The sequence below is a fragment of the Canis aureus genome, chromosome 24 (genome assembly GCF_053574225.1).
Source record: "Canis aureus isolate CA01 chromosome 24, VMU_Caureus_v.1.0, whole genome shotgun sequence".
In the NCBI taxonomy this organism is placed as follows: Eukaryota; Metazoa; Chordata; class Mammalia; order Carnivora; family Canidae; genus Canis; species Canis aureus.
In genome coordinates, this window is record NC_135634.1 from 39,965,494 (window position 1) to 40,037,582 (window position 72,089).

At 36.9% G+C, this 72,089-nt stretch overlaps 1 pseudogene; it reads left to right on the top strand.

Annotated features, from left to right (window-relative positions):
* The first annotated feature begins 21,022 nt into the window (after positions 1 to 21,022).
* LOC144296405 (small ribosomal subunit protein eS4, X isoform-like) lies at positions 21,023 to 52,542 on the top strand (annotated as a pseudogene).
* Positions 52,543 to 72,089: the final 19,547 nt, after the last annotated feature.

The following is a 72,089-nucleotide window of genomic DNA, read 5'->3' on the forward strand; positions in this document are numbered from 1 at the left end:
AAATTTTTTGTCCATTCCATTCAGTCATTTATTCAACAAATATTTATTATGCACATGTTTTGTACCAGGTGGTATGAGAAAGATGCAGACAACATAGGAATCCCCAAGATCCCCTCTAAGCAGTGTGGGACTCCATCAAATCAGCCTGTCCCAGATGCGGCCCGACTGTTATTTCAGATCTTTAATAGTATCATATCCCAGGGATCTCATGAGAGGCCTGGGTGGGATCTCTCACTCCTCCTAATATCAGGAAATAAAATGTAACAAAAGCTCATGAGACCAAATCATCTCTGAAGCCTAAATACGTGCAGTTAGATGATGTGACTCACTCTAGTTGGTGAACAAGAGAACTTTAGATATCGAATAAGTAGAAAAGCTCAGGCATGTTGCCAGCAAGGTGCTTTGGTCTGTAGGACAACTTTGATTTGTTAACTGTTTGAAGTGAATTTCCTATGGAAATAACGGTCTTTGAATAAGGAAAGATCTCTGTGATGATGCCTCAGGAAATAATGGGTGAACCGGTCACTGTTTTTAAGTGTGTAACATGTGGTACCTCCATCTAGAAATGAGCTGTGTAGAGACCAAACGCTATAGAAGATGCTGCTTATCTAATGCGCCAGAGTCAGAATTTTATCTGATACTCAGGGCTGGACTTTCTTGCACTAATACTGATACACCCATAATTATCACTATGTCTATATATTTACCAGCTCTAATAACTGTACATATACTCACAATAGCATAAATTATCAACCTGGGGCTTCACGTAAAAATATACGTATACAAATAAATATATGTGTGTGTGTGTATGTGTGTGTGTGAGAATTTGTGTAAATATACATACAAACATATTTACACACACACACAGCCACAGACACTGGGATTTAGGTGTTCACTCACACCACTGTATTGGATCAGTGGCTTTTTTTTAAATCTATTTTTTTATTGGAGTTCAATTTTTCAACATATAGCATATCACCCAGTGCTCATTCCGTCAAGTGCCCCCTAAGTGCCTGCCACCCAGTCACCCCCACCCCCCGCCCACCTCCCCTTCCACTACCCCTGGTTCGTTTCCCAGAGTTAGGAGTCTCTCATGTTCTGTCACCCTCACTGATATTTCCCACTCATTTTCTCTCCTTTTCCTTTCACTCCCTTTCACTATTTTTTATATTCCCCAAATGAATGAGACCATATAATGTTTGTCCTTCTCCGACTAACTTATTTCACTCAGCATAATACCCTCCAGTTCCAACCACGTCGAAGCAAATGGTGGGTATTTGTCATTTCTAATGGCTGAGGAATATTCCATTGTATACATAAACCACATCTTCTTTACCCATTCATCTTTCGATGGACACCGAGGCTCCCTCCACAGTTTGGCTATTGTGGACATTGCTGCTAGAAACATCGGGGTGCAGGTGTCCCGGCGTTTTACTGCATCTGTATCTTTGGGGTAAATCCCTAGCAGTGCAATTGCTAGGTCGTAGGGGAGTTCTATTTTTAACTCTTTGAGGAACCACCACACAGTTTTCCAGAGTGGCTGCACCAGTTCACATTCCCACCAACAGCGCAAGAGGGTTTTCCCATTCTCCACATCTTCTCCAACATTTGTTGTTTCCTGTCTTGTTAATTTTCACTATTCTCACTGATGTGAGGTGGGATTTCATTGTGGTTTTGATTTGTATTTCCCTGATGGCAAGTGATGCAGAGCATTTTCTCATGTGCGTGTTGGCCATGTCTATGTCTTCCTCTGTGAGATTTCTCTTCATGTCTTTTGCCCATTTCATGATTGGATTATTTGTTTCTTTGCTGTTGAGTTCAATAAGTTCTTTATAGATCTTTGATACTAGCCTTTATCTGATATGTCATTTGCAAATATCTTCTCTCATTCTGTAAGTTGTCTTTTAGTTTTCTTGACTACTTCTTCTGCTGTGCAGAAGCTTTTTATCTTGATTAAGTCCCAAAAATTCATTTTTGCTTTTGTTTCTTTTGCCTTCATAGATATATCTTGCAAGAAGTTGCTGTGGCCAAGTTCAAAAAAGGTGTTGCCTGTGTTCTCCTCTAGGATTTTGTTGGAATCTTGTCTCACATTAAGATCTTTCATCCATTTTGAGTTTATCTTTGTGTATGGCGTAAGACAATGATCTAGTTTCATTCTTCTGCACGTGGCTGTACAATTTTCCCAGCACCATTTATTGAATGAGAAAGGAGAGATCACCACCAATACCAAGGAAATACAAACGATTTAAAAAACATATTATGGACAACTATACGCCAATAAATTAGGCAATCTAGAAGAAATGGACGCATTCCTGGAAAGCCACAAACTACCAAAACTGGAACAGGAAGAAATAGAAAACCTGAACAGGCCAATAACCAGGGAGGAAATTGAAGCAGTCATCAAAAACCTCCCAAGACACAAAAGTCCAGGGCCATATGGCTTTCCAGGGGAATTCTATCAAACATTTAAAGAAGAAACCATACCTATTCTACTAAAGCTGTCCCAAAAGATAGAAAGAGATGGAGTACTTCCAAACTCGTTCTATGAGGCCAGCATCACCTTAATTCCAAAACCAGACAAAGGCCCCACCAAAAAGGAGAATTATAGACCAATATCCCTGATGAACACAGATGCAAAGATTCTCAACAAGATACTAGCCAATAGGATCCAATAGTACATTAAGAAGGTTATTCACCATGACCAAGTGTGATTTATCCCTGGGATGCAAGGCTGGTTCAACACTCGTAAAGCAATCAACGTGATAGATCATATCAACAAGAGAAAAAACAAGAACCTTATGATCCTCTCAATAGATGCAGAGAAAGCATTTGACAAAATACAGCATCCATTCCTGATCAAAACTCTTCAGAGTGCAGGGATAGAGGGAACATTCCTCAGCATCTTAAAAGCCATCTATGAAAAGCCCACAGCAAATATCATTCTCAATGGGGGAACACTGGGAGCCTTTCCCCTAAGATCAGGAACAAGACAGGGATGTCCACTCGCACCACTGCTATTCAACATAGTACTGGAAGTCCTAGCCTCAGCAATCAGACAACAAAAAGAAATAAAAGGCATTCAAATTGGCAAAGAAGAAGTCAAACTCTCCCTCTTCGCAGATGACATGATACTATACATAGAAAACCCAAAAGACTTCACCTGAAGATTGCTAGAACTCATGCAGCCTTTCAGCAGTGTGGCAGGATACAAAATCAGTGCCCAGAAATCAGTGGCATTTCTATACATTAACAATGAGACTGAAGAGAGAGAAATTAGGGAGGCAATCCCATTTACAATTGCACTCCAAAGCATAAGATACCTAGGAATAAACCTAACCAAAGAGGTAAAGGATCTATACGCTACAAATTACAGAACACTTCTGAAAGAAAATGAGTAAGACACAAAGAGATGGAAAAATATTCTATGCTCATGGATTGGAAGAATTAATATTGTGAAAATGTCAATGTTACCCAGGGCAATTTACACATTTAATGCAATCCCTATCAAAATATCATGGAGTTTCTTCAGAGAGTTGGAACAAATCATCTTAAGATTTGTGTGGAATCAGAAAAGACCCTGAATAGCCAGGGGAATATTAAAAAAGAAAAGCATAGCTGGGACATCACAATGCCAGATTTCAGGTTGTACTACAAAGCTGTGGTCATCAAGACAGTGTGGTACTGGCACAAAAACAGACTCATAGAGCAATGGAACAGAATAGAGAATCCAGAAATGGCCTCTCAACTCTATGGTCAACTAATATTTGACAAAGCAAGGAAGACTATCCACAGTTGCTTTTTCCCCAGGTTTTATGACTTCAGCTTTTAAACTTCTTCACATCCCTACCTTCTCCCACATTATGTAAGATCTAACCCTTATAGTAAGTGAATGATTCTTATAATACTCAAGATGCCTGGGCTTCTACGATTGAATTCTGATTAATAAATATGTGGGGTAGATGAAGGAATGACAATCTTTATTTTTATTATTTTTTTTAGAGATTTTATTTTGTTTATTCATGAGAGACACAGAGAGAGAAAGGCAGAAACATAGGCAGAGGGAGAAGCAGACTCCCTGTGGGGAGTCTGATGCAGAACTGGATTCCAGGACCCCGGGATCACAACCTGAGCCAAAGGCAGACACTCAGGTGCCCCGATAATCTTTATTTTTAAATGGATCATTCTGACTGCTGTTGGGAAGATGTGTAAGAAAGAATTAATAGGCCTTAATAAAATGTTAAAATAAAATATGTGTTTAGATTTCAGAATCTCTTAAAAAATGTAAAGCTCTTGACAATATTAGCCAATAATGAGCTGAGTGGTTGCTTCTCCTTAATTGGAACAGGTGGCTTTTGGTTTTTCACAGTGTCCACTGGTCCTTATTATCTTCTACACTTCTCATTTCATTCCTTGGCAATATATGTCTGGTTCCTGTATGTCAGCCTTTTATGCAGTGTTTAATAAACAATACTCTTTTTTCCGGTGATCTGTTATTATTATTAAGTTTCCTGGAAGAATGGAAAGAATATTGGGCTTTGAGCCAGAATCTCTGAGCACAATTAATGTGTCACTAATTACTCCAGTTACACTGGACCTCTCAGAATCTTCTAATATGTAACAATGAGGATAAAAACATCTGCTCCATCTCCCCACAGAGCTGTTGTGGGGATCTAATGGAGGTAATAACTCTCCTTCTGTGGCTTTAATACTGTGCAGAGCCTGCCTCTCGCTTTTTTCTGCCTTCTACTTTAATTTCTTGTGTAGTTTGTATGTTGTTCTTCACCACGAGGTCATTAAGTCCTTGAAGACTAGTCACATGTCTGATCCATCTTTGCATCTCCCATGGTTGAACATAGAGCTTTGAATACAGTGACCCTAAATAAAAAGTTAAGTTTGTTAAGCAATGTGTATGAGAGATTTTATAAACTGTGAATGAACCGCAACCTATAAAAGTCTAACACATTGCCAAATCAATTCCCTGATTCTCTGACCGACTTGTAATAGGATTACCAGCAGTCTGGGTAGGTCCACTATCAACCTGAACACACCAGCAGATCTTGACAGTAGTGATTAGTTTATCTTGTTGGCAGATTTCCAGAAATCTAACTCAAAGTGACTTAAGCTCTGCAGGATGGAGAAGTTCACAGGTAGGAAATGGTCCAGATGTGACTTGATTAGGGTACTGTTGCTTCTTCTCTGATTCTCATGGCTTGGTTCTGTTCTGTATTACTTCTTTCACTTTAAGCTGGGTTGCCTAATCATGAAACGACATGATGTAGCAGTTTTAGGTTTCATGTCTGCTCACAATACTGCATAGAAGAGAGAACATTTATGTCCCCAAATTCCTAGCAAATATCCGGGCACCCATGTTCATTGGACATAGAGAGTTTGGCTAAGGAGTAAGTTACCTGGAAATATGGCAAGATGGGCTACATAACCCTGGATGATACTTATCAGAAGTGCTATTGACCTTTTGGGTGTAACATTTCTTTGTTGAGTTGAAACACACACACACACACACACATACACACACACACACACACACTTTTTTGTTTTGTTTTGTTTGTTTGCTGTCACTCAGTGTCATGGCACCTTTTAGGCACTGAGATAACTGAGAATGTCCCCATCTGGTGGACTTCAGTGGAGGTGCCTCGCTGGTTAGGACTAATGAGAGCTCTTTTCTAAATTTGGTGTGGAATCAAATGCTGCTACACACTGAAGAAATGGTGGATTAGCTGCTGGGGATTCAGTTACAACACCTCTCATGGACTGAATGTCCCCCTGCCCTGCTTTCACCCAAATTCATGTACTAAAGTCCTCATTTCCACAGTGATAGTGTTTGGAGATGAGAAGTTTGGGAGGTCATTAGGGTTAGACGAAGTAATGAGGGTGGAGTCCCATGATGGGATAAGTACCCATAAGAAGAACTAAACACTAGAGCGCATGCGCTCGCTCTCTCTCTCGCTCTCTCTCTCTTTCCTTGCCCACCTCCATCATGTGAGAATATAACAAAAAAGAAGACATCTGCAAGCTAAAACCTGACCATATACTCAAACTATAGCACTCCTAGCCTCCAGAACTGTGAGAAATAAATGTCTGTTGTTTAAGCCACCCAGTCTATTGTATTTAGCCATGGCAGCCAGAAATGACTACGATAGCATCCAATACACTGTCAGGCAGCCAGAAACTTCAGCGAGACTGGTGGCCACTTCCATTGTGTAGCATCACAACACAGAGACCAAAAAATTCTCCTCTCCCTCCCATTCTATCATGAAAAAAATGGCAACCATTTACTGCCATTATGTTAGGTACTTTATGGTACTTTATCTCATATAATATTCCTAACAACTCTGTAGTCAGATGAGGAAACTCAATGAATTAATACATTTCCTGTTACCTCAGTTGATAGGAGGCTATACCAGGAGTCAGCAATTTTTTTTTTTTTTTGTAAAGGGACAGATAGTTAATATTTAGCTTCTGTAGAGGTAGTCTGTCAAAACTACTCTGTCATGGAAGCAGCCATGAACTATGGAAATAAATGGGCATATAGTTTGTTTTAATAAAACCATTTATAGCCACTACAATTTGAATTCATGTAATTTTCACATGTCATTCAATATCCTTCTCCTATAGATTCTTTTTAACCACAGAAAAATGCAAAAGCCATTCTTAGATCATGAGTATATCAAGACAGGCTGGATTTGGCCTGCAAGTCATATTTTTCTGATTCCTGAGGTACAGCATGTTGCCATCCAGCAAAGTCTCACTGGATTCTAGGATGGAGTTGGGAGCATTTCTGTGTCCGTCTGGTTGTGAAAGCACCACTCTTAGCTTCATACCCTTATGGAAAGTGCTCTCCATGCCCACATTGTCAGGGACCCACAGTCTAGAAGTCTAGACTCTTCTTCATGACTATAAAACCACTGGGTCAACCCATCTACATAGATTCAAGGCTTCAGTGGTCACAAAGGCGTGTTCTCTAAGAACATTATAGAATGCCTCAAATCTCACCAAGGATGTCTGTCACCTCCTTGCTATTGTCTATAACTTTGTATTCATTAAGAAAAGGTATTCTTTATAGATTTTGGAATATTACTCAGCCATCAAAAAAGAATGGAATCTTGCCATTTTAAATAACATGGATGGAACCAGAGGGTATTATGCTAAGTGAAACAAATCAGAGAAAGACAAATACCATATGATTTCATTCGTACGTGGAATTTAAGAAGCAAAACAGATGGCCATGGGGGAAGAGAAGGAAAAATAAAATAAGATAAAAAACAGAGAGGGAGGCAAACCACAAGAGATGTTGAATTCTTGAAAACAAATTGAGGGGTACTTGAAGGGAGTTGGGTAGGGGGAGGGGTAACTGGGGGATGGGCATTAAGAAAGGTACTTAATGTAACCAGCACTGGGTGTTATATGCAACTGATGAATCACTAAATTCTATTTCTGAAAGTAATAATACAGTATATGCTCATAAATTGAGTTTAAATAAAGAATTTTTTTAAAAGATATTCTTTAGCCTGATATTGGCCTATTAATTTTTCTATTGTATACTTTTGTTTTGAGCATAAGCATTAAAAACTTGGATATTAGGGCAAGTGTTCCATAGCTCCTTTCTTCCCTTCTTTAAGAATTATCCCACGCCACCAAAGGCAATCAGGAACCGACACCTGTCATTTAGCACCAGCTGGACTTGCTCATCAGCGATTCATCCTGGACCAAGTTCAGGACCAGCCTGAGGCAGAGGCAAATGAGGCAGCTGCCTGGAGGAGAATCAGTACAAACTTGAACAGGTGCCTGGAGGCCCAAATAGTTCAAATATTTTAGATGGGAGGCTTACCCATAAATAATTTTAAACATACACATTTATCTTTTGGTTTTGATTTCAAGTGCATTTTTGTAAAAGCACTTCAGTTTCCTTCTGGAGATTCACTATTTCAGAAAGGACTCCTAACTCTGGGAAATGAACTCCCCTTCTGGTGGAAGGGGAGGAAGGCGGGGGGTGGGGGTGAATGGGTGACGGGCACTGAGGGGGGCGCTTGACGGGATGAGCACTGGGTGTTATTCTGTATGTTGGCAAATTGAACACCAATAAAAAATAAATTTATTATTAAAAGAAGAAAGGATTCGTGTATTTTTCTTTTTTTAACATGACAAGTCATTATATTAAACACTCAGCTTAGTGAGCTGTTTTACATATCCAGCTATATACATACATATTATAAAATATGTATATATATAATATAAATAGAAATGCAAGTCTCCAAACTAAGAAAAAAAAACTGCTTCCTATAAAACCTCCCATTAAAGTATAAGATGCGTAACAATTTTTCCTTTAATATTTCATTGTAATTCAGTTCTGAATTTGAGTTGTGTGAACCCACTGGCTTCTAGACACACTCATATGAAGCCATTCATGACTATTTGTAAGCTGTGGCTGTGCTGAGTAAGCCTTTGTCTGCTGAATGCAATTTAAGGTGAGGTTTAAGTACAGATGCCTGGTAATCACATAGGAAGATTTTTGTTGTGTTGTTGTTGTTGTTGTTGTTTCACTTTCAGCTCCCTATACTGAAGTGAGCATCCAAACCATGTGGCTCTGGGAGTTAATTCTCATGTCCATCTAGACAGGATCAATACTGTTGGAAGAATGTTATTTAAATACCTTGCTTTATGATTTGGGTTGCTGTTTGCTATCATTGTTATTTTAAAGATATATTTATTTATTTGAGAAAGAGTGAGCATGAAGGGGGGGAGAGGTAAAGGGGGAGAATCTCCAGCAGATTCACTGCTGAGCTGTGGGGCTCAGTCTCACAACCCATGAGATCATGACCTGAGCCGAAACCAAGAGTCGAAGGCTTAACCAACTGCACCTCCCAGGTGCTCCGTATCATTGTTTGTTTGTTTGTTTGCTTTAGTTTAGCTTTGTTTTATTGATTGGTCATTCTCATTTCATAACATCAGCCTTAGACCAATAAATGTAACTCACATTTTTGTCTCAAAGGAAAAAAGACACCGATTTGGTGCATCAAAGGAAAAAAGACACCGATTTGGTGCATCGACAACTTAAGAACTTGTCAAATGCCATTGAGCCTTTGTTTTCTTTTTCTTTTGCAAAATTATGATTTCATTTGTCTTTCTTCTGGATCACTTGTATTGCTACTATTCCTAGGAAATGGTATCATTAATGGCATGCATATTAATGAAGATGCATTTGCTAACGCATATCGTTGGAAATGTTACATAGGAAAACCATTCCCTCATCCTTTTATGACATTATACTTACTGTATTTCTTCTGCATATTAAGCCCTCTGTGGATATAGTTTAAAATAAGTGAGACACATCTGCCACCCTGATGCAGCCACCAATCTAATAAGAGAGATACTAAATAAGTAAGAAATATTAGGATATGTCTTAGAATATAATGTGGTATGTGGAAATATAATTAAATGCCAACTCTATTAATGTTAAATGGGGTACTCTCCCCAAATACATATGTGACTGAGTGTGGCAGTACGTGGAGAAGGAAAAGTTGCTGGGTATATCTGTGCTGAGAAGATATTCATAAGGAATAGGACCATCAGAAAATGTTATATGATAACTCATAGCAGTCGTTGACTGTGGATATGATGCCAGTTTTTCAACTGAAGAAACTGAAGTTCAGAGAGATTAAGTACCCTAGAAGGTCCAGCACTAAGTGGTTTGGCCAAGATTTGGAGAGACAGCCTCATGTACCTGGAGGTGAAGATTGCACATTTCATAACCCTTAGGTCCAGCCTCTGTCACTTGCTGGCTTTGTGATTTGGGTATGTTGCTTAACCTCTGTGTGACTCAGTCTCTTTATCTACAAAATGGGTGTATGAGGAGTCCCTCCCTCTTACCTCACTTGAATTGCTGTAAATATTAGATTAGGCAATATTAGCCAAGAGCTTAGAATGTGGCTGGAATAAAACTAGATCCACATTAGTATTTGCTAAACAAAATTAATTTAAAATATGAATGTCAGGTCTGTGTGACTCCAAAACCTGTTGTTTTTATACTGCCCTGAGCTATCTCTCAGGGTACAGCTATGAGTACTAGGTTTATCCCTCTTTCCTTCTCTTTCCCACCCACTGCAGCCCTTTGAGGTCAAAAGAAGAGAGACAGAAGTACGGTGGAAATAAGAAAACATGAATTCGGGATCCCTGGGTGGCGCAGCGGTTTGGCGCCTGCCTTTGGCCCAGGGAGCGATCCTGGAGACCCCGGATCGAATCCCACGTCGGGCTCCCGGTGCATGGAGCCTGCTTCTCCCTCTGCCTATGTCTCTGCCTCTCTCTCTCTCTCTATCATAAATAAATAAAAATTTAAAAAAAATTAAAAAAAAAAAAAAGAAAACATGAATTCTCCATTCTGGTGTTATGGCTACCAAGCTTACTTTCTCAGAAAAAAAGGACTAATTTGAGTTTGTTTGCAGGGCAATTCAGACCAACTTATTGTTGCTCCAGGGCCTTCATGGAAAGAAAGAAAAAAGGAACAAAAACCTATTTATGCATGACATTTCATTTGGAGAAAAGATTTCTTCCATCCTCCAAATTATGTTTTTAGACAAAACAGTTGAGTTCATATAAACAATCCTAAGTCTCCTTTCCAGAGGGTGTATTAATCAAGGGTAGTAGTTGAATCATTTAGCAACTTTTAGAAAACAATTGAATAAACGAATGGCTATTTATTTTATTTTAAGATGTCTATTTAATTTAAAGTAAAAATATTTATTTTATTTTAATCAATACAAAATTTGTAACCACTAGGGGCAAAGGAAATGTTGTGATAGCTTTGGATATGCCTAGAATTATGTTATACCATAGGGTGCAATTATATATTTGGTTACAAGAATTTTAATGGAAAATAGTCTCATTTTATCAACTAGACAAGGGAACTTCAAATAAATATCAGTTTGATCTCCTTAGTTATTTATAACCGCTAATAAAATAGATAAATCAACTGAGCCACTATCTCCTTGAAGTCCAGAAATGCTGTTTTCTAGATTAAAAAAAAAAAAAAGTTTGCTTATCAACACTCCAGAGAACAAATAAATCTTATGATTAATTCTTCATAAATAGCCTGATTTATAACATTCCCTAGGTGCAAAGTAAATCAAGCTGTAAAAATGCCTGCTCTGCAATAACAGGTTGATGTTTTATCAAATGATGTTAAATATTTAAGAATTGGAAAAGTAGTTTAGACTGCATATATTTTATTTTAGTCCTTTTAGAGGTGTAACACCTTATTAAGATAGAGTTACCACTCTAAATCTAATCACTTGAATTTTATAGTAAATTGTTTTCTAAATCTATTTATGTGTAGTCCTTAATAAAACCATAACAAGTTTAATAAAAAAAAAAAATTTAAGGTACCTGAGCATGTGCTTTTCAGGGAACAACTCAAGTGAGAGTCTTCACCTTTATAAATGAATCAAATTGATTTTCAATTTCATTGTTTCTCTGTATTTGTCATCTTCTGGAAAAGCTTAATTTCTCTAGCCCTTACACTATCTGACTTCTTGGTTGAGAATACCCAATCCTACAATTACACATCTTTGAATGGTACTTTAAATCTCTCTTGCATTGGAGAATAATTGTACATATTTTATGGTTTTGTGATAATTAAATACAATTCTACATGGTAAGCTCTTGAAAAAGTACTTGGCAAACACTCAAAAAATTAGGCATGGGCAGCCCGGGTGGCTCAGCGGTTTAGCGCTGCTTTCAGCCCAGGGCGTGATCCTGGAGTCCCGGGATTGAGTCCCACGTCGGGCTCCCTGCATGGAGCCTGCTTCTCCCTCTGCCTGTGTCTCTGCCTCTTTCTGTGTGTCTCTCATGAATAAATAAATAAAATCTTTAAAAAAATAGGCATTATTGTTAATATTAAAATTTTAAAAATGTATATTAAAGCACCTGCTTTGGCACAAAATGGGCCTTTGAGAAATGTTTGTTTCTTCTTTTTCTTTTTAAAATTACTTATTTATTTATTGGTAAGGAAAAGTCATTTTTTTATTTATAAACTCTTCTTCCATGACGGCATTATGCTTTAAAAAAAAATCAATACATAAATGTGACTCTTAAAGGAAATGAAGTTGGTTAACTGTTGCATACATTCAGCAAATACACCAGTGAACCTTTCTGTGACAAAAACTACTCATGTTTGGAATATGTAAAAAGGGATACTGCATGCACTATATCTCTTAGTCCAAGAACCTCACATCTTAAAGGGAGACAGTGTGCAAAATGGTATTAAACCTTTGCCAGCCATGGATAAAGTGTTATAATGGGAGTATTAGATAAATTTGGTGGAACCCAAAGCTCAGTGAGCTTTAATGTCAATGATAAATGTTTCTTAAGTACATTATCAATATCATTTAATTAATATTTGTGTTGGGACACCTGGGTGGCTCAGCGGTTGAGCATCTGACTTTGGCTCAGGGTGTGATCCCGTGGTCCTGGGATCGAGTCCCACATCAGGCTCCCTGCATGGAGCCTGTTTCTCATTCTGCCTGCGTATCTACCTCTCTGTGTGTGTGTGTGTGTGTGTGTCTCTCATGAGTAAATAAAATCTTTTAAACAATGATTAATATTTGTGTATTGATTGCTTACTTACTTCTACTTATATAAGGATTGGGGTTTTTGTTCCTTGTAATCCTAACAATCCAATTGTTGAAACAAGGGCTTACAAACGATAAAGGTATATAGCATTGAGAGTGCAGTAATAATACAGATCATTAATATAAGTAATGTCAAATTGCAGTGGCATACAATTTCAAAGGAAGGAGAAGTCAATTAGGGTGGACACTTTCTAGAAAGGCCTTCTGGTGGAAAAAAAGGGCTTTACCTGGTTTTTGACACATAGGTAGAACTTAAGTACTTAGAGGCTACATCAGCTTTTCTAGGCTTGTGTCAAGTTTTTAGGTTTATGAAGGTATAGATATGAGAAAATGCAAACAGAGAGCACTTGGCTGACAGCTGACTGCTTTTTGGCTGTACAAAGGAAAGTTTTACAGGAGATTCAAGAGACAGCATATGAATTTTGAGGTTCCTTGATTACGGTGTATGGTAATTATCTCTGGTAAGCATAGGGGAAGCTTATAGTACCCTGCATATACTGGGTAGTCAATGAATAATTCAAAATAAAAGAACCTGTGCATGCTTGTATTTGTGCTTTCACAAATTGTATTTTGAAAATAGGAGGCACTAAACTAGACACCAGTTAGGAATTTAGCTAATAATGCAACAAGAAACAACCAAAAGTACTTAATGTATGTGGAGTTGAAAGAGACAGACTCAATAGCTTTATTCTAATAAACTGCAGTAATTCAAAAAGGCAAAATTACAGAGGACAGGTTTCAAAGTATCAGTACAATGAATACAGGTAACCACTGGTTCTTTGTCTCAGATCTCAGGCAAGTACGGTGGAAGCAGGATTAACACATTGGACCTAGGAGCACAAGTCTTTAGGTTCTGACTTTTAATTCTCTACATAGTTTACTAATAGCATTTTGACAATATGTCAATAAGGCACTGTTTTTGTCCCAAGTCTCACTCTTATAATATACAACTGCTTCTACTTTCTTCCATCTCCCTTGGTCTTTATCCTGTGGGAATCCCTTTTTAAGATATCCATTATTAAATACCTGTAATTTCATAATCTTTATTTTCACAGACTCAATTATATATATATATATTTGTGTTGTTCATAATTACAATTATAATGGCTATCTGATATTTTTTGACTTAATGACCTATAATTTACTGTCTTTCTATTGTTGGGTACTTGGGTTGTTTCCTTTTTTCTTTTTACTGGTAAAGTTAATGCTGTAATTAATAATTGCATGCATATAGTTGTGTTCCTTTTTTGAATTATTTCCTTAGGATAAATTCTCAGGAGAGATATTACTAGGTCAAAGGTATAAAGGTTTTTATAGCTTTTCAGACAGGTTGCCAAATTGCTTTCCGAAAGGATTTTACTACATCAATTTATAATACCCCAGGTGCCTCTTCTGATAATAATGCATGTATTTCTACTCACTTACTATCCCATGCTATCCATTACAGGATTGTCTATGAGTATCCAAGCTGTGGATCATGTGGATTATTCTTTTTCCAACTCTATTCTCCCAAAGATAATCATGTCTTCTTTTGTTGCTTTAATACCATGAAGAAACTCCTGTTCCCACATATGGCACCCTGCAGAATGACCAATATCTAGGATTTTCCTTACAGCAGGCAGAGGATAATTGGGGCTTTTGCCTCATTGAGAGAAATTTCTGAAAAGGCTTTGCAGAGGGGAAAAAAAGGGATTAAGGCAAAATCAGTGACACTGAGTATTTGTTGAACTAACTAGGCTTTCTTGGCCTCCCAAGGATTTTATAACCCAATCTCGTATTTTATCTTTTCAATAAATTATTTATAAATCTGTGATTACTTCTGATTTTGTCCAGACTCTCCAATTCAGGAAAGCATTATCATTGCAGCATTTCCCCCTCAAACATATTAAGCACAAGGATCATTAAGATGCTCATTTGGTACAGACCTGGCCTCAAATTCTGATGCCACAGTCTACAAACCTTAAGGCTATGGAAAGTAATATGAATTCTCTGACCCTCGAATTCCGCAATCATTAAATGAGGATGGTATTAACTCCTACATTATCCTACTGCAATGAATGGATGAGATAACCCATGTAGAGTGTGCCCTTAGAGTACTCAGAATACAGTACACCCCCAATAAATATTAACTCTTAGAAGACAGTTAAATATGTTTTCTCCATTAAACTAGTTCAAATATACCAAACTCAGTGGTACAATCATCTAACATACTGATTCAAATATCCTGAGAGTATTTCTGAAACATTTTTGAGCCATGGGTGTATGAGAACATTTGTTGGAAGCTATCAATTCTCCCTCCTTAGAAAAATGCAGACTTTGCATTCAAACTCTCAACTGACTCCATTCACTTCAGGTTAAAGTCCTTGTTTTTATATATCTAATTACAAGTATGAGGAAACTAAGCCTCCAAAAACTTATGTAGTCTATTCAATATTGCATAATTATCTAAAATCATAAAGCAAATCAAAATAACTATGCCTGTTATTTTTCCCAAAAATTTATATTCAGAAGTGTCTCGTGGGAGCTGAGCTTCTTACCTGTTACCCCCCTAAGATGACAACTTTTTTCTGTATAAACAAAAACCGTCAAACAAAAAGTTATTTTTATGAAAACAGAATTTTTGGTCACTTTGCTCCTTTCTTTTCAAAGTCAACGATTGCATTTGCTAGACAATATAGAAATTTAACTACATTATGTTTTCTAATTCATATTTTCTAGCGTATCATTCCCCCCTGGCCTGTGATACAGACCAGGAAGCATCGACACATTTGATTATGTGGTATCAACCTCCAGGATCACTGACTCAGAGACAAATCACAAAACAGAATGACATTTCCCCATTCTTCATACTATCTAATTATATATAAAGCTCTATACATCTTAATCTTTCAAAATTCAAAGATAAAAAATACACCTCATATTCCCTTAAAATCAAGGGGAAAGGTCTAAGGAAAATGTCTTAACTACAACTATTTAGGAGGTGGTAGGTCAGTAGATTTACAGTATTAGTAAGCCATGTACTTAAGACACTACTTCCTTTATCTAAAAATCCACTTTTCTGTCTATATGGTAAATAGATAATTGGTAAAGAATAGAGAATCTGGAAATAGGCCCCAGAACTCCTGTTACACATGTCAATATAGTTTATTGTATGATAAAGGTGATATGACTTGGTGACATTATTCTATAGGGGTCCAGATATGACTGGCTGCCTATTTACTTTCATATACATGTCAGTATAATTTAACATACTATAAATGTGATATTTTATTTGGTGGCCTTATTTCATAATAGTGCAGATAAGACTGACTGCCTATCTGGTAAGAATAGATCAGATCCTGTAGTGGATGCTATGATGTGCTTCCAGATTCCCCTTTTACCCCAGTTACTTATAGACAGTCCTGCCAATCTCCTTTGGAATTGCCCAATTGCTTAACTCAAATTATACCACCTACCCAAGGAAGCCTAGACCAATAACTGGAACAGCTCCTCACTGGAACTTTAAGGAACCATCCCAGTTTCGGAGCTTCCATGGATTTGAATGGAATCCTCATTGAGACATCATGGTGATCCATCCAGCTACTCTCTCAGCCCAATCCTACTTTCACAGGTGACAATCCCAGGAACACGTCATGATAAAATTTTTGCTCAATAAATCTCCATTTTGAGAGTTTCACAGGGAACCAGCCTGTGACAGACTCCAATCTTAAATTGTATTTATCAATTCCATATGTAAAACTAAATAAACAATACAAATAAAAATATGGTAAGGGAATCTAGGAGACTATATTTACCTATATAGTGATCGGAGATCACTTTCTTAATGAAGACTAGAAATCCAAGGGATTAAAAATAAAAGATAGACATATATTAATAGATTACAATTCTTCTGTATAAAAATTTGTTTAGTCCTTTTTTTCTTTCATTCTTTTAAAGATCTGTTCCAAATGGTATTTTATGACATCACATACTAAGTACTCAATAAATATGTGTCTAATTAATGAGTAAGTAAATAGCAAAAAGTAGCAAAATAAATTCTAGAGATAAACATTTGTTTTTGAAGTATTTTTGATTCAGAGAACTCAATTTATAATATCCAAAAGCTCCTAAATTTTTACTAAAAAGAAACAACCAATAGAAACATGTGTAAATGCAAAAGAGCAAAGAGGCAAACAAACATGTCGCGGTTGTATGGAAAAAAATGCTAAAGCTCAATAAAATTCAAGGAAATATAAATCCTAATGGAATGAATTTTCAAACTTTTAAGCTGAAACTTTGGAACTTCATACCACGTGAAGATATAAGGATCTGAAATCCTATGGGAAAATCTGTGCTGATAGACCAGGCTAGGAAGAGAGTTGATGAACCCATATGAGCCCCTAAAATCCAAGGTTCACTTCCTCAGGGGGCTCCCAACATTTGTTTACCTTGCAAACTGGGAAAACCAAGCCAGTTAGCACAGTATGAATGCATGTCTAGGATATTCACCCACCATTCCAGTGCAAATTAGTATTCAGAATGAAGACAAACTTTCAAACATCATTTTCTTTAGAATGAACATAATCAAATGGTTAACACAGAGTTCCAATCATTCTGACTTCCTCATTTTTTGGCTGTTTGCTTATTTGTTTGGTTTTCCAGAAAACTGTGACAAAAATGACTTAAATTTTTACTGTAAGCTTTATAAATACAAATGATAAGCCTCTACGAGTTCTAAGAAAGCAGAGCTGGGGCGAGGTTGGGGGTGATAGTTTGTACCTGACACAAAGCAAACATTTTAATTATATCTAATCAGAAACAGATTTTGTTTTGAATTCCATTGTCAAATCCAGCAGTCTGCATTGAGGAATCTGCACAGAGGCACAAAAGATTTCTCCATTAGTCATTCAGGCTGCTTTGTTCATGTCACTGTGACCTTGCAGAGAACACAGTATCCTCAGAGACTTTAAAATCGTGTTCTAGGTGAACCTCATAAATACATTAAGGCTATAATTCTACCCCATGTAAAAGACCCTGACTTTACTAAAATAAAGTAAAAGAATCTTATTTTGTTTTGTTATCTAGATGAGGGGGCGTGTGAGGATTTGGGGATTTTATTGCTTGCATCAAAGTCACTGGATTCAGACTATCAGCAACTCATTGCAAATACATAGGAAGAGTACTGTATTTTTTAAATAATTCTTTTAATTTTAGACAGAAAGACAATATGGAGAATCAAACAGGATGTTGGCAAGTATAACCTTTCATTTCCACATCTACCTTAGTGAATAGGTACTGTTCAGTTATTTCTAAAAAAGAAAAACAAATACATGTTTTATAAAGAGCTTCATTTTCAATCTCTGCAATAGGCTTACGACCACACATTGCTTCAATTAAATGCTTAAATCCATGTCATGAGACCACTTCCAAGGTTTTTGAGATTATTGAGCTGCCAAACTCATATGAGAGCAGCAAGATTGGATCATGTTTTTTTTTTTTTTTTTTTTTTTTAATTTATTTACTTGGGAGAGAGAATGAGCGGGGGAGAAGCAGACAGAGAGGAACAAGCAGACTCCACACTGAACAAGGAGCCCAACATGGGGCTCGATCCCAGGACCCTGAGATCATGATCTGAGCAAAAATTAAGAGTTGGACACATAACTGAGTGATCCACCCAGGTGCCCCCCATGGTTTTATTCCAATCTCTATACCTTAAATAGAATTACATCAAGGTCTGTCTTATTTTTAGAAATATTAAACCTACATTTCACAAACATGGATGTTTGATTAAGAATTTGGATCTCTCTACGTTGGCATAATACATGTCACTATGGTGTTGAATTTCTTATACATGTAGGGAAATGGATCATTCAGTCTGAGCCAACATTCTGATCAGGCACTTTTCTCTCCAACACTCTGAAATTAGATGGCAAAAGATAAAAGAAATTAAATATTTCCTCAGATTGTAAGCAAATAGCCTGAAACTTGCAATGACTACCTAACAAAGAATTTTGGCTTGTAATTTTTCTTACTAAGCTGCTCAAGAAAATATTAAAGTTTCTGACTTGAGATCCATTTAGTTTATTTTTGTTTCATCTTGTTTTTTTTTTTTTTAATTCAATACTCATGGCCTGTATTTAAGGAACAAAAGGCCAACATGACTTATTTTTTTTCAACATGACTTATTTTTAATTCTCACACCCATTTCCCCTAATAGTTACATTATTAAACTCTATCTGAGTTTTTTAAAGATTTATTTATTTTAGAGAGAGCGTGCAAACACACAAGCGAGCTCGGAGAGGGGCAGAGGGGGAGGAGAGAGAGAATCCCAAGCAGACTCCCCACGGAGTGTGGAGCCTCAAGTGGGACTCAATCTCACCACCCTGAGATCATGACCAGAGCCAAAACCAAGAGTCGGACCCCCAACTGACTGAGCCACATAGGTGCCTCTGAGTTTTATACATTAGACAGAGATATAGAAAAAATAAGTCTAAAAGAGCTTTTGGAAACAATAATTTTTAGAGATAAAATATAATGCTGGGATATATTTGGGAAAAAAAGAGTACTTCTGTTCAGTTTGATACTCCAATTTTTCAACATAAAAGATACTGAAAAATTTCAGCACTTACCTTAAAGACAAAATTAAAAAAAATAGATACAAATTTATCTAGACAAATTCTAATAATCTTTTGAAAAATAATTGAACATAGCTTTTTCCTTCTTATTCAGCTAACCATAGTTTACCTACTCATAACCATGTACTTTTACAGCAGATCTTAGTTTAGGTGGGAACTCTATTAACCTCTTTATGTGTATTATTTCATTTAAGCCCCTCAACCACCCTATGTAGTGTGCATTTGTAGTAATTATAAGAAAGCTGACTACTTTAACAATCAAATCCCATAATCTCAGTCTCTTTATTAAAAGATCTTCCTTTTTCTCACTTGTAAAGTCCAATTAATCATAGTTTAGAGCATGAGAAGGTATCTTTTCCATATAGTCATTCAAGGACTCAGGCTGAAGGAGGTAATACCACATACAAAATAAGTGACTTCCAATCATCACCATGAGGAACACAATCTGCCAATCAAGTGGAGGCAAGGACGTTTGGAAGATCACATGGGATGATTTTTGTTGGGCAGGCTTGAGAGTGGCACACATGATAGAACTCAATAATCTGGTTGTGTGTTCCTGAAGAAGGCTGGGAAATGTTGCCTAGCTCTGTGCCCAAGAGGAATGGGATGCTAGTAGTCTCAACTCCAGTATAGGTATATATTCTATCATACTGCTAAAGAAAGTTGAGGCCTTATTAAGTTTCAGCTCTTGCATATGATGACTTATAAGGCATATCTATTTAAGTTTCTTAATTTGTGAATAGCTTAGTTTATTACCTGAATAAATCATTTACATTCTGTAAATGTGCAGAATTTATGTGTTTATGTATGAAATTAAAAAGTCTATGCTTCTTGATATAGCACTTGGTTTGCATATAATAGATGCTCAAGAAATAGCTTGATTAAAAACTTTCCAAGTAAACTTTAATTTTATTTGTCAGTTGGTTAAATCCTTGTAGGTTTTCACAAACCAGATACATCAAGAATTACGTGTGTAATAAGACTAATCAGAACAATCTTGGTTGAATGATGGCTCTATTTGGCAAGTTTAAACTGACTGACAATCAGAAATCAAGGAAAAGGTGACTCAGTGTAGCTAAAAGAAGTTCAAAATGTATCCAAGAGCCCCACATACTGTCTTTCCACCATTGCATGGGGAAAGGGACCAAGAAAGGTGCCAAGAGTCCAACAGTCATATATATATATATGATTCTTCTAAAAATTGAACCCCTTAAGAGATTATTAATTGTACTACCTGAATCTTGGGTGAGATCCAAGGTCTTGTCCTCTCTGAGGCTAAATTGAGTTTTAGCTATTCCTTTGACTTTGTGAACCATATTTTCAATGATTTTCTCTTTTGAATAATTTTGCTAGCATTTATGTTGTATTAAATTTAAAACAGTAGTAATAAATATCATATGCATCATCAGGGTATTTTTTTAATTCTATCTTTAGCTTCAGTGGCAGTTGAAAATTAAACTGTTAAGAATTTTAAGTTGGAGATCCTTGGGTGGCTCAGTGGTTTAGCGCCTGCCTTTGGCCCAGGGCGTGATCCTGGAGTCCTGGGATCGGGTTCCACATTGGGCCCCCTGCATGGAGCCTGCTTGTCCTGCCTGTGTCTCTGCATCTCTCTCTCTGTCTCTCATGAATAAATAAATAAAATCTTAGAAAAAAAAAAGAATTTTAAGTCTATTTGGTCACCCAGGGAATAAAGTGTAAGAGAGCTAAAATTGTCCTTTTTATCAAAAAAACAATCAAATGTGGCTTTTTTCCATGCCTACCATAGCCATGGCTTGTGGGCCGCAGAAACATCTGAAGTGTGTAGCAACAACAAAGCACTAGATGTTAGATGAAATGACCATGTTTGCTCTTCATCCATCTGCCAGTCCCCCTAAGTTGAGAGAATGTCTCCTCCTCATCATTCTCCTAAGAAACAGACTTGAGTATGCCCTGACAGATGAAGAAAAAAGATCTGCATGCAACAGTTCATGACGACTGATGGCAAGGTCTGACCTGATGTAACCTACCCTGCCAGTTTTATGGATGCCATCAGGATTGACAAGACTGTAGAAGATTTCCATCTGATTTATGACACCAAGTGCTACTTTGTTGTTCATCATATTACACCTGAGAAGGTTAAGTGCAAGTCATGAAAGGTGAGAAAGTTCTTTGTGGGCACAAAAGGGATCCCTCATCTGTCGACTGATTCACTATTCGGATTGATTTTGAGACTGGCAAAATGACCAGTTTCATCCAACTTGACATTGAGAACCTGTGTATGGTGACTGGAGGGTGCTAACCTGGGAAGAGCTGGTATGACCACCAACAGAGAGACATTCTGATTCTCTGGATGTGTTTCATGTGAAAGATGCTAATGCTCTCCAACGTTTTTATTAGTGGTGAATGAATGTAACAAATCATGGATTTCTCTTCCTCAAGGAAAAGAATATCCACTTCACCATTATTGAAGAGAGAGTCAAGAGTGAGTGAAATGATTGGAAAGGTCTTTGTATTTAATTAAAGATAATATAGCATGATTTTTAAATGTATGTCCAATTAGTATAACATCTGGCTGTTGTTCTAAGTGATTCTTTAATCAGCTCCAGTGACCCAATTACCAATGAAAAGAAGTGCGTATAGCCGATGACTTGTTGGCCATCACTTGCTCTCTGTCTGCCATCTATCTAATGAATTTAACTTTTTCTAGTGACAAAATTCATTCTGAATTTCATTGGGCTTTCAGATCCTTACACTTCACAAGGCAATTATGCTCAATCTTGTTCAGAATAGAAACAGTCTGAGCCAGGGAAGGCAGGAAAGGTACATTTTTACAAGGTCTTGGGGGACAGAATCTAAGATTTTTGTTAGTTTAAAATCTTTGGGCCTTGTATTCTAATTTTTAAATTAATATAGATTCTCAGGTCCATGTTTGTTTTTTATTATTGTTGTTGCTCTTACTATTTCTAAATGACCTTGGACAATGTTTCTACGCTGGAACATGTATATTGCTTACCATATGACATTGAGAAGTCCTAGCATATTACCATGTTCTTCTGAGGGCACTGATGACATGTTTGTGAAGCAAGTCTCAGTGTTGTCACTGATGATAACCTTTAAGTTTTCACCATTGGGATAGATCATTACCATTAACTCCTTGCCATCATCACTCATCCCATTGTCATATTTAAGCCATATTGTCAGCACATACACATACTTCTTTCTGATATATAGATCAAACCTCACCTAGAGATCATTTCCATTGTTAAAATCAAATGAAATTCATGAGTTTGTTCATTTATTAAAGAATTGAGTAACTGTAATGAATTGGGAGTCTGTAATTAGAACTGGGGAACCTGTTCTGGACTAGATATCAGCTCAAGAATGAGATCAGAGCTAATCCGTAATTTAACAATGCTACAGGCTCTACCCCATATGATGTTTCCATATAATCTCCACAGGCCTAACCAGTGACAATATGTGCTACTTTTGCTTTGCACATTCCATCGTTCCTGTCACTGGTATAGAGGATCATTCTGATACAGCATAGTTATCAGCTGCTCTATTGAGAAAAGGAGGGATTGGAACCCTCCACCTAGATGTCAATATCTAATTATGATAGGAAGATATCTCAAAAGACAAATAACGGACAAAACTCCTTTTCCCCAGGGATGTGGGCTGATACTGGGAAGGCACCTCAAAGTGTTGTGATGGATAAAGAATTTCTTTATATGTAAACTGCTGTTGCTACTTCTTTCTTCCTCTTCCACCTCGTCCTTCTCCTCCCTCTCCTCCCTTTTCCTGTCCTTCTTTTCTTTTTCCATCTCCTCTTTTCTTTTCTAGGCAATACCAAAGGCTATTTCTAGGGTGTACCCCCATGAGGTCCCATTTGGCAAAACAGAAAAAAAAAAAAAGAACTAACTTTGCCAGATTGAACTCTGTTACAACCGTAACCTAACCCAGGATCCTAAAGATTGCCAGTTGTTGAAAAAAGTGGTGTTGGCACCTGCTAATATTTATTTTGTTACACAAAGGTGATCTTTTTAATTTCTGTATTTCTAGTCCCAATCTCACATATGTGTACTTCATACTTGATGTGCTCAAACTAAGTTTGCACTGGGCTTTTCCCACAATCACTGCCTCTCCCCGCCCCCCCAATTTTCTTTTCTTGCCTTCGTCAGTGATAACATCATCTCTACCATCTTTACTCACACCCTTGCAGCTGCCTAGACGCTTCTATCCCCTCACCCTCCTGCTATATCTATGCAGTTCTGAATCTTCTACTTCTCTCCTCTCAATTCCTATCAAGTTGTGTTCTTTATTCATTACCCAAGTACCCCTTCCTTCTCTAAATAATCCTTTGGCTCCAGAAGTGACCATTTCCAGACAAGAGTATTTATTTATTTATTTATTTATTTTTAAATTTTTATTTATTTATGATAGTCACAGAGAGAGAAAGAGAGAGAGGCAGAGACATAGGCAGAGGGAGAAGCAGGCTCCATGCACCGGGAGCCTGATGTGGGATTCGATCCCGGGTCTCCAGGATCGCGCCCTGGGCCAAAGGCAGGCGCCAAACCGCTGCGCCACCCAGGGATCCCTCCAGACAAGAGTATTGAAATAGATTGCAAAGTGGTTTTGCTGGTGTTAGGCTTCATGTCTCTCCAAACGGTATTCCATTCTGCTCCTAGAACAGAGCTTCTGAGGTAAATATGATCATGATAATTTTTACTAAAATTATCTCGATTCCCCTTCTCTTACAAAATGAAGTCCTTGCTTTTTATGATGCAATGTTCAATTTTCTGTCCATCTCTGAAGCCTTATTTGGAAATTCTTTTTCAATGTCCTGACACCAAGCCATACTCAGTCACCTTTAGTTCCAAGAATATGGACATATTGAGGTTAAAATGCCCATGAAAGGTGTAACCTGGAGCTATAGTTCAGAGCTCTTATTTGCATAACTAAGTACCATACAAATTAAGAATCCAATCCTATAACCACTGATCATATTTCACACTTTTTTGCCTGGGTACTGAGTTATTTAGGTGTGCACCTAGAATATTCTCCTTTAGCTCCTGGGAACATACCTACTTAACCTTCAGCATCTATCAAGTGCCATATCTGAACTCATGAAGGATATTTTTTTCTTTTGCCATAACTTACAGCTATTTCTGTTATAGAGTTTTCTCCCACATGCTTGCATTGTGATACTTTATATATCAGTTACCTATACAACATAGTGAAGTGATAGAGGACTGAAATCTTATGTTTTTTTAAAAAATATTTTATTTATATATTTGAGAGAGAGAAAGAGCAGGAGCAGGGGGTAACAGCAAAGGGCAAAGGCAGAAGCAGGTTCCCTGTTGAACAGGGAACCTGATGTGGGGCTTGATCCCAGGGCCCTGAGATCATGACCTGAGCCGAAGGCAGACACTTAACCGACTGAGCCAAACAGGTACCCTCTGAAATTTCATCTTATTCATCTGTATTTATCAAATATAAATTTTTACAGAATAAAATGTGTCCCATATATACATAATGAATGAATAAATAAAATAATTAAAGTGCAAGAGGGATAGATATTATATTCATGGAGCATGTTCTTATGTGAGTAGATGAATCTGTAGAGATTGGAACTATTTATGCACCATAATATCTTTGTGAAGGAACTTTCTACCAAATATCTTAAATGTAGATATATCTTGACATTTGACAAGAGATAAACAACTTTAATAATACTGGTGTTTTGAAATGTCTAAAATATATTATTTCTGCATTTTCATCACAAAAAAAAGGGTTATATTTGTGAGTGGCAGGTTTTTTCTTGGGTTATGCCATTCTTCCAAGCCTTTCTACAATCTAATAAATAAAACCATTGTAATACTCTTTAATGTTAAATTTTGATTGTCTTAATTTCTTTCATCTTAATCTTTATTGCACTTTTCTCAAAATCTTTCAAGGGGTTACCAGGTTAGTGTAAAATCCAAAGTTCTTACCAGCTATACACAATCTGGCTACTCATTACTCTGATTCCTGTTTCTCCCAATCTCTTCCTGCTCATAGCCCAGTCATATATGCTCCTTGCTTTTCTCTGAAAGTGACAATCTCTCTCTTATTTCAGGGTTTTGATGTCCTTTCTGCCTAGAACACTGTCTCCAGAGAGGCTCCTGACTCATGCCCTTGCTTACTTCAGGTCCTGGCACTGCATCAGAGGCTTTCCCTGATTGCAATGGATAGAAGCTCCACTCCCATTCCTCATCATTCATCGTCCTTTGCCCTGTTGTCACCACCTGACACATCATGTGCAGATTGAATTTCTTATTTTATGTACCTGCCCAACTACAATGGAAGTCCCATGGGAATGGAAACTTTGCTTTATTCACTGGTGAATTTCTATCACTTAAAATAGTACTGGAAGATGAGACATTTAATATTGTTGAATTAATGAATTAATACTTTTATAAAGTTTATGTCATGAAAATATTTTAAAACTACTTAACCTTTCATTTTAAAATTATTACATACAAAAGTTGTGAAGGTAGTATAGAACGATCCCACGTACTCCTCAACCATTCTCTCCATATCCAATGAATCTTAAATAATTATAGTGCAAGATCAAAAATAAGATTATTGGCATTGATATGTGTGCATAGTTCTGCATCATTTTATCAAATGTATATATTGACTGCAATCATCTTAACTAACACGTGGGATTATTCCATCACCACAGAGACCTTCCTTACATTACCCCTTAATAGTTACACACATTCTTCCACCTCTGTTTATTCCTAACCCCTAGCAAACACTGATATGCTTTGCATCTCCATAGTCTTTTTGGAAATTTCGAGGGTATTATGGAAATAAAATCATAGATAATATGACCCTTTGAGATTGGCCTTTTTCGTTGAGCATAATGTCCCTGAGATCCATCCACATTGTAGTGTGTATCAATAGCTCATTTATTTTTTCTTGCTAAGTAATAGTCCATGATATGGATGCACCACAGTCTAATCATTTGCCTACTGAGAGTCATTGAGTCGTTACTAGTTTTGGTTGTTAGCAAAAAAAAAAAAAAAAAAAAAAGGTCATTTTTGAAAAAAAGAATACAGGCTTTTTTATAGGCACAAACTTCTGATTTTTTAGATAAAAGTCCAGGAAAGCAACCACAGAGTTTATTGTAATTGTATTTTCATTCTTAACAGCAATGAATAAATATAGACCCAGTTTTTCTGTATTGTCATCAGTATTTGGTGAAAATTGTGTATTGTCACCAAAATATATACATTCTGTTTTAATAGGTATGTGGTAAATATCTCTTTTCCCTAATGATTAGTGATGTTAAACATATGTTAATATAATTATTTGTCATTTTGTTAATTATCTGTTTCCTTTTTAAAAATATATATATTTTATTTATTTATTCATGACAGACAGAGAGAGAGAGAGAGAGAGAGAGGCAGAGACACAGGCAGAGGGAGTAGCAGGCTCCATGCAGGGAACCTGACATGGGACTCGATCCCAGGTCTCCAGGATCGCACCCCAGGCTGAAGGCGGCACTAAACCACTGGGCCGCCAGGGCTGCCCTCTGTTTTCTAATTGAATGGTTTTTGTTGTTTTCTTTCTAACTGTTGGATATGAGGAGTTCTTTACATATTTTAGATATGAGTCCTTTGCCAGCTATGTGGTTAACAACTATTTTCTTCCCAGTTCATCTTTTAATTCACATAACAGGATTTCTCACAATTATGATGAAGTCTAATTAATTGATATTTATTTCTTTTATGGATTGAGTTTTGATGGCATGTCTAAGAACCTTTCATCATGCGTTAAGGCCTGAAAATTCCCTTTTATGTTACCTTCCTAAAGTTTTATAGTTTTATATTTTACATTTAAATCCATAATACATTTTAGGTTAATTTGGTATGAACTGTGAAGTTAGGCTTTATATAAGATGTGAGGTCCACTTTTTTGTTTGTTTGTTTATAGAAGCTCAGTTTTTCCAGCACCACTTATTGGAAAGGCTATGCATTTCCTCTGATGAATTGCCCTTGATCCATTGTGAAAAATTTATTGAACATATTTGTACGAATCTATTTCTGGATTCTCTCTTCTGTTCTATTGGTCTATATGTCTATCCCTCTACAAATGGCACATAGTTTAGGTAATTATAGCTCTATAATAAATCTTGAATTCAAGCAGAATAATTTCTCCCTCTTTATTCTTTTTCTTCAGAATTACTTTAGCTGTTTTAGTTACTTTGCCTTTCCATACAACTTCAGAATAATCTCATTTATATTTGCAAAAAATCTTATGGAGATTTGATCGGCAGTGCATCAAACATGCATATTAATTGGGGTAGAACTGGCTATGCTCAGACTTTCAAACCATGAAAATGAAATGTTTCTCATTTATTTGGATTTTATTTGTTCTTTGTCCATCAGTATTTTGTTGTCAGCAGCATAAAAGTCCTGTACATATTTTATTAGATTTACACCTAAGCATTTTAGTTTTGAACTACTGTAAGTGTAGTATGTTTTTAATTTGGGTTTTTATATATTTGTTGCTATGATATAGAAATGTAGTTGATTTTTTTCAGTCTATATTGTTTCTTGTGAACTTTCTGAACTCACTTAATACTGGAAAATTTTGTAAATTCCTTAGGATAGTCTACATAAGCTATCAAATGATCTACTACATAGAATTAATTAATTAATTAGTTTCCTACCCACATGCTTTGCATGCTATGCTTTGTTGTTGTTGTTGTTGTTGTTGTCTTGGCCTTTTAATTTGCTGGCCAGAGCTGCTGGTACAATAGTGAATGGCAGTGGTGAGAGCACATATATGCTTTGTTGCTGATTTTATGAGGAGAGTATTCAGTAATTGGAAATTATGATATAACCTGTAGGTTTTGGAGATGTTTCTATCCAGTTGAGGAAATACTCTATTCAATATCATACTGAAATCCATGGGCTGAAAATCAATATTGATTTGAAAGGAAAACAAACAAGTTTGAAGTGCAGAAATAAAACTGCTTTTATTCACCAAGGAAAAAAATTGTGTATGTAGAAAACTCCAATGAATTCATGTAAATAGTCCTTGAATTAATAAGTGAGTATAACAAAGTTGCAGGATAAAGGACACTATATAAAAGTCCATTACTTCCCTGTACACAGGTGTTCAACAAATGAAATTTGAAATAAAAAAAAAACATTTAGAATAATGCCAAAATTGAAATACTTAAGTATAAATATATCGAAATTTATAGATGGCATGCTTGGATAAAACTAAAAACACTGATGAAGTGATCATAGATGATCTCTATAAAGGGATAAATATTCCATGTTCATGGATTGTAAGTCTTAGTATTGGTAAAATGTCAACTCTTCCCATCTTGATTCATAGAATGAGTGAAGCCTCAAACAAAATCCCTGCAACCTATTTTGTAGGTATAAACAAACTAATTCTGAAATGTATATGGAAAGGCAAAGAACCTGAGATAGCAAGCACAACGCTGGAAAAGAAGAACAAAGTTGAAGGACTTATAGTACTCAATTTCAAGACATACTATAAAACTACAATAATCAAGACAGAGTGGTACTGTTGAATCAATACACACTTAATTGATGGAATTCAACAAATAGACCCAAGCAAATGTATTCAAATGATTTTTGACAGAGGCAGCAAAGGCAATTCAATAGAGAAAGGATAGTTATTTTCAAATAGTGGTGGAACTACTGGAGGTCCACATGCAAAAAAGAAGAGGAAGAAGAAGAGGAAGAGGAAGAAGAAGAAAGAAAGAAGAAGAAGAAGAAGAAGAAGAAGAAGAAGAAGAAGAAGAAGAAGAAGAAGAAAAGAAGAAGAAGAAAAAGAAAGAAGAAGAAAGAAGAAGATGAAGATGAAAGAAGAAGAAGAAGAAGAAGAAGAAGAAGAAGAAGAAAAATAAAAAGGAAAAGAAAGAAAAGAAAAGAAAAGAAAAAAGAAAAGAAAAAAAAGGAAAGAAGAACTTCGACATGGCTCTTGCATATTCTGCAAAAATTAACTGGATCACATATGTAAATTTAAAAACTAAATGGTTTAGAAAAAACTAAGATAAAAATCTGATGACTTTGGATATGGCAGTGGTTGTTAGATACAAAAAAATCACTAATCATTAAATAAGGAATTGATAATTGAGACTTTATTAGATTTAAACATTCACATCCACGTAAGACACTGTTATGAGAATCAGAAGATAAGTCACAGCCTAGGAGAAAATATTAGCAAAATGTAGACCTGGAACAGTAACTGAAATATATAAAGATCTCTTAAACCCAACAATAAGAAAACACACAATCCAGTTTAATATGTGAGTAAGATATCTGAACAGATACTTCACCAAAGATGATATACAGATACCAATCATGTGAAAAAAATGTTCAATATCATTTGTCATTAGAGAAAATCACATCAGCAGAACAATGAAATGCCATAATGTACCTATTGGAATGGCTTAAATCACAAACTTGACAATAATAATTCCTGGCAAAGATGTAGAACAAAAAGAACTCTCATTCCTGGTGCAACTCCCATTTCTGGTAAAATGCAAAAATGGGACAGTCACTTTGGAAAAGAGTTTGGCAGTTTCTTACATGATGAAACATAATTATGATCCAGAAATTATCCTCTTAAGTTTCTACTTAATGGTCTGAAAACTTATGCTCAAACAAAATCCTATGCACAAATGTTTATAGCAGTTTTACTCAAAATGGTTTTCAGAAAACCAAACCAAAACCAAAATGGTTTTCAGTAAGTAAATGAATAAACAAACTGGGATATATCCATGTAATAGAATACATTTTAGTAATAAAAAATAAATGAGCTACCAAGCTATTCAAAAACATGGATGAATCCTAAAAGCATGTTGCTAAACTAAAGAAATCAGAAAGAAAGGACTTAAAATACACACTATATATAATATAGCTTTACAGGATGTAATGTATACTGTATACTATATGATTTCATTTATGTGACATTCTGGGAGAGATGAAAGTATAGAAACAATAAACATATCAGAGGTTGCCAGGGCTCTAGGGAAGAGGGATAGTTGAATATAGGAGACTTTTTAAGGTAGTGAAACTATTTTGTAGGGTAACATTCCACTGGGCACATGAAACTAGGCATTTGTGCAGCAAAAAAAAAAAAATGAACCTTAATATATAATATTTAAAATGCCACTTAGCATGTCAGGAAATTCCAGGATGAAAGTTACTGTGACAAAAATATGGAATTATGTTACAAATGTATCAAATAACTTCTCAGAAGAGGTTAGGGGAAAAGATAGTAAGTAGCTTTGAAAATGAATGGAGACTAAAACAAAAACTAAAGAAAATGTGTATAAGCAAGGAACTTAATTTGGTAAAGTTGTTTCCCATGGAGATATCAGTTAGCATTTTTGAAACATTATACATTTATTCTGGAAGTAAACCATTAACTAAATGGAAGTTGAATGGTGGGAGTCAATTTTCTCATGCTAGAGTGGAAGTTACAGATGAACAAGGGAAGGAAGCTAAAATGAGCCATGTGTTAATGAGTTAGAGTTAGAGATATCAGTATAAATATATTTAGCTTAATAGAAATACAGATAAATACATACAGAAATACTTACAGATTTGCAAAGCACATAAGATAGTATAAGTGCTTATATTTCCTGGCTCTTCCAGCTAAAAGGGCCTAACAGCAACTATATCCCAAGAACAAAGAACATACATGGGGCCCACATCTTTGTTTCCAACACCTTTCTCAACAAAAAAAAAAACTGGGGAATTTGAGAAATGGCTGATTCTAGGGCTAAGTCAGAGAATCTATGAGATGAGCTGGGTCCTAAAAATGACGTGCCAAAAAATGAACTGCTTAAAAAATAACTGAATGGGGATATGTCAAAGGGACATAGGAGCTAGTGGAAAGAGCTTCCAATGACCAAGGCTGGAACAATTTTAGTAAGAAAATAAATAAATCAGTGTTGGATTACAGACAATGCAAAAGTAAATAGCCATGAGTCTAGACCAATTATTTAATTATATGGGAAAAATAAATAAATGAGAGAAAGTAAATCTCCTATGCAGGAGAATTCTAAGTAATGTATGTGGATACTCTGCACTCAAGGAGACCCCCTCACCTACTTCCTACCCTTTAAGTGTAGGCTTCACATAGTGACTTTTTTCTAAAGAGTGCAATATAGAAAGAGATAAAAGAGTAACTTTAATATGAGAGATATGACAAACTATACTTCAGTCAGGAGATCAAGGTTAACTCAACAAGGATAAGTTGAGTTAATGGTACATACCCTTGATATGTCATGATGTGAATGGCACGTATCTTTGTGGTCTTATTCCCCACATACAGCAGCCTAATCATCAGAACCACAACAGACAAATCCCAATCGAGGGACATTCTACAAAATATCCCACCAGTATTTCTCAAAACTGTCAAGGTCATCAAAAGTAAGGAAAATTCTAGCATTGCATGATGACAGATGGTAGCTACATAGCATAGCATGATGTATAGAGAAGTTGAATCACTATTTGTGCCCCTGACACTAATATAGCATCGTGTGCTGACCATACTCAAAGTTGAAAATTTTTTAAATTAAAGTAAGTTAAATCTAAAAAGAAAAAAAAAAAAAACAAGTAAAGTCCTAGAAACTGTCACAGTGAAGGAAAGCCTAAGGAGGCATGATCACAATGAGCAAATGTAATGTGATATCTGGATGAACAGAAGAAGACATCAAGTAAAGTACTAGGGAAATCTGAATAAACTATAGTGAATAGCAATGCATCAATATTTTTTTTAATTTTTATTTACCTATGATAGTCACACAGAGAGAGAGAGAGAGAGAGAGAGGCAGAGAGAGAAGCAGGCTCCATGCACCGGGAGCCTGATGTGGGATTCGATCCCAGGTCCCCAGGATCGCGCCCTGGGCCAAAGGCAGGCGCTAAACCGCTGCGCTACCCAGGGATCCCGCAATGCATCAATATTGATTCATAATTTATGACCAATGTCTAATACTAATGTAATGTATTAGTAATAGAGAAAACTGGGTGTGAAGTATGTGGGAACCCTGTACTCTCTTTGCAAGTTTTAAATAAATCTAAAACTATTCTTCAAAAATTGTATTTAAAAGAGCTAGCATTCTCTTCCAAAAACCTTAAATGTTTGAGGCTAAAAAAATACTTATGTGTCTTGTAGGTAGCACACTAATTAAGAATCACACCTTCTATCGTTGAATTATATATTCTTATTTTTTCCATCAACATGTGACTTAGAGCTCCCTGGTCATTTAACCAGCTCACTTGCTTATGCAAACTATGTTGTCACCTTCAACTTGTGGCTATAACTAATGGAAAAATAAAGTGAAATGCCTGAGCCAAATATTTCTAGGAGGAAAAAAAATCAATAAGTGTTAGGATACCAAACTGTAATCAATTTCCTTAGATGGTAATTGATTTCCAAGGTAGTAGTATTTCCCAGGTGGTAAAATTTGGAAATAAAACCTACAACAGTTAAATTTTACTCTTTAATGTTAAAAATATTATTAGAAAAAAAGATTTTTAAAATATTGATGATATCAGCCATGTTCAATTAGTACCATGAGAACTGCCTTCAACTCTGTTCTCAGTTTTCATGCTGTGAGATCACCATACTTGTGAAATGATTGTTAATCAGAAAAACCCTGATGTGATATTTTAGAAGAAGACTATTTTATGCTTGCAGTGATTGAGAGAGATTCACAGCAACAAAGTGCATCGTGCACCATAGTTGGATCCCACTTCTAAGCTTTAATGATATATCCATAGATCAGAAGCTGTACGATAAATCTCTAAGGATGACCGTACTTTCGTCAGTCTTGGGATTTTAGTCGTAATGCAGTGAAGGCCAAGGCCAAGGCCAAGAAAACATTGCTCTCAGTTTGAAACCAGTAGAAATAAATAGCCAATGGTTAGGATTTGCCATTTGCAGGAAGAATTCTCCTTAAGCAGTGATGTGTATATCTGTTGTTAACGAGATGGACAACCAAGTCCAATCTTCATGATGGCAGCATGTCATACAGAGTAGAATGAAACTAAAGGAAGGTACAACCAAATCCATTCACCCATCACAGCACAGTTTGGAGGTAGGAGATACAACTTTTTTTTTTTTTTTTTTGGACCACATAGGATTGATGATATTTGACAGTTTTTGATGAAAAAAAGGGGAAGATCTGTGTTGTTCAACAACCTAATGTATTCAGACTTTAAAAGTGGTGGGGGACCAAAAAGTAAAAACATTATAACTAATTTTCTTAAGAAAACAGATACTCTGGTTCTTGCTGACTATAGCAGTTATTTCTGTAGCAATATTCCTGAATGGGAGACTACTGTGCATTAGAATACCACACAACTTCTTGGAACTGTTCTAGAAAATTCCATCTCCTTTGTAATTTGGTGCTCAGTGGTAATATTTGGATCTATAATTTGGCCTCCTCAGGAAACTTGCCCTTTAAAAATGGCTTGAGAAGTTACCACCCCTGGTTTTTAAACCAGATGTGACTGCTAGGTTGTAATGTTAACTTAGGATCCTGGATTATTAAGAAGTTTCTTGAGAATTTGTTTACATGGGTCAGCACCTCTAAAACGAATCAATTATATGTGTTTTGAGCTGCTCTGCTTTCAAGAAACTGGGTTGGGCATGAAAAAAAAATAGACTCATAAAACCCAAAGGGCTCATGATACAGAGAGGGAGATGAATATGTACGCAATCAAGTTTAATACAAGTTCAAGACTTATGGGAGCCTAGAAGAGGTGATTAATTCTGAATGTTGGAACTGGTGACAGTTTCCCAGAAGAAATGACAGTTGGTCTGGGCTTTAAGCTCATAGAGATTTATCACGTAGAGAATGGCTAATGGAATTGGTAAATTAAAGAATGGGCATAGCAGTAACACATAACAAGGAAGTGCATGATGTGTTTGGAGGAAGGTATATTTTTGGTGTGAGAATCTATTAAGAGGATAGGAAGGTGATTTTTAGATAGAGGAAGCAGTGTCTTAAACACCTTGCTTACTATTTCCGTAGATTTACTGACCTACAACCCTTTTTCCTCCAAACAAGACCCATGAGTAACATTTTCTCATCAGTATTATCTGCCTCTCATCATTGACGGTGATCTTCATTCTGGGAAAGAGAAGTTACTGGGATGGGGGAGGGGGGTTATAATCTATAATTGCAAAGTTCTTAGTGTGTCCCCTAGGGGCACTCCCAGAGCCCAACGAGGGCAGATCTATTATCTGTGCTGCCTCAGCAAACTTGGGGGTGACCCTGAAGGGAGTTAAGGATGGACTTTTTATGGGACTTGGACTTTGTGCCTGGTGAGTTTAGGGAGGAATCAAGGTAACCAGAGTCACTTCTGAACTGGATGCTGTAAGTAGCAGGGGCAAGTTCGTGACTTGGTATCCCTGAGGTGGGAAGATGGAAGCTGGGTTAGAGTTGTAATGGAAAAGAAGCAGTAATCCCTACTACTGGTCAGAGGAGGGGAATGTTTAGTCATGTTTGCGGTCTTGTCTGTGTCCTGTTTGAGCGATGTTTGTCCTCTCATGGGCATGTTGCAGTCTGGTCATCAGGAGGCCCATCCTTATTCTCACTGATTATCAGCAGTACTGGTTTCCACTTTCAGTTCATTGTGTCCCCAACCACTAACATTCTTCATATCTTGGGTGAATATCTCCTGAGAGCACATCAAGGTTGTCATCTGCTGCTGCTGCTGTTTGTTGTTGAGCAAGAACGTGATATACCTAAATCACTAAAAATACCTGTGGTTACCTCGTATGAGATATGTTGAAAAGGCGATGCCCTGAAGCCATGGAAACTAGTTAGGAGACTCTTTCAAAAATGTAGGTAAAAATTATGGGAGTCTTGGCTTAGACAATGAGATTAGAAAATTAAGAGTCAAGGGACACTTACATGGTGGAATCCATGACTCACCAGCCAACTGACGTGGACCATGCAGAGGTAGGTTGGAAAAGATTTTGCAGTAAAGTGTATTGAATGCACATATATAATTAGTTCCTAATTTCAAAATACTTATGATGTTATATGCTTTTGTATATGCATTGTGGCTATTATAGAATGATTGATGGGGAGCAAAATGTAGTCTTTGCCTTTGTGTAATTCATTATCAAGAGTGGTGTGAGGCTATCTACAATACACAATAAAAATAAATGATGTAAATGAGAAGGGTTATACAAACCTACAAACAGTGGGGAATTAGAAATTATTTTAAGGAAGTAACCTGGAATTTGGGACCTGAAGTATAAAGAGAAGAGAATGGAAGATGAGACGATATTGTGAAGTCGCGAGGCGCCTGGGTGGCTCAGTTGGTTAAGGATCAGACTCTTGGTTTTGGCTCAGGTCATGATCTCGGGGTCCTGGTATCCAGCCCCACGTAGGGCACATCCCGCTCAGTGAGGAATCTGCTCTTCTCCCTCTCCATCTGCCCCTCCCCCCTGCTCTCTCACTCTTTCTCTCGCTTTTGAATAAATAAATCTTAAAAAAAATACTGTGAAGTAGTCAGTGAATAGCTAATGCCACCAAGACTCAACATATGAATATACAAATATGAGGACCGAATTGTAGGTCCCTAGTAATGTTAGTATAGAGTGAATAGGTATAGCCAGGCCTTGGGAAAAATGAGTTAGGATGTGAGTCCAGGCTGAGGAAATATAACTGTAAATTTTAGGCAACTGGGAGCCATAAGCAAGATCAATGCAATGAGCAAAAGTGGCTCATCATATCCATTAATTTGGGTTTTTATGTTATCAGTAATTAAATATAAATTGGCCATGGAAAAAGCCTGCAATGGTCAACTAATTTATAGTTTATCGTATGCAGAGCCACACCTTTAGTCTCCTGGGTATATTAAACTCTGTTTTGTTTATAAAGACCTCCACTGGAACAGCTTATATCATATCATTTAAGATCTGGTTCCAGTGTTAACAACCTTCATTGCCAGGATCGGTTTTTGTTTTTTTTTTTCTTTTTTTCTTTCCCTCATAGAAAGGTAGTGCTTTCTTCTCAGGCTTGCTGATTCCTGCATCATGGTAACTGTGGCGCCCTGATCATTGTTCTCGGAAGCCACAATCACCACCACAATCTCAGGCTCCCTGGAGGCAGACAGTTTCATTTTCTTTAAACAAACCAGGAAAGTACACTCTGTGAATGCATTCCCTGCCACCACAATACTGTAGGCCTTCCATTTGGGTTTTATGAAAAGCTTCTTGTCAGATTCTTAGTGAATAGACAGATGAATAGACAGATCCCTACGTCTTGACGTGCTACATGTAGAGCTGAAGAAAATTTCCCCCATGGTATTTTGGAATCCCAACGAAAGGGTAATAAGTAGCAAACACCAGGTAGTGCTCACTGCCCCAGAATGGTAATGATCAAATCCAGATGCGGTCCTCAGCTGGAAGAAATGCCACTGACACCTGACATTCACTTAGAAAGGTCATAATGTTCAGAATATTCCAGTAAACACAGCTCAAGCAGACTTCCATGGTTTTACCCAGTGGTCAAGATCCTCTGGAGCATGTGTGGAGCCAGTTTCAGTGACTTGTTTTGTGGCATTTTAGGATCTCTGTATTCTTTCCCTTTTCATCCCACAGCCCTCCCTCCACACCCACCTTGAGCACCTCTACTACCCTGCTGATTCTGGAAACTACACTTCTGTCTCTCAGAGGTAATCTTGTGAGAAATCCTCCACTCTCATTCTCTTAATCTCTCTCATCCACATCGCTGGAGCTCCCTTTATTTCAGACTGCTGATGTTGTAAAAATAATCTTTTCTAGTTTTTGTTTAGCTGTCTAGTTAATCGCTTTTATTATTTGTCTTATTCCTTATTTGGGATTCATCTGACTTTCCTACCAAGTCTCATTTTAATCTCACAATGTCTTTAGTTTATACCTTATCTTACAGACATTTTATGAATGCATGTATCTTTGTATTTATATATAGCATGAATATGCATTCATGGAAATGTGTAGCTATACATATAAAGTTAGCTTTCCTTATTCGGTGATTCCTCCTTCAAACATTTTAGCATCACGGATTTCAAAGTGAGAGGGATCTGAATTTGCAATTCTACTCTGCATCTGTACGCTGCTCGTGTGCCTTTCTGACTCTTGGGTGGTGCATCTCTAATATTGTGATAACCTAATAATTATTCTAATTCATGAAAAATATCTAGTATAGTGTTTTGCATGTAGAAGTCCTCTGGAAACATATGTCCCCTTTCTGTCATCTTAACATACGCACCCCCCCCCCACACACACACACATGAAAGAGAATAGGAGGAGGGGGGCAGGAGAGTGGAGGGAGGAGGAGGAGAAAATAATATGTTCTTGGAATAAAACTGCAAAAGCAGAAGTAAATCACCATAGCCTCAAGAAACAGGTGTAGAACAAATTTAGACAAGTAGTGATACCACTACTCACAAGAAAATGATGTGGATTAACTGGTATTGCTGTTGCCCGCCATCAGAGAGTTCATCAGGAGTTCAGTACACAGTCTCAACACACATCACCTCCATCACCCCTCTCAGGTGCTAGGAATCTTCCTTAGCTCCCTTGCTCTAGCCACACTCTGGGTCTTGCTTGCAGCCCCTCAAAGTTTCCAGGCCAATTCTTACTTAAGGAATTTGCACTGTATTTTTCATTCTAATTTAATTCCCCTCTCTGTGTAGTAGACTAATATAATCCCTCTCCTGCTGCAGATCGTTGCTCAAATGTGCTCTTCCTAGCTAGACCCTTCTTGAATGCACTAAAATTACAAGGCAACTTCCAGCCATTATCACTCTTGGAAACCCTCATCATGGGAACTGGTTTCCCATAATTCTTATCACAATCTGACACTACATTTATTTATTTTTGAATAAATAAATTAATTAAGAAGTCCAGGATTCCAAGGCAATTTGAACAAAAATGTAAAAACTAATAATTATGTAAATAGACAAAATATTTCTGGACATAAATAAGTAGCCCCAGGTATTTAGTGGAAGGTATACTGGCAAAAGTAACATATCTCAATGATAAAATTGATACAGACTTTATGATAGTGAAAAAGGAATAGGTAAAGAGTGAGAATGATCTACAATTAACAAAATTGTATAAGGGAAAATCTACTGCTTGGAATTTACAAACTAAGATAAATAGTATCTAGACAATGAAAAAAAGATACAAAGACAGAAACAGAGAAGTAGAGAGACTTTGACCTGGATAATAGATTACAAGCGATATTCTTAGCCACATCTTATTAACAGATTCCCTAATTCGTATGTGAGAATAATTTAAAATTATGACATACAAAAAAAAATTATGACATACACTCTTACTTAGTCCTCTCTCCTGGAGGGTAGACCTGTAACTTGCTTCTAACGTACATAACAGCAAAAGTGAAGATATTTTGCAGATTTAATTAAAATTTCTAGCTAGTTTACTTTTAGTCTATCAAAAGGGAGATTATCTTAAGCAGGCCTGACCTCATCAGGCAATTCCTTTAAAAGAGGATCTTGAGGTTGAATATGGAAGAAGTCAGAGATTGTCCTGCTAGTTCTACAGAAACAAAACTGCCACATGAACTACCCGTGAGAGGTCATGTAGTCATATGGTCATGACCTCTCACGGGTAGTTCATGTGGCAGGCAACTCCCGATGTCCCCTCGCTGCTGAGAGTCTTAGTCCTATAACTACAAAGAATCAAGTAATCCACATAAGGATTCACTGGACTCTATGAAATGGCCATTATTTTGAGTGTCAAAAATGGTCAAACACCCAAAATTTCACATGGTTCAACCTATACATGCAATGTATTTTAAATAATATGGTTAATGATCTGTATTAGTTATTTGTCACTGCATAACAAAATACAACCAAGTTAGTGGCTTAGGTATTTATTTATTTATTTATTTATTTATTTATTTATTTATAAAAAAGATTTTATTTATTTATTCATGAGACATACAGAGAGAGGCAGACTTTATCCCAGGACCTCGGATCATGATCTGAGTCAAAGGTAGATGCTCAACCAGTGAGTGAGCCACCCAGGCATCCCTAGGCACCCATTTATAATCTCAGTGTTTCAGTAGGTCACAAGTCAAGGAACAACCTAGATGTGATCTCTGCTCAGAGTCTCACAAGCTGAAGTTCTCATGGTAAGGGGCCTGACTTCCTGATCTGGAGCTCAAGGCTCTCTTCCATCTCCCCTGAATTTATATATGATTACCCTCCCGGAGATTTCTAACATTTTATTTTCTTCATTATGTGTTAACTTAAAGAACAAGTTTGGAGAGATGCATGAATTGAGAGGACTTTATCTGATCATAATAGATGATATATTATTTAGCCTACATAGGCAAGGTAAATAGCATCCGTTAATGAAGGCGTGCTCCAGTAGAAATAAATTATTATTTACTGACTTTAGGTATTCAATAAAGATATTGAGAAAACTAATTGGATCGTTTCTTAAAGTATCTGAATTCTCTTCATAAAAGAACTAGCTAAATATATTTAGTATTATCTGGAAGACTTTCTGATATAAAAATCTCAACAATTTAACTTCTCTCTACATAAAAATTCAAGTTTACCATCATTTACAGATAGCTAAAAAAACCAGCTTGGAGGCTACCTGCCTAATGTCATGCTTCCTTGATCCCATATACAGAGGCAATGTGTTTTTATATAAACTTATATGCCATGAACACAACTTACCTGGAGTATAAGGATGTCTTAGTGCCTGCTTCTACATCTGGCAGAAAAATACCAGTGATTATAGTGTTTCGAGTTAATTTACTTCTGGAAATGTTCTTTGGCATTATAATATGAAATGCATAAAAAGAAACTGATTGCTGAGTAAGGGTAGCTATACCTCAACTAAAGAACTAATTTAGTTTTGATTTCTTTTTAGGTGAGTATTCAGAAAGATATTCAAATGTAAAACGAATTTACTTATAAAAAAATTAAAAAAAAAAACCCAGCATGGTAAAATACTATAGGAATATAGGGATCATTTTATGTGGAAGCATGAAACTTTCTCTTGTTCTAGAGAAACATGTAAAAATAAGAATTACTATATTCTTTCATTTTGTTTCATTTCATTTTCTTCCTTCCCTCCCCCTCCTCCTTCCTTCCTCCCTCCTTCCCTTCTCCTTCCCTCTCTTCCTGCCAAGTATTGAGCCTCTACTCTGTGCTGATGTGCTGGGGACATAGTGAACAAAACAGACACAATCCCTGCCCTTACGTAATGTGTATTCTATAGGAGATACACAATTCAAAACAATAAATATATAATATAATGTTAGAAATAAATAATGCAAACTTAAACAGTTAAGGGGTTTGGGATGGTAGGAGTTACTATTTTGGATTCTGAAAGCATGACCTATTGGAACATTCGGAGGATGAAGTGAGGGGCACTTCATTTTTGTTTTCTTTTGTTTTCTAATATACTGAGCTAGGAAAGGTGAGGTCCCTCTGTGGGCTCCCCCAGGGATGTTGTTTTCTCTCTTCCCAGCTTTCAGGTTTTCCTTTGTACCTTCTCATGAGGATAAGGAGTCTTGAATCTGCAGAGGATCAAAAGCAGTGCAGAACCATCTGTCAATGCAGCTCTAACAGTGCCTCCAGGACTAGACGTGCTAGAGCAGAGCAAAGCGTTAGAAAGGCTCTTCATGGAGTGAGGGCAAAGGGGAGGATGCAGTGAGGGTGCCAAAAAGGGGCACCCTGAGACAGCCAAGAGACCCTGGTGATGGGAAGAGAGGGGGGAAGCCTTTTGGAGAGGTCATCAGAAGACTCAGGAGAAGAAAGGTGAAAGGGCTCCTGAGGCCAACTTTTCATACTTTGCACTGGAGCCCACCATAGTCTTTTCAATATCTGAAAATTTTAACAGGTTGCTGGACCCATTACACATGAAGCCTAAAGGTGGTGCATCCATGCATTCATGTGAAAGGCGTGTTTTTCATTTCTGGGTGCCCTCACTAGCCATGCTTTGAAAACCTGATTTACATGGAAAGAACACTAGGTTTTAACTACAGGAAATGTGGTTTGATTTCTTGTCCCGTCATTTACACACCCTGTGATTTAGGACAAATCACATAAACCTCTCATTTTGATTTTATATTATCAGAACATAAATGGTCATGGCTATGTGCTTTTTGTGAGGATCAGCAAACACTTTTGATGATTGAACATTTTCTCTAATTTCTCTCATGATTCTTTTATTTTTTTCCTTTCTGTGCCTATTGTGTCTTCTTTACTTTATTATTGTTTTTACTTGGGGACCACTTTAGGTTAGCCACATTCCTTATAAATAGCAATGAGGGGTTTGCTTTATTATTGAATTTATGTGTTCTAAGCTTTTAACATGAAGTATGAGCCAAATAGTTACAATATTTTATTTATTTATTTTTTCATTAAACTTTTGTTTTAATGGGTCTCAAAATTCTGTGACAGATTTTTGGTCAAGTTGTTTCCATTAAAAAGTACTGATTTTAAAAACTAATAACTTAAAACTGCCACACACGCACAAAAAAAAAAAAATGGTCCACAAAACATTCTTCTTTCCTTCTGAAGGTTTTACGATGCATTGTTATCATTAACCAGTCTTTTACTATTAAACTTAAATGGCCAATTGACACAAAGAGTTCTGAGACCGTTCTTCCACCACTGATTAAGACTGGGGTGGCAGGTATTGGGGATAATATTCATTTAGCCTTCTGAGCTTTCTGGGCAGACTTGGTGACTTTGCCAGATCCAGCTGCCTTCTTGTCCACTGCTTCGATGACACCGACAGCAACCGTCTGTCTCATGTCACGAACAGCAAAACGGCCCAGAGGAGGATAGTCAGAGAAGCTCTCAACACACATAGGTTTGCCAGGAACCATATCAACAATGGCAGCATCCCCAGATTTCAAGAACTTGGGACCATCTTCCAGCTTCTTTCCAGAACGATGATCTATCTTCTCCTTCAGCTCAGCAAACTTGCAGGCAATGTGACTGTGTGACAATCCAGCACAGGTGCATATCCAGCACTGATTTGGCCTGGATGGTTCAGGATAATCACCTGAGCTGTGAAGCCAGCTGCTTCCATTGGTGGGTCATTTTTGCTGTCACCAGTCACGTTGCCACGACGAACATCTTTGACAGATACATTCTTGACATTGAAGCCCACATTGTCCCCAGGAAGAGCCTCACTCAAAGCTTCATGGTGCATTTCAACAGACTTGACTTCAGTTGTAACATTGACTGGAGCAAAGGTGACCACCATGCCAGGCTTAAGAACACCAGTCTCCACTCGACCCACTGGGACAGTACCAATACCACCAATTCTGTAGACGTCTTGGAGAGGCTGACGCAAGGGCTTATCAGTTGGACGAGTTGGTGGCAGAATGCAATCCAGGACTTCAAGCAGTGTGGTTCCACTGGCATTCCCATCTTTACGGGTGACTTTCCATCCCTTGAACCAAGGCATGTTAGCACTTGGCTCCAGCATGTTGTCACCATTCCAACCAGAAATTGGCACAAATGCTACTGTGTCGGGGTTGTAGCCAATTTTCTTAATGTAGGTGCTGACTTCCTTAACGATTTCCTCGTATCTCTTCTGGCTGTAGGGTGGTTCAGTGGAACCATTTTGTTAACACCAACAATTAGTTGTTTTACACCCAGTGTGTAAGCCAGAAGGGCACGCTTCTTGGAGATACCTGCTTCAAATTCACCAACACCAGCAGCAGCAATCAGGACAGCACAGTCAGCCTGAGATGTGCCTGTAATCATGATTTTGATAAAGTCTCTGTGTCCTGGGGCATCAATGATGGTCACATAATACTTGCTGGTCTCGAATTTCCACAGGGAGATATCAATGGTGATACCACGTTCACGTTCAGCTTTCGGTTTATCCAAGACCCAGGCATACTTGAAGGAGCCTTTTCCCATCTCAGCAGCCTCCTTCTCAAATTTTTCGATAGTTCTTTTGTCAATCCCACCACATTTGTAGATCAGATGGCCAGTAGTGGTAAACTTGCCCGAATCTACGTGTCCAATGACAACGATGGTGATGTGAGTCATTTCCTTTCCCATTTTGGTTTAGGTTTAGTGATGGTTTTCACAATACCTGTGTTCTGGCGGCAAACCTGTGGCGAAAAAGAGTTACAATATTTTAAAATCACTGATACGTTTAATCATGTTTTTATCTCTTTCAATTTTTCTTTTGTTTTCTTGTAATTTACTTATTGTCCTTTCCTCTTTTTTCTGTTTCTACATCACTCAATTTATTTTACTTCATTACCATGTTGGCTCAAATATAATCTATCTTTTTAGCCTTATGTAGTGAGAGTATTTTTTTATATAAAATATATATTTTCCATCACATTCTTATAGAAGTTTTACTTCATATTAAAAATAAAGAAGAATATATTTAAGTGTTTTATTCCCAGAAAACAAAAGTATAATATTGGAAATTTTGGTTTTTTTATAATATCTTATTTATTTATTCATGAGAAACAGAGAGAGAGAGAAGCAGAGACACAGGCAGAGGGAGAAGCAGGCTCCATGCAGGGAACCCAACGTGGGACTGGATCCCAGGTCTCCAGGGTCACACCCTGGGCTGAAGGTGGCGCTAAACCTCTGACCCACCTGGGCTGCCCAATATTGGAAATTTTGAACTTTAATCTTTAAAGATGAGTGAGGAATATCATGCACTTGGTTATTTTTAAGATGTCATGTGTGACAATCTTTGATTTAAATAAGAAAATGAGTATGTTAATACAAATTGCCATTAAAATTTTGTCACCTTTTTTTAGAGCTTATACACTATCTACTTTATAATGCACAAATATTTTTCTCCATTTATTACAATTTTTCCTTGTCCTGGGAATTATTAGATGAGGTGTCCATCTTTTTACCCTTAATATCTGCCTTATTTTCCATGCAGTTACTCACAATTGTGTTTCATTCTTCATATGCTTCTCGGACCTGTATTTTTAATTTATATGACCTTTTGGTAAATCATGAAAAGCAACACAAAACAAGCATAAACAAGATGACGAATTAGGTATAGGTTAGTGTGGATATGTTCTTTGCCTCTTAACAGCTCAAAAGCATGAAGACAATTTTCTGAGGCTAAAAAAAAAATGGGTCCATTTAAAACTAGAGTTGTGTTCATCATTGGTGTCACAGTTGGAAATGAAGTGTGACAGGCAAGTTAACTCTGGCAACTTGTCATGTACCAGCTGTTTTGTCACAACTCGAAGGCCCACAGGCAAATTCTAGGCTGAAACAATTAAATGATAAAAAAATAGAATCACATAAAAATAACACCAAATACCAAAAGACCTTCAAGTTTCAGCAATCAATAAACAAGGTGAGTCCCCATGGGGGATCCATCAAACGAGAAATGGAGATTTATTTACCTTTAGTATCTTCAGAGAACAAAATCAAATGCTGTGATTCTTCATGACAGCTTCTAGATTTTATTTTGATGAAAATCCTTAGGCTAAAAAGTCGATTATTCTCTTAAAATTCCAATCAGGGTTCTATGGTGCAACAACATTATTGCAAGGATATTCCTTAAAATAAAATGTCCCCAAAGACATACCTAAATTACAGCCACAATCTGTAATATCTATTCTTTAAGGATTTTATTGTTCACACATCAGAACTCTGAGGAGAACTTCAAGACATCACAGTTTCAATGGAATTCATGTTCTAACACGAGTCGTATCACCTCAGAGAATATGGCAACTTTTTTTCTGCTTCCTTCCTGTAACCTAAGGCATTGAAACTAATGGACTCAGCATCATTTGGTGGGACATTCATCACTAGTTGACTCTTAATTCACCTGGCTTGGAGTGAAGAGGGTCAAGGAGCACAGGCTACCAGTTGTGCACAGAATAAATGTCTTACCTGCAATGGGCTTCAGGGGGCCTGGGACCACTCTGGCTCTGTGACCAAGTCAGTTAGTCCTCATAACACCTTGGTCCTTGTTGGGTCACCAGTATCTCATCAGCATTGTTGGTATAATGCAGCTCAGTTTTGAATGTTGGAGCAGTAGCCTAGAACAGAGTGAGCCAGACTGAGTTCCCTCTTTTGGAGATCCTAAATACATAACAGGGTGAGTGTGGGACATGCAGAAGATATCCACAGTAAGATAAACCTGGGTTTGAATCCTGACTCCTCTACTACAGCTGTGTGGCCAGAGACATGTCATTGAAGCCACAGCGGGTTGTGCCTAAACTGAGATGATACCTTCTCTTAATGCAGCTGAGGTTTAAATCACATGATCTTTATAAGATTGTTAATAGAATCTGTAATGCCTTAGTGAACATTTCTTATTGTTTGTGCTGTTTCTGCTTTTGTTCTGTTTATCACCATCAATCGTCATCATTATCACTTTTAATATTATTACTTCAAGCTTCACAAAACCTGCTTCAAAATTTATTTCCTCCAGGAAATATTTTCTCATCTCTTTCCTTTATCATGTGAGACCTATTCTACTGTAAAGCCCTTCCATATGTAACTATGTTTGCTTTATCTAAGACAGCACCAATTTATGGAGTATAAAGATTTGATTTCGGGACACCTGGGTGGCTCAGCAGTAGAGCGTCTGCCTTTGGCTCAGGGCAAGATCCTGGGATCCTGGATCGAGTTCCATTTCTGCTTCTCCCTCTGCCTGTGTCTCTGCCCCCTACCCCCCCCCCCCCCCGGTCTCTCATGAATAAATAAATAAATAAAATATTTTTAAAAAAAGATTTGATTTCATCTGTTTGCCTGTCCCTATCATACTTAGCATGGTACTTTATATGTATTAAGAGCTCAGTGTTGTTTGTGGAATTGAATCAGTACCAGATTTGTATATAATATGTTATGGAGCTTTAGTGTTTCCTCATGTAGTTACAAAACCACTGCTTAAAATTTGAAGTCTTTCATTACAACTTTATAACATTGTTTACGGACTCATCAATGTGTCATTATGACTTAGATTTCGTTTTTGAATCAAGATGACCAAGCTTCCCTGTTATGGAATCTCAGAATCCCTAAATCTAATCTTTCCCCTAGAAAACTGAAAACTTTCCTCTGTGTATTACAGATTGTGCTATTATGAAATTGAAAATAATCTTAATAAAATATGCTTGGAGAGAAATCACAGGGTAATTTTTTAGGTATTCTACAAACAAACATAAATACTTTTATTGGACCAATCTCTGATAACACAGAAATCTATTTGTTGCTTAAAATGGTGAAGGCCCTAGGAGGCTTTTTTTTTTTTTTTTTTTTTCTCATGATCCTGTTTTCAAGGATTTGGTGGGTCTTAACCTGACTTCACAAAAAATAAAGTAACATTCAAGGTTCGAGTATGACCTGTGGGACCTATCTGGACCAATTCTGATTTCCAATTTAGAGTGAAAAATTAGTAAGTGATTCTTTATTTTTCCCAACATGTTCTCAAGTTTTCTGGAATTAGGCCAAATAGTTGAAAAAAACTGAGTTTTATGGAAAATAAAGGACTCCAGTAGATCACTCTTCAGGTACCTACAGCAAAATGACAATGCTGAGAATATCAGAAAGTGTTTTGAGCATTTGCTGCTTGAAACCACAAAGTGGGGAACTAGAAAATAACCCAAGTGCAACAGAGACATTGTTGATGGAGGACAGCGAACCACATGGACTCTACTAGGGGAAGAGACAACTTTTGAAGGGGCTAAATCTTGGGACTTTTTAAAATAATGTTTCAAAGACTGAAACCATACCAGCAGACTTAATTTGTGAGTCCTAAAGAGGTATCTGCAAAGTGTCTATGCCATTGGACCAAATTGCAATACTATGAAATGAGAGTCATTCTGATTAAAACACTAAGACAAATGCTGAGTGTACAATCCCAATTAGATACAAACATTATTGGTCCTGTGCTAGGGACTCAACCATAGCACCCAGTACCTTAGATTATGAATCATAGAATGCGAATTACTATCTAATCCAGCTAGCCCCACCCCTGTTATTTAGCAGAAGAGGAAGCATTGATTCAGACAGAGTGAGTTGCTCGAAATATTTATTACATATTTTCAAGTATTGAAAGCCCAAAACAAATCAGTTGCAACAACAATTAAAATGATCTCAATAATAGAAAATTATCTTAATAACTGAGGGCCATCTTCATGAGCAGCTTTGTTCAGGAGCTCAGATATTGTCACAAGGGATCTGACCATCCTGCATATCTCATATCATTTGCCTCCTCCCCAAGTTGGGCTATATTTGTTCTAAGCTCTGAGTATGAACAAGGTGAGGTCTGAGACTAGCAAGAAATAAACTTTCCTTCCACATGGCCATCCACCTATGGCCCCCACAGAGGCATGGTGCTTTGCTTTAATGAGACCAGCTAGAGAATTAGTCCCTACTTGTAACCTAATCATTATGGCTGACAAGATAGAAAGCAATAATTGGCTTATATCTGTCATGGAGTGGGCATTTCATGCAAACTGGTGCAGCCACTTTGGAAAACAGTATGGAGGTTCCTCAAAAAATTAAAAGTAGAACTACCCTATGACCCAGCAGTTACACTACTTGGTATTTACCCAAAGGATACAAACATAGTGATTCCAAGGGTCATATGCACTTCAATGTTTATAGCAACACTGTCTACAGGAGCCAAAATATGGAAAGAGCTCAGATATCCATCAAAAGATTAATGGACAAAGAAGATGTGGTATACATAGTGGAATATTACTCAGCCCACAAAAAGAATGAAATTGTGCCATTTACAATGACGTGGATAGAACCAGAGGGTATTATGCTAAGCAAAATAAGTCAGTGAAAGACAAATACATAGAATTTCACTCACACATGGAATTTAAGCAACAAAATAGATGAACATAGGGAGAGAGAATGAAAAATAAAATAAGATGAAAACAGAGAGGGAGGCAAACTATAAGACACTCTTAACTCTTGGAAACAAACTCAGGGTTGCTGGAGGGGAGGTAGGTGGGTAGATGAGCTAATGGGTGATGGGTTTTAAGGAGGACATGTGATGTAATCAACACTGGGTGTTATATGTAACTGATGAATCACAAATTCTACCCCTGAAACTAATAATACACTATATAGTAACTAAATTGTATTTAAATAAAAAATTTTTTTAAAAAAAGATGGGAGCGGGACTCATACCATGAGCTAAGAATAGAGGAGGAGAGTGCCCCACTAAAAAAGAAGTGAGATATTTCCAGAAGAAAGTAGATACAAGCTGAGGGAGTAAAAAACTGTTAAATCAAGAATTAATCCAGATAAATTGTCAGGACTGTCACTAAAATATTGCATCTTTTAGAGTCTTTATATGAAAAACATATGTAATCCATGCATGTGGTAGGTTGTATTTATTATTCACCTGTATTTGGTTCTCCTGCTGGTAGGGAAGCTATACTCTGATGAAACCTGGGCTCTCCTTGTGAGCAGAGATAACATGTGACATTTCTGAGTGCAAGCTTCGAGAGCCAACACATGGTTCAACAAATTTTCTCTTCCCTCTGCCATCACAATCAGCTAGAAGTAGGGAGTCTGGGTGGCTCAGTCAGTTAAGTGTCTGCCTTCTGCTCGGGTCATGATCCCAGGGTCCTGGGATGGAGCCCCATGTCAGACTCTCTGCTCAGCTAGGAGACTGCTTCTCCCTCTCCCTCCCTCCCTTGCTCATTCTCTCTCTGTGTGTGTCTCTCAAATGAATAAATAAAATCTTAAAAGAAAAAAAAGGAAGCCTTCCCTGTTAGCCTCATTCCCAGAAGTGAAGATGAATTGGAGCAGAACAGGGCACAGAACATGAGAAAGAAATAGGCCTTTTTGTTGTAACATACTGAAACTTAGGATTGTTTGTTTGTCATCACAGTGTAACTTAGCCTGAGTGTTCCAACATCCTTAAAACGATCTCCAACTTCACTTCTTCTTTGGCATTTGTAAATCAAGAAGAATCTTTTCTTCTACTCCTTTTTCTAATCTCATCACTCCCCAGCAAAGCTAGGGCAAAATTTTAACTTGCCATCATATTATTTCGTTTTGGTAAATTTAATCATTTTAAATTTTCTCTGTGTCTAATCCGAAATATGCCACATACTCTCTGTATGTAGATCTTAGACAAACTTCTTTTCCATTAGATATTATATTCTTTAACTCTGAAATACTGTGTTTGATCACTAGATGATGTTCAAAGTCACCTCCATCAATGAGTTTCTAATGTGCCATGAGTTTATACTTTTCATTACTTCACTGCACTTAATATAGCACTTATAATTTGTAATTATTATGCATCCTTTTACTGTTGATTTTTAAAATTTTGATTTCTCCACAGTAGACTATGAGCTCCATAAGGGCAGGGACTATTCCTGCCTTTCTTACCACTGCACACCCAGTGCCTAGCAGAGTGCCTCATACATAGCAGAATGAATCATGTTTTATTTGTTTTCTTACAAACGTCATATGGGCTTTTGGCTTAAATAAAACATTATTTAGGTTAATAGATTTGAGCAGGCATTTGTCTATGCCAAATGTCATCAATGTCTCATGTCCAGACATAATACACAGCATGTATTCTATATATATCTTCTTAAAATAAAAAAAAAACAACATTTCCTTTGGTGTTGACAGTAAAAAGACAACAACAACTATACAAATCATTGCAAATCAAAGAAAACTGTTAACCACATAAGTCTAGCTTTCTGGAAATTAAAGCATGTGAAAGTTTATGAGCTAACATTCAGTGGTAGGTACACAGACTGTTAGGTTTCTTTTTTTTTTTTTTAAACTCAACCTTTTTGTTTGTTTTTTAACTCAACATTGATTTGATGCAAAATATTAGTAATGGTTGAATTCTTAAGCATTTCCCCCTTTTGCCTCTAGATGTCTCACCTGGAATTCACATGATAGATCTTCTGATGCAATATCCTACTGTAGGCTTGGCTGAAATGTCATCTTGGGAACTAAAACAGTAAACCATGTGAATTTAACTGCAGTTGGATCAAAACATTCCATCAGTAAGGTTGTTTTTTTTTTTTTTAACTTTCTGGAAAAATGCAAATAACAGATGGTGGGAAAATAGGCAGATTTATGAGAAAAATGACTTTGTATTAGTCATTCTGATGAGCCACATCCCAAGGAGGCCTTGACTTTTTGGCTATGATGAACAGTTTCCAGGTGTAACCCTTGATGTTGGGAAAGTGATATTTAAGACAATGGTCATCAGCCCATCTTAGCAGCTTTTTTTCTACTTCAAAAATAATTCATACCACCTATATCTCAGTAGTGAGATATGGAATCCAATACTAATATAGGCCTTTAGGCTATGCTTACAGGAAAATAATGATGATTTTAGCTTAGGAAAGCTGATTCTACAAGTTAAGCCAGAAGCAAAAGTAACAGTTTTACTTCTTGAGACGATAAGAAGAAGTAAATTGAATTTTGAATTCAATGCAATAGGCCAAAAGAGTTTATTAGGATTTTTGAACAAAAGTAATCAGAAATGTATCTCTTGCAAATATTCCTATTAGTAGAAGTGCTTTTCCAGTACCATATGTTATATAGATTAATATATACTATATTAGCAAATCGTAATATTTAGTATATAAAAGAAATGTGGAAAAGACAGATGACCTAAAATGGTTTAGAAATTATATTCCATTTCAGATGATATTTGAACTATTTCAAAGTAGTTTAGCAAAGTAGCAATAGAATGTTGTCCCTTGGGTATATTTATATATAGTGAGCTCTTACCACAAAAACTAGATTTCCCTACCATGAGAGAGGGGTATAGTCTTCTTATTCCTGAAATGGACTGGCAAAAGCAGACAATATTTTTTTATTGAAAAAGAAGTAGCTAATGAAAGGTAAGCACAAATCTGATTATTTTCTTGACTATTTACCTAAGAAATGTTTTCTTTCTTTATGTATTTTTATTGTACTAGGATTACAATTTCTACGTCTTAAATTTCTTTTGTTTGTTTTGTTTTGGGCCTTGCAGATCTAAAGAAAAGTTTAAAATGACTTTTGCTGATCATTTTGGGTTCAAATCAGACACCAATAAAGCTAGCAAAATGTATAGTTCTCAAAAATATTTGGCATAGCTACTCATTTTGGCAGAACCAAAAATGATAATAATCCCAGCATGTGCCTTGTTCCATATGCTTCTATTTCATTTTGGTAACTTAACATTTTTTTTCCATTTGATTCAGCTCAGTTTGGATCATTTAAGTTATATCTACAATATGTCACTTCCATATTTAAAAGTATTTCTAAAGAGTCATTACAAACTAAATGATTATCTGTAAATTTTTGCAGGGCTCTCCCCAGGCTAGTCCCATCATCCTTTGTCGATCTTTTCTTCCACTAGTTACAAAATAATCTAAGATCTCTTCCTGTATTTTCCTATTGTGGTGAATTGTTATTTAACTCAAATATTGACTACTTCATGATTTCCATTCTGGTTTACTCAGGTAAACGTGATCAAATCCATCCCCACTTACAGAAATTGAAGAACTATTATTTGCTTACTTGTCTCAAGCTGTTGGTTCACAACCTCAAGAGTTCTTGGTGAAATCTGAGACTGGCCCCTGTACAATGAGGGCAGGGAGAGTTGGAAGAAACAGGTAGACCACTCCAGGTTGTTAGGTGGCAGTTTCAATACACAAGGGAATTGACATCAGAGCCTTGCCTTGGGCAGCTGTAAGACATGGAAAATTCTGCACCTGCCAGTCAGAATCTGAATAGTTTATAAGAGGCCTTAATGGGGTTCAGTCACGTATACAGTCCAGATGGCCTTAACAACATTTTTCTCTCTCAAGGCTACATTCTTGAAATGGCTACTGGCATGGGAATAGATGGCAGGAAGTTTATTTTAAAGACAGGGAAGGTGATGAGGAGTCTTCTATTGCCTGAGTATACCTTTCAAGTCAACTGGCACTCACTTTCTCCTGATGACCTTCTCCAACAACAAGCCTTTGTCCAGATTTTAAGATCATTGAGGTCCATAACTATAACTTATTCCGAAGAAAACTGCTCTATCTTCAACAAAAGTTGGTTGAAAAAAGTTGAATTATATTTGTTAATTTACCAGCTAAAGAAATTGATGCACTTTACATTATCGATGAAAGAAAAAATGGTATGGCTCTCATCTTATCTGGAAACCCCAACTTACTTGATAGTGGTTCACTTGGATTTGATCAGCCTTTAAAGTTTGAGAATCCAACTAAGGATCAACCAAAAATCAGCCAATGCTGTGCAGATCCTGAGAAGTGAGGATGTCAAGCTAATTCCCTGTTCCCTTGCCCCCTTCCTTGCAGAAGATTATAGGCTAGTAGCTTCAGTTAATTTTGACAGGGGTGGAACTTACTTTTCAGAGCATATTCTGAGTGCTTCATCAGTGGGACAGCTGGAATTTTCTGGAAAATCTATATCAAAACCCAAAACCTTACATTTGCTTGTAAAACTAGGAAGTATTTACATTTCAAAAGAGTTGTGTATCAGTTGTGGATGATTCATTCAGATTACGTTGATCTCAATTTTCTAAGTCTAAAGGATGCCTATTAGGCTAGAATTCTCACAGAACTCTTTCAGGTGTAAGATTCTATATTCCATTCTGGAAATCAAAGTTGGGGTATGAAATCTAACCCCCTAAACATAACAGCTCAATTAAATTTTTTCTCAGTTACTAATGTAATAATACTTATAGATATGTAGTTATATCTCAGATATAATTTAATTTTAAAAGAAACTTTAAAGAATTTGAAGTAGCTATCAGACTTTAAACTTTTAACTTCTCCTTTTCAGTAATATCAGAAGATGAAATGAGCTTCGATTTCTTCATAAATTCAACACATAAAGATTTATTGAAAATTTTCCATAAGCCAACCCCTGCTTATAATATAGCCATGAAGGAAACACTCTTTGCCCACCATCTGAAGCAGATGCTTGGATTGGCTTAAAGGCTAGCAGGTCTAATTCAATCATGTATTTTGGAAATAGTTGGACATCAGTGCTTTTATAACTCTAGTCCATGGCCATTTAGCTTTTTCCTTTCATCGAAGCAATAAAATCTGCCTTTTTAAAACCATTACAAGGATGCTAACAATAGCAAATATACTTTCATTAGAACATTAAATGGTTCACTTAAACTGCAGCCAAGGTTTGAGAAATATAGGTAGCTTGTTGAGAATACAGAAAAAGTAAATTGGAGCTGATGCAAAGCTTATGATTTATTTTTAGAACTCTGTAAAAAGGCTGCTTGGACTTAATTCTAATAGGCCATACGCATGCCATGTTAGGGTTTTGACAGAAACAGATGGTTCTTTCAAATGATGTAATTGAAGAGTTTTTAATAAATATATTTCTTTCTCTACAAGTAGTACAGATGGGGTTTATAGAAACAGAGAAGGGCTGGATCACACAGGGATGAACAGCTCTGGGGAGCTGTCCCACCTCTTTACCTGAGTAGAGAAATGTGTTACTAGACCATGGGGAATGTGTATGGATAGGACTGCCTGGGAACACTATGGCCTTTGGCAGAGTGATGTAGCCAATCTACTGCCACTTGGCAAGGGAGTTGCCGTAAAAGAGATCCCTGGCCCCATTCTCCTCCTCCAACTCAGTCTACTACCAGTCCTTCCCATTGGTCCAACCCACAGGGAGCCAGAGAGCAAGCTAGCTCAATGATGCACACCATAGAGGTCCAGTTTCTGCAGCATTGAGCAGTAGGGATCTGGAGCAATATGGTAATTAGGAGTTATTAAAATTAAGTAGTTTAACATTGAATTTGTAGTTATTAGACTTTAACTTCAGAAGTCTATGAATTTCTATTTTATTTGAAAGCAATTTTTCAAAATTCAAATTGTTATTTTATCACTCATTTCAGTAGACTATGAAAATATCTGAACCCATCTTTCCAGATGTTATTTATATATCAGAGGAAGGTAGTGTTTTCTCAAATATTAGTGAAAAACTTCACTTTTATATTTAATAATAATAATGGAAGTGTTTCTCAGTGTTTGCATTGCTGCATGGCATATAGTGGGCATTTCAAAACTGAATAGAAAGCATGAAAGAGACAAAAGTGTTTTTTCGCATACATTAGTCATCACAAGTATTCTGATGTGATTGATTTTAAATCAAAGAAATAAACAGATAGTTTTCTTTCCATAATATTAAAAGTATTTTAAAATACTAATAAAGTAATACCAAAAAAAAAAAAGACCAAAGCAAATCAAACCAGTACTACACGTGGTATTATTAGGTGGCCTTAATATACTAATGTCTCATGAATATTAGCAGAATACATGGCCTGAATTTCTTTTCAAAAACAGGTCATTATGATCATGTTTATTTTACTTACTTTGCTCTTTTTTGTACCTTGCTTATCCTCAAGTTAAAATGAGGAAAAATTCTGTTTTTTATAACTTTTTAAAAGTATTACACTTGCTGACAATACAACTAACTGCCTATTTTTATTGGATACATTGCTTTGGTTTGCTTTGCTTCTATTAATGTTTCTTAATCAACACACACACATACACACACATACACACATACACACACACACACACTTTATCCATGATCTGGTTGGATCAAACTGCTTGTTCTATCAAGGGCAATGTATTTGGCAAAGCAATTCCTTGCAGTTCCACATAACATATATTAAATACACATCAAATATTTCGATATGACTTGGCCAGTTCAGCACCACTAGCAAACCCTTCATAAGAAAGGCTGCAATGTCACGTTGGCATGAAAATAGAATCTGGGCTGAGATGTGGACAGAAAAATACAGTTCTCTTAAGGTCAAGGGCAACAGCTGAGCAGCACTAGGGCTACCTGCTTCAAAGGATACAGTGTCTTGTGTTTATAGATTAAATGTTGGTTTCTATGGGGGGAGGGTGGTCATAGGAGCAAATATCCCTGACACCCAAACAAAATAGTCCCAAATAAAATGGATGATGTAGCCCATAGTAAAAAGGGAGTTAACTATTCATGGGAAAAAATGCATGACCTCACCCTTTCAGAATACACTGTGATTCATCAGCATTTGCCAGCTTTCTTGCCTGCTTGCTGTGAATTTCACAGCCCCACCCCTTTTTCTTTTGCCCCCAAGGTTAGATAACTTCATTGAAGGTACGGGGAGGTGGGGGGTGAGGGGGCTTGAGAAGGAGAGCTAAATGTAAGGAAAGCCCATGGTTTGCTGGAAGTAGGTTTCCTATCAATGACTTAGAAGCACCCTCTTTGCTGAGGACAGAATTTTCTCAAGAGCTAAATGTTATACTTGTTTCTTTACTTTTGTTCCTTGTCTCTGAAGAGCTGTATTGTCTTGGTTGAAAGAAGCAGCCTCTGTGATCATGAGGGAAATGTAATGGGGATAATATATAGAAATGTGTTTAAAAGCCTAAAGAATCAGCTAAAAATATCAATGCAAGCAGCTCAAGTTATAATTTTAAATTGTCACACTTGCAAAAGCCTTGAAGGGCTATCAGTCTGTTTCCTTCTTATGGAAAGCCACCATAGTTTAATCAAGTAACTATGAAACCACTGCCTGGAAATTGCAACCAAATTGTTTGTGCAGTGTTATGTATCTAAGGAAACAAATGTGGACTTCTAGAATTACATTATTAGTTTCTTTTGAGCCATGTGCACTTCAAAGATTTTTTCAGAAACTAGGAATGCTATGTTACACTCTGTGGGTGTAGGATCTTTGCTGGTCTCTTCTCATCTATGAACCTCCTGGTTATTTCATGAGTTCTGGATTCTGCAATGTAGGGGTCAGAGGAGAGCAAACCTTAGTCTGGCTTGTTGTACCAGACAGCTACAGCTTTATACAGAGGGTGGGTGATAAAGCTCTACTGTTGAAATGAAGGTTTTTGACCAATCTGCTGCTTTCAACTACACTCTATGGGTTGACTAACGGCATAAACAGCACCATGGTGTCTGAGGTCCAGCAGTAGTAGGCCTACGATCTGTGTTGTTTTATTGGGAATCTGTGGGCCCCGAAGGCTACACTTTGAGAAACACAGTATTACAAGTTTTTGTGTCGGAAGACTGACTTAGAAATCAGATCAAGCCAATAGATTTTCATCTGTGCTAACTGAATCATTTCTGCAAGAATCATTTCACCGCTGCTCAGAAGTCAGTGATTCAGTCCCATCGAAGCAGCAGGGATAGCCCTGGCCCTCAAAACTCCAGGCGATCTCTTTAAAAGCCCATTAACAAGTAGTGATCTGAAGAGAGAGGATAGGGATAGCTTACAAATTCCATATTAGCATTCTCTCCTCATTCAGCTGGCTTAAAGTCTCCACTGTAGATGAAATCCCATTATGAGCATCCTCTCCCCCTACCCTGGGACCTGGGTAAGTCGTAGACCTCATACTATGATCTCATGCCTTTGGAACAACAGTAAGTATGTGGAGGGGTGAAAGTTGGGGCAGGATTTCCCACAGTCCCTCTCTTATTTCAGAGGTGTCTGTCCATGCCTATATGGTGTGTGGGTCTCCCATGACCTGCGCCCACCCACATTTCTGCTTGGCTCTTGGCCTTGGTGTTGCTGCAGGGCAGATAAAACATTTGTTTTCCCTCTGAGAGCTTTCCTTTCTGCTTTATTTGCACTTCTATCATTCTGTACCCTGGCGATAAACCCCATCTGATTCAGACTGACCGCTTACATGCTACGCTGTCAGCACTATATTCATTGATACAAGTGGGCTGAGTATAAATATTCTTAGGTCTTTTCCCAAGGTTGTTGACCAACCAAAACTGCATGTTATTTCCAGGAATCTGTTATTTTCTTAGGGAACTCAAACCTGGGATCACACCAATAAGCTTATCAGCGTGAGCAATCAATCCATTATTTAGGAGTTAGTGACAATGATGCTTACTTTTTGTAATCAACGGTATTTGAGGTATTATTTATGTACGATAAAATTCCCACGTAAAATGTACAAGTTGGTGACTTTTGAAACTTTTTTTTATTTTGAAATAATTATAGATACACAGGAAGTTGCAAAGATAGTACAGAGTCCCATATACTTTCCACCCAGATTCCTCAATAGTTACACTTTTAGTGTAATTCCAAGACAAAGAAAGTGATGTTAGCATAAAGTGTGGGTATAATTCTGTCATTTTATCATATGTAGATTCATGTAGGCACCACTGCAGTCATGATACAACAGCATCCTATCACTACAAAGAGGTTGCTCATGCTACCCCTACCCCTTTATAGTTTCAACCATTACTTTCTATCAACCACTCTAATCCCCGATAATCACAAATCTGTTGTTTCTGTAGTTTTGTCATTTCCAGAATGCCCTATAAGTGTAGTCATACAGAATGTGGCCTTTGGAGACCGGTTTCTATGACTCAGTGTAATGCCCTTCAGATTCATCCACATTGTTGTATGTTTATTCTTTTTTATTGCTAAGTAGTGTTCTAATCTAGGTTTATTTAAATATTGAATTTATCTATATACCTAATGGCTTTGAGGTGGCTTATGTTGAGTTATATATCAAAGTTAAGGAAACACAAGTAGAAAATTTGAAATATTGAAAATAGAAAGCTCTCGTAAGCTAACCTCAGTGACTGATAACGTTGTCATTATGGTTAAATTTCAGAATGAGCATCGAAATTCCTGGCTTCCAGGTTAAAAAAAAAAAAAAAAACATGATAAAAGGCATTGCTTTCATTATTAGAAACAAGGAAACCTACCAGTTCTTCAAAGGAGAGAACTTTTCTAAATCTAAAAGAAATAACTGAGGAGAAGTTACATAGACCATATTGATGTAATGGATGACATTCTCAGCAATATTTCTACAGCAAGTGCAAACTTGGATTTTACTCAGCTGGCTGCTTTTCGCTGTGACTTGGTCATAAGGCCAAAAGAGAAGTATTAAGGGGCAATTCCGTAAAACCAACCAACAAGACATTACATGGCTAGCACTTCAATACAACATCAAGAAGGCTATAGGGGAGCGTCTATGGTCCAATATGAGGAGGTATATCATAGTGGAGGGATGCTCAATGCCAGTGCTTCAACCATTTTGCCAGGAAATACAAAATGAGGACTATGTGAGACAGAAATGTGTAACTTCAGATGGGTGTCAGGTGGACCCCAGATAGTCATATGTAACCATCAAAGCCTGATGCTATTAAGCCTTGGCCCCTGTTGCACTAATTCCAAGTTTATCAAGGCAACTTTGCTGTGTGGATATGGTTACGAGAAGAGAAGAATGCTGGCCATGGCAGCAGATGTGCTTTTTGTTATATGTCTTACTGTAAAATTTGCAATCTTGTATAAATATATTTCCAGAGAGTTTGATCACTGGTATATGTCTCTCCTGCTCCTTCCTAGAGATGCAGCTCCTCTTTATCTGCAGAACAAATTAAGCTTCCAAGGTAAATGAGCGTCAGACTCTGAACCTTGGAGAAATCATCAAAGCCAATGCCACTTTGTTTCTCTGATGACACCTCTGTTTCCACAGCATGTCCTTCTTTTTCAGACTTTTACAGTTACATGTGATTATCATTAACATTTTACTCATGGTTCTTTTACACTCTCAATTTAAGGTGGTGATTAAAGTTAGCTGACTCCTTGAGGGTCCCTGTCTAAGATGGTGCAACTGGATCCTCACATCTCTTTGTACTGACCCCATCTCAAACTGTGGGAGCAAATTCAGTCCTCTTCCTTGCCGCCATGAACCATCCCTTCCAGCAAATTCACCTCCAAGCAATAGAAATTTTAGCAAAGGTTTTGTGGGGAAGATCTGGAGAGTCTGTGCAAACCAAACAGAAATAACACTCCCTTTTGACTTGTTCCTTTTTTTTTTACTCCCCTCAAATGTCCACTTCAGCTGCTCCCATATCACTGGGAAGGTGAGTAAAGTCCTCTCTTCACCCCGTGTCTCCCTTCAGACCCATCAGCTCATTGTTCCCTAGACCAAGAATTCTTGTGGTGAATAAAACCCTCTCTCTTGTTTTTCTATGTGTTCTCTGTATCACTCCCTGGTTTTGCCTGTATGACTATGGGTACTTTCAATTTATAATCTACCTCCTATACAACTCCTGCCAAGAAAGGCATTTTAATGGTTTTCTATTGCTGCATGATTAATGGCCACAAATCTGGCACTCTAAAATAACAAAAATTTATTACCTCACTGTTTCTGTAAATTTGGACGCGGCATGCCCAGATCCTCCACTCAGAGTCTGATGTGGATAAAATCAAGATGTTACCTGAGGCTTCAGTGTTATCTGGACTCATGGTCCTGAATCACTGATGTTGATCAAAGTAGAATTTATTTCACTGAAGTGGCAGGTTGGAGATCCCATTTTCCTTCTAGCTGATGACAGAGGCAGCACTCAGCAATGAGAGGCTTCCAGAAGTTCCTTGCCACATGGCTCCCACAGGTAGTTTAGAACCCAAGTTGTAACTTTCTTCCAGGCTAGCTAAGTGCACATCTCTTTCTCTCCTATAACCTGACAGAGAAAACTCTCTGCTTTTAAAGGACCCATGTAATGAAATCAGGCCCATCCAATTTCCCTGTCTCAAGCTCTACTGACCTAAGATTTTAACTACATCTGTGAAATCCCTTCACTGTAGTGCCTGGATAGTGTACTAATTAACTGCAAGAAGATGTGTACAGGGACTCTTGGAGGGACCATCTTTGATTCTGCCTACCAGTCAGGTTTACAGTGAAATGAATAATGAATAAATCCGGGGGTCCCTCATTTGCAAAGCTTTTTCCAATGCTCGAGGGGAGGCTCTAGCAGGGTGTGCACACGATCATTTTGTTTATTTATTTGCAAAAGTAATATATTTTGCAAACATTTAATTAATGCAACTCTAATACACTCTAAATCCCTCTGTTTTTAGTTTGGTCATGGTATTTTGGGGATCTAGCTAAGGGGATGTTGAGTTAGAAATGCTTTCGATTTCCGTGTAGTAGAGTATTTTTATATGGTATCCAGTCACTTCTGTGCACTAGCTGGCACCATCTTTCAGGAATACTCCTGCTGTTCAACATGTTCACCCACCTGTTGACATAACACAAAGATGTATATCCAAGGCTGCATTGCATTTTGAATGAAATTCATGGCAGCCAGTACTAGAAATACGTGAGAAGAGAGTGAGGAAAAGTAGCTTTCGAATATGTGGAGCTAAAAGCTAGTCTGCAGAAAATAATTCACAAAATCAGAAATGTAAAATTATAAGTGGAGATTTTGTTTCTCAAAGCCTACATGAGAGCAAAGTTTTATACTTTCAGGAATATTCTTAGTAGGGAAGCATATTCAGTTAAAAATTCATAATATATTTTGGAAATGTATTTAATAAAGATTGAGTATGCCATTTTATTTCTAACTTGGATGTTTAAAAGAATATTATGGACGGGATCCCTGGGTGGCTCAGCAGTTTAGTGCCTGCCTTTGGCCCAGGGCACGATCTTGGAGTCCCGGAATCGAGTCCCATGTCGGGCTCCCGAGCATGGAGCCTGCTTCTCCCTCTTCCTGTGTCTCTGCCTCTCTCTCTCTCTCTCTCTCTCTCTCCCCCTCATAAATAAATAAATAAATAAATAAATAAATAAATAAATAAATAAAATCTTTTAAAAAAAAGAATATTATGGAGAAATTACAGATAGCTTAGATATATATGATGTGCATATCTTCTTTGTCAAATTTAAATTTATTGACTAAAGAGTTGAAAAAATTCTGATAGAAATTAAGGAAATGTGAAATAAAAGTGATAAAGAGGAGAAATAAAATAGAAATGATTCTCAAATTGGGAACCAAATTATAGCCAAAACATATACAGATTATATGGAAATTACTATGATAATCATATGAAAAATATAAATTATATGAAAAGTAGTAATTCACTGAAAGGAAGAGATACATTTTAATGGAATTAGTTAACAGTTTCTTGGAATTTTTGATAACCTAATTAATGAAGAGAAGTGAGTCATATATAAATACTGAGAGAAGATTTAAACTTCTTGACGATTGTACACAAATTGCTGTCATGGATGACCGATTATGTCACAAGCACAAGAGTAATAATTAACTTTGGTCACTGCAGAGGGAAACTTGAAAATCCATGAAATTTTACAGCTGTGACAGGAATTTGGAAGAGGTCACCTAAATCTGATAACAATTTTAAAACTTTCATGACCTTAATGATTAAATATTTTTTTAAAAATTGACCATCCACAGAATTACTGAATTTTTCCCTATTTTATAGAAAATGATATTTCAAATCTGTTGAATGAAGAGATGCTCAAAGAATAGTCAAATCAGAAAACACTGAACAAAAACTCCATTGGGCATTTTGATTTAGCATTGTCCATCTTGGGTTCTTTGAAACCCTTTTGCTAGCTTTATAAGTCTGTGCTCCTGTTCTGCTGCCTTCTTACATCTGTACTTACAATGAATAATCCTCATCCTTTTGCATCATTCCCTGGAAAGAATGGTCATTTGCTCTTTGGTCTACCTTCTCTCCTTTTGGGGATTAGTGCCAACGGATTGACTCTTACCTCAGCCTTTCTAGAATTTCCAGTAAATTGCATATTTTCTATATTGGTGTTTATCTCAAGAAAATGTCAGTTTCATCACTACTTCAAATGCATCAAAGTCCTAGTGCAATTAATTTCACCTTCTCTTCCTGCAAGCAAGGAGGAAAAGGAAATAAAAAAAAAAAGTTAAACTTTTTTTAAGCACAAAAAGAGAGAAAGATCCAAAATTATTATATCTTTACTAATTCTTTCTAGGAGCCACAAATTGTTCTGTTCTGTGTTATCCTAGATAAAATTAAATGTCTGTGTATCTTAGAAAGCTTGGTTATGTCATTGAATTTTAAATAGGCTATTCTTGACCACTTACCTAATAACCATGGGCTTGGATATTATATTCAACTGTGTATGGGAACTTTCTTATACAAAAAATGTATAGACTCCTAACTCTGGGAAATGAACAAGGGGTAGTGGAAAGGGAGGTGGGCAGGGGGTTGGGGTGACTGGGTGATGGGCACTGAGGGGGGCACTTGACGGGATGAGCACTGGGTGATATGCTATATGTTGGCAAATTGAACTCCAATAAAAATAATTTTTAAAAAATGTAATAGTCTTCACCAGTAGATAAATACATCTGAAGGTATTTATACTTTTCATTTTTTCTAGAGAACTGAATTATTTAAAGAATGATTTATCACATCAACTAACATATAATCAAAATGTGTCTTAGGTGTCTTCAAGGTAAGCACAAAAAGAGTACAAGAGAGCAAGAATGGTGAGAAAAAAATAATCAGTTTGTTATAGCTGGCATTTAAGATTTTTTATCTATTTATTTATACCTAAATTTACCCTCCCCCTTTTTGTTTTTAAATGGCCTTGCTACTTGTGATCGTTTGCCATGATCAAGAATCAGAACATTGTTTGGCTAAGCTGTCAATACCTGTCTTGGTTTGCCACCATCCAGAATCAGAACACTGCTAAAGTGTGTAGACTTCCCACTGTTTACTGAAACAACTTTCTTGTTAACCATGGAAAAATGTCCAGCTCTGAAAATACTCTTCTGAGAACCCCCATGAACTCACCACGACTCCAGTATAATGCACATTTAGAAGGATTTCTGTGACTCTTTTAAAATTTGTGGTTTATCACAAATTGCCAAAAACTTGCCTGCAGGGGTGTTTATCAGCACTAAATTATTTCAAGCGCTCTTCCTGTTAAAGCTTTTAATGTTCAGTGTGACTCCTTATGCTAATGTTATATTTATCACTGGTATTTCTGCTCCCACAAAACAAAGCACATTCATAAAACCTGGATTTTGCACAAAGGTCGCTTTTTCTTAACCATTGCATTTAAATTGATTCATTCTAAGTATTTCCTCTATATTCCTATAAATCTGATACGGAGACTGTTTGAATGGATCAGTCACTGAAATGAATCAGATAATGCGTTACACATTAAGGCAAAGTAAATTTAACCTACCACTAGTAAAAATGGATTTGGATGTGTGCGGTTTTTGTACAACATGCAATCTGTTGTGTTTGATCTTTTCTTCGGGGGTGGGGGTAGTAGAGGTAGTCTACACACAAATACACTGAGTGAATGTATGTTTATGCAGGCAAATAAATGATCCTTTTCTCTTCCAGCAGGCTTCTAACCCCACCTCTGATTCCAAGCACGGCCACAATCTCTGGGTGGAGTTCACCTACACTACTAGGCACAACCTTTCTACATATAATTTCTGAAAGAGGTATTTACTGTATAATTTTATTTGAAAAAAAAAGCACAGTTGATGTCTATTCTTACTAAGCTCCATCATGCATGGAGATTGTGTATTCAGATAAATGATTTTTGGATACTTTCAAAAACTAAATGCATAGTTCTTCCAAAATTTAATTTCATATCCTCCTTAGGAGCTATATTATTATGTATGGAAGAATTATAGAATTGTGTCTAGGTTAACATGCATATATGTTTCAACTGGTTGGATTGACTGAAGAGGCTTATTCACTTCAATAGCTAAACTAGTCAAAGCTAAAATTTCAGAAGGAGTTATTGACAGTGAAGTAAGTCATAGTTGAATTGTTTATGCACTTGAGCATGAACTATTCAAGAAGCAGAAATCAAAATGACCTTGAAATGAAATCTCAGCACTTTGATTGTACATATTTTTGCATATTTAATGACATATCCCATAAAATTCATTCATGACATTCTTCTATAAATTGTCATTTGTAAATCTCATAGGGAAGTATTATCTGTTGTCTTTGCCATTCGGTGCAGTAGCCCATGAGGACAAGGGAAAGAAGTCCAGCACTGGGGATCTCAATTATTGGTGCCATTCTGAGAATGTTCTTACTGGAAAGCAGATGGCTTCATTTAAAAAATAGTCTTATTTATAATTTGTTAAGAACTGGAGACGGTCTGCCATATAACATGAAGTTACTACCAATGTTTGTGCTTGTCATAAATATAATCACCGATAAGGTCATATGAACAAAATTCCTATTAATTGCATGATTGAAGAAAATACATTTAAATTCAATTCAATCTACAAATGCATACTGAATATTTACTTTTATCAATAAAATGTTTTGAAAGATTTCACAACAACAACAAAACTAAGATCCTGTCCCTCTTTCTAAGGTCATAGCAATCTAATGATAAAGTCCTATAAAGGAAACTTTCCCATTTCAGTTCCAACAAACCAAATAAAAGATTTGCTTTTGGGGACTTCAAATGTGAACAAAAAGCATTTCTTTTTCTCAGTAGCTCTAAAAACTTACCTACTTCTTTTTCTTTTAAGATTCTGTTTATTTATTTGAGAGAGAGGAGAAGGAGAGGGAGAGGGAGAGGGAGAGGGAGAGGGAGAGGGAGAGAGAGAGGGAGAGGGAGAAAGAGAATCTCAAGCAGACTCCACACTGACCATGGAGTCGGATGCGGGACTCGATCCCATGACTCTGAGATCATGATCTGAGTCAAAATCAAGGGCTGTATGCTCAATTGATGGGCCACCCAGACACCCCAAAATTTACTATTTCTAACAACAAAATACTAATATTGTTTACTTAATTAAAAATTATATATTTTTTTCTATTAAATTAAGACCCAACATGAGACCCAATAGACCGACTATTATTTTCCAGCTGCAGGAACTTACCTGTGGTTTGTAGGACTTGAACCCCCCTATTTCATAGCTTATTTGATGATGTGAAATAGAAAAAGTGACAAGTGATACAATTGGAGTGTCCCCAAAAGAGGAATTTGATATTTTATTCATATATTTTGTTCATATTACTTATTTTAAATATTTTCTAATATTTTATTCTTTAAGAAAATATTTAATAGATTTATTTTAGAGAAAGACGGGGGGAGGGACAGCGGGAGAAGGAAAAAGTCTCAAGCAGATTCTGTGTGGAGCACGGAGGCCCATGCAGAGCTCAATGTCATAACCCTGAGATCATGACCAGAGTTGAAAACAAGAGTAGGGCACTCAACTGACTAAGCCACCCAGGCACCCCTAATATTTTATTCTTTAAAGATTTTTTTAAATGTATTTATTCATGAGACACAGGTGGGGGGGCAGAGACACAGGCAAAGGGAGAAGCAGGCTCCGTGCAGGGAGCCCAACCTGGGTCTTTTTTTTTTTTTTTTCCAACCTGGGTCTTGATCCTGGGTCTCCAGGATCACACCCTGGGCTGAAGGCTGTGCTAAACCGCTGAGCCACGCAGGCTGCCCCTAATATTATATTCTTAAGTAATATTTTCTTATTTGGGTTTTCTTACTTTTGATTATTATAAAATTTGAGCAGTTTGATTCTCTACAAATAATATTCTGGTAAAATGATCTGATTCAATGATGTTAAACTTCTAGAAACAACACTGTAATCCTCATAAATCATCATGCTCTCTGTAAGCATGTTACAGTGCTCTCAAATATTTTATCCACATTTTTTAAAAGTAGGTTGCCTGTGACTTGACATAAGAGATGTTTGGTGTAAGAGATGCTACAATGGTACAGAGTGAAATGTATGTCTGTAAAATATGGGTACTTTACTATGGAATGTGGGGTTTTTATCTCTAAAATATAGATCTCAGGTGCGATAAATCATGTGTAAACTCTGCTTCCAGTATGGTAGTATAAGCTCATTTCATCTCTACTTTTTTGGTTTTGTTTTGTTTTGTTTTGGTTCTGTCTGTGTGTGTGCATTTGGCTTATCTAGTTACCAGCTGCACTTTTTAAGAAAAAGACTAATATGTCCAAGGCTTTTTACATTCCTCCAATATTATGTTTCTTTGGGTAGAAGATATTTGACCCCTTGCTCATGGTTTATAGATGTTTTTATCAAGCTGTTATTAAAGGCAGAGTCAGAGAAGTCTTCAGTCATATAAACCTATGAAATACAGACTATAATAATTATGTGGCCAGAGTCTGGCAAAGTGGCAAACTGAACAATGTCCAGCACAGTCAGTTGTGAAGTTGAACCCATTACTTTAATTATATTAGTTCGGTATCACGTATTTGTGTTCTCTCAAGATACGAACTAAACTCCAGAAAATGGTCTATGATTTCTGAGTTCATGGACAGAAAATAGGTTCAGTAATACCTGGTCAGTATCTTAAAAATAATTATTGAACATTGACTTTCTCAAACCACTATCCCAACCTCCAGAGGTCTATATTTCATATTGAAGACTTATAGATAACAGTTTCAAAGGGCATATCTTTATTTTTTTCAGCAACTATTCAGTTCCTCTGAGATGCCAGCCTCCACACAAAAGATTTAAAATGCAGCAGGGAGCAAGAGAAAATATGATGCCTTCCATCATGCAGCTTTGAGTCTAAAGGAAGACAGCATGAAACCAATTTATGGAAAAGAAAAGGCAAGAGAAGAGTCGCTGGTCCACACTTGTAGTGTTGTGAATGCCCTCAGTATTGTTTGCATGGCTCAGTATAAACCAGATGAAATCCAAAGATATTTAACATTAACTGTCAGCACATCTCACTAAATTTAGCATGGTGTGCAGCCTGTGTGTGTGTGTGTGTGTGTGTGTGTGTGTAGGCAGGCAAGACTAGGGTAACATGGGAAAACACAAATTAGTGGAAATGTTTTGTTTTGTTTTAGACAAGATATTACTAAAGTTGCCACTATTAGTGCAATATGACTGTTTAAAGATACATAGTTCTATACACCAAGATATAGAACTGCAAGCCAACTACTTAATCTCTTCTCATCTAATATACCTATCCATTCTACTCCTGGATTTAAAAAAAAAAAAAAAGAAAAAAAAAAAAAAGAAAAACAGAGGCACCTAGGTGGCTCAGTAGGTTAAACATCTTCCTTGGGCTCAGGTCATGATCTCAGGGTCCTGGAACCCAACACTGTGTTGGGCTCCCTGCTCAGTGGAGAGTCTGTTTCTTCCTCTCCTTCTCCGCACCCCCGGCCCCAGCACATGCACACTTTCTTCTTTGTCTCTATCTCTCTCTCAAATAAATTTTAAAAATCTTTAAAAATATATGAAAAAAAAATAAATGAACTATACAAACTTAGAGAGACCTTATATAGTCGGAAACAAAGAATAATCCTAAACAATTTTCAACAGTGATTTGACCACACTCAAGTGTTTGCTTTATACTCAGGCTTTAGAACCACAATTTGGGGGATGCCTGGGAGGCTCAGTGGTTGAGTGTCTGCCTTTGGTTCAGGGTGTGATCCCAGGGGCCCAGATTGGAGTCCTGCATTGGGCTCCCTGCAGGGAGCCTGCTTCTCCCTCTGCCTCTGCCTCTGTCTCTGCCTCTTTCTCTCTCTGTGTCTCTCATGAAAAAATAAATATAATCTTTAAAACAAACAAAGAAACAAACAAACAAAACCCCTCACTTTGGGTTATAGGAAACTCAACTGCTTTTCTTTCTGGTGTCTGACTTGAAGAATATTGCTAACTTTTTAGAAATTTTATTTTAATGAACTAATTATATTTACATTAACCTTAAAAAATAGAAAGAAAGAGATCAAGCACTATTTCTTTGCCATAAAGAGAAAAAAATATTAAGTATTCTCCTTATTACACAGAAAGCCATTAATAGAGTAAAAATGTGACCCAGATCTACTTATTGAATTTTTAATTTTTTTTTTTGAAGCAGGCTGCTTCTAGAAATAGGACTGGTAATTAAAACAAAAAAAAAAACAAATCAACAACAAAAATCCCTTAATAGAATGGACATATTAAAATGAACTAGATTTGTTGTAAGCAATCTTGCTTATCTGTGTATCCGATTTTGCTGCTCATGTGAAAAACCTTTTGGAACATATTTTTGGGAAGGTTTCCAGAGTCTGCATCATGCTTTTTTAAGGAGCCTTGAAGATGGCAAGTGAAAGCAGCTGCCTGCTTTGGTGAGACACCCAGAACACTGATTTGGTAAACTAAAGGTGAACCTTGTCTGTTACTGCACGGGCAAGAGAGTATTGAGTGCGCATCGTGCGTCTCTCTCTCTCCATAGACTTTGGCTCACGAAGTGGAGGTGCCATATTTTATTAATTTCAGTGTTCCTGGCACGGTTCTTGGTACATAGCTGGCATATCATGAATGATTGTTCAATTCAATGTTTTTAATTAAAGTCATGGTTAATGGTCCTAATGATTTGAAATGACCCAAAATGGTTCTCCGGCCATTTGCAAATAAGCATGAGGTGATATTTTTTCTCCTCATGCATGCATGCCATTTCCATATGTAATATATATGCATAACATTCTATAAATTTTGACAGAGTACTATCCTCTGACCCCATCCTCTCCTTGCAGTGCAATAGTCTTATGGGGATTATTCATGATTGATAGTCGGATTCATTTTCTGACTAGATACCTGGATCCAAATGAATGCTTTAATATTTCAACCCCTTAAAAATGTAATGAAAAACCTGTCATGGGTAATAAGTTGCAATGAAGTGTCTGAGCCCCTTAAGTGACAGGCTCTCTGTGATTTCAGACTCTAGTTGTCCTGGATTTGAGCTATGTAGTTAACTAAGCAAGGGGTGGCGTGTGTTAAGAAAAATGTAATAATTTTAATAAAGTTCACAATCAGCCTCTACCACTAAAATCAGCACTGTGTATTCTGTTAAAATCTGAAAATAATTATTTTTTCAAGACTATTACACAAGAAACCATGAATCCTTTAGCGGACTTCCCATTTCCTTTTTTGTCAGCTTCTCTGCTCTGTTTGATCTTGAGTCAGCTTCTCATCTACTTTTTTACCTACTACCCAAAAATAATAGAATGCTTTGGGCAAATCTGGATTCCCAGGAGAAAATAACTCAGCAAGCTTTATCATCAATTTATTTATTTTGGGGGAGACTTAAAGAATGGAAAATTAACAATCATAAACACTGTTTGCCTTTCTTTAACATGTTCAAGATTTGTATTTAAAGAATCAGAATGCTTTCCTAGATGTACCCCAGGATCAAAAGTGCTATTACACTGATAAATGTGATTTTCCACTTCAGGAAAGTTCCTTTCTCCAGTCTGTGTTTTATGTGGCCGTTTGTTACTGAGACAAACAGAATGGCTAAATCAATACAAATGGCCCTCGAGGCCTAGTGAGACCACAAGAAAGTGTAGCATCATTAAACTAAATTACAGACAAGCACTTAAGGAGACGAATAAGTATTTTATTACCATAAGTCCTCTTTTTTTCTGTTTATGGTGAGGATGATTGAAAATGTTTACAGAACATATGTAGTAACACTAGCAAGGCTTCTATGGGGGTGCCCTAGTAGGTATACCCTTGTTGCTGTGGCTGTTTTAACTAGAGAGGAGAGTGTAACTGAGGTAGAGGCAGAAATCATAGTGTTTTTCTAAGCCCCAGACTCTATCTGTTATTAGAAAAAAATGTAATGTAATAGAACTCAGGAGAGCTAATAATCAGTGAGATGAGAAGAAGAATAGTGAAGACCAGCTAGAGAGCATGAGTATAACCCTATTACTCGACAGACATGGGGTGTCGGATGAGCTACAGGAGACGTGGGAGGGGGTAAAACTGAAACAGTTCTAGAACATGGTCTCAGTTGGGGTTTCCCTTCCTGTTCTCCAGGAAGATGCTCACCGGTACCCATCAACTCCCTGACAATAGGGGAAAGCAGAGACAGAAGGATTAAGTTCAATATTCTATAAACTGAATAATGGCCTCAAACATAGAACCAGGAAATAAGCTTAAAGATAAAAAGCTTTGTGGAATAACATTTCAGGAAAAAGAAGAAAAAAAAATGCCTAGAATCTTTTAAACTCAGGGTGTAAATGACCCATGCACTTGAGCAATACCTCCTGCAGGATGTACCCCCTGTGAGTGGCAGTTTAGACCAGTGGTCACTAAACTGTGGATTGCAACTGTCCCTGAAAGCAAACCCAAATAAATTGATCTTGTATGGGGGCACCTGAGTGGCTCAGTGGTTGAGTGTCTCCCTTTGGCTCAGGTTGTGATCCTGAGGTCCTAGGATCGAATCCTGCATCTGGCTCCCCTCGGGGAGCCTGCTTCTCCCTCTGCCTATGTCTCTGCCTCTCTCTGTGTGTCTCTCATGAATAAGTAAATAAAATATTTTTAAAAATCGATCTTGTATGAGGTATTCAAGTTTAATAGCAGAAAAAAATTTACTCGCATTATAAAGTAATGATGGTGTTTGAGGTCCTCCACCCAGTTCTTTTTTCTTTCTATGAGCAGTTTTAAACCTAAATATAAGAGATGATCATACAGAATGTTTTACTGCAAATTATTTTCATGACACGTACACAGGTTTGGCTTTTAACATGAACCCTCTCTGCGGAGTTCAAATTCTTTATAGTCTTTATCAAAGATAGTATTCAGCAAAAGGTTATGCTTGTTTGCCCATACTGGCTTGAGTCATGAATTTGGAGGAATCATTTTATTTATATATCCTTATCACTAGCAGTTGTTATTTTGACAGATTAAATGGGAATTGAATAGACAATTTTTGTCTCACTAAATCAAAAGCATTTTTTATTGGTTATAAATGACATTGAGCTACACTTCTGCAAAGCGTAAGAGTGGTTTATGACTTTTTCAGGAAAAAAAATATTATATTCAATGGGCTTACTGAAAATTTGTCTTCAACATAGCAATTCTATTATATGTGAAAATAAAAGATAAAATTTAAAGAAACTAAAACACAGATACATTATTTTTATTTGTCCTCTGACAGCTGTGGTAGAGATGTCTAGTGCTCATATAAACGCATTTTTCCCCTTTTCAGGTCTTTGTAAGGATTAGTGTTTGCTGCTTTTGCACTAGGCTTCACTGTGCAACTGGTTCTAGTCAGGGAGTTGTGAGCAGAAGTAACCTGGATCACTTCCAGACTAAAGTATTTAATTACTGGTATGACTTCCCCAGCACACTATCCCCTCCTATGACAATCATGGAGGAAGACTCATACTCTAATGGTAGAGCGATGATTTGAAGGGTCATGGAACAATAAATTCTGAGTTGGAGGATAGTCACTTAAGAGAGTTACCCGGATGCGTGGGGGTACAAATTGTAGCAAGTACAGCTTTACACAACACTTTTTGCTTCCTGCTACTTCCATGCAGCATCTAACATAAAAGTATTTGTGATGTGATGTGGTTTTAAATTTAATTCACCAAAGCTTGTTCGAAGCTGAAATGAAACTAAATAATAAAGGTGGAAAACGTGACCAAGTTAGTCAAATAGAGGGATCTCATCTCAATGCCATAATTTAGAATATAAAAGGAATCTGCCAGGGAGCTAATAAGTCAAATGTTGCATTGGCAGCTATCTTTCTCCTAGAAAATAGTCTCCTACCCATATAAACAGACCTTTTGTGAGCATTACACTTTACTATGTCAATATTCTATAGCAGCCAGCATCTGATTTACAGGGTATTACAGTTGGCAGAGGGATATGAAGAGAAACCCGGAGGGTAATGTTTGGGTGTCTTATTTCTGGAAGCCAGGAAGTGACAAATACAGCCAAGGGAAACCCACCCGATGCCAGCAGTCCTTGGGCACTTTAGTGAAATTCAATTTTTTTAAAAAAAAACTAATGTTACTTTTTTAGTGCATTTAAAATAGCAAATTTTGAAAAATATTTTTTTCTTTCCTGAGAATGATATATTTTTCAGACAAGAGTTTGTGTGGTTTTTCTTCATTTGGGAGCATTTGCACTTATGAGAACTATAGGGAGCTTTGGAAGTTACAAAAGCCATCAGAGATATAACTTTTAAATACTGAACTTGCTTGTTACTTTGGATTATTTTGTTGGAAGGAGAAAACATATTTGGTTGGTTCCTGTAATAT